Source organism: Bactrocera tryoni, unplaced genomic scaffold, assembly GCF_016617805.1.
Source record: "Bactrocera tryoni isolate S06 unplaced genomic scaffold, CSIRO_BtryS06_freeze2 scaffold_11, whole genome shotgun sequence".
In the NCBI taxonomy this organism is placed as follows: Eukaryota; Metazoa; Arthropoda; class Insecta; order Diptera; family Tephritidae; genus Bactrocera; species Bactrocera tryoni.
This window is the reverse complement of record NW_024395824.1, coordinates 15,579,433-15,651,521: the sequence shown is the minus strand read 5'-3', so window position 1 is coordinate 15,651,521 and position 72,089 is coordinate 15,579,433. Positions and strand designations below refer to the sequence as shown.

General features: G+C 36.8%; 1 protein-coding gene across 5 annotated transcripts; it reads right to left on the bottom strand.

The window, feature by feature from the left end:
- Positions 1-12,197: 12,197 nt before the first annotated feature.
- LOC120779662 lies at positions 12,198-70,767 on the bottom strand. 5 transcript variants are annotated; one of them, XM_040112019.1, is made up of 14 exons: positions 70,563-70,767; positions 61,452-63,810; positions 51,716-51,870; positions 40,471-40,621; positions 39,692-39,778; positions 39,457-39,626; positions 39,025-39,378; positions 33,342-33,492; positions 32,967-33,276; positions 32,769-32,900; positions 27,326-27,568; positions 27,134-27,255; positions 26,876-27,076; positions 25,534-26,408 (listed from the first exon to the last, which is right to left on the bottom strand). In XM_040112019.1, exons 2-14 carry the CDS (start codon positions 63,712-63,714, stop codon positions 25,894-25,896), a joined length of 4,854 nt encoding a protein of 1,617 aa, XP_039967953.1. In that variant the 5' UTR covers positions 63,715-63,810; positions 70,563-70,767; the 3' UTR covers positions 25,534-25,893. The 5 variants fall into 5 exon arrangements, with proteins under 5 accessions (XP_039967955.1, XP_039967953.1, XP_039967952.1 ...); XM_040112021.1 differs by lacking the exon at positions 25,534-26,408 and adding an exon at positions 12,198-12,435 and having other exon boundaries at positions 26,876-27,255; XM_040112018.1 differs by having other exon boundaries at positions 26,876-27,255.
- Between the last annotated feature and the right edge of the window lie 1,322 nt (positions 70,768-72,089).

The window sequence follows — 72,089 nt, the reverse complement described above, 5'->3', positions numbered from 1 at the left end:
TAGAAATACGCAAAATGATAGTCACATCAATTAACATGATGGCATGTGAGCATATAAAAATATAAGCAAGAGGCCAACAGACGTCTGTAATAGCAAAGCATGTTTCTGAGCACAATTTTCATTAAATGCTCAGCTCTGTTCACGCGCCACTGTTAAGATTTCTCCTTCTTAGCTAGCTGTGGTGAAATGCACTCATCGCATTTTGTTAGCTTTTGACAGTTTACACGCCTGTCCGTTGTTGGACCTTCTCTATAAATTTACGTTCTCTGCTATCACGTCCGCACCAACCGCTTCGATTAGTCGCAAAATTAGTTCATTTTTATGCCCTTCTATTTCTAAACCTCTTTCGCTAAGTAATTCTTTTATTTCAGATAATTTCAGACTACTGATTTTCACTACCGCCATTTTGATTATTTACGTTTGTTCGATTGTGTGTGTTTTGCACCGAATTCTAATTAGAATTAAGTCGTTTTGTTTTGTTCAATAAAGTCGCACGTTGTCGTTACACTTACGTTTACATGTTTTCGCTACCGTTCGGGGATATAACTCGATTATCCCTTTTTCGCTAATGGACAATTAACGTTCTGCCCACTGTATTTGAATTCAACGTTCAACAAAATACTCGGGATGCCAGTGGAGCGCCGACGCTTGCCCAGCGAAGTCTCAACAAACTGTTGCTCGCGAAATTTCACAGTCTTATGCGCAGACTCATCCCACTTCTGACCTGTAAGGCTCCGAAAGGCTAGGATGGTACTTTGCTCCCCGAAAATGAATTGATAACACTTATTTAACAAATTATTTATTTAATGGAAAAGTTAATAATGAAATTGAAAGATACATATATTAATATTAAGTTAGAGTTATGTCGAACTCGTGCGCGTGGATATCTACTCGTGTCGCGGTGTTGCAATCAACTCCCTTATAGCGCCCATACACGAGCACACAAGTGCGTTCGATCGGTATGAATTCGTTTGCCCATACACGACACACAAATCCATTTTGCGTTCGTTCTTCACAGAGTTAACATGTGCGACAGGCGAGCGGAACATTTCTTGGAATTTATTTCTAATGTAGCATTTTTATCTATTTAATTGTATTTCGTTAATAAGTTATTCCAACTTTTATTTTTCTTACACTATGTATATGTATGAGCGCTTAGGCAAAAAGCGAAAACTTTGAAGCGTTATTTCTCGGTTTTTCATTTTTACGATTATTCTTAATTGGCGGACAGGATAGAAAAAAAATAAACGTCGTATGGAATTAGGGCAAAGTTTATTATCATTGACATAAAATTATCTTATATTTAAACTAAAAAAGTATTAAGAAAAGTCAAGTTTTAATTGTATATTTTTAAACACCATAAAATAAAATTCTTTTGAAAAGCCACTATTTATTCAATTTTTAATAAAATTTTAAATTTTACACTTTTTTTTGGAATTTTCTTAGTTTAACTAGAAGATAAATTAATAAAAAATATGAATCTCTTTGATTTTTTTGTTTCCGATAGAAATTGCGACCTGCATCCTGCTCGCCGTCCGAAAAATGTACATGCGAGATGCATCGGGTAATTGCTTCCCAAAGGCAGAATATCAAAGATTTCGTATCCAAAAAATTTGTGAAAGATGTTCAAATATAGAACTATAAAGCCTAGAAATTTCGCTTGAATCAATTATTTCTTTCCCTCCCAAAAAAATCTTCAAAAAAATCGAGTTTTTGCAGCCTCGAAAGCAGGCTCTCCCCTTAACACTTGGCATTGTCCGCGATCTTCACTGTTCGGCGACACGAGAGAAATGAGATTTTGTGCGCCGACAACGCCATACACGATAAACATGTTCGCGCACCGATCGTAAAAAATCAAACATTTTCGCGAACATGGATCGGTACGCGAACAAGCCCATACACGATAAACTGCAAGCGCACACATACCGATCGAACACACTTGTGTGCTCGTGTATGGGCGCTTTTAACAGTCGAGGAGAGGGTTGCCACCCTTACACAAAGAAGTACGATAATGCACCATCTCATACTGCATTGGTTATTCGTGATCATTTCGCGCCACAACCATCGCATTCCCTGATTTACCTTCGTGTAACTTCTGGCTATTCCGCAAATTCACATGACCACTCCGAGGATACCGTTTTGACTCAATTGAGGATATAAAAGCTGAATCGAAGAAGTCTCTGATGGCCATCACGACGGAGGATTTTTCCGAGTGCATAGATGACTTGAAAATTCGTTGGCATAAGTGTATTGCAGCGGGAGGGGATACTTTGAAGAAAATGAAATGGACAACATTCCCCTTTCAATTTGATCACTACATATTAATTAATTTTTGGAGATAGCATTATTAATCACCGTTAAATTATCTGCAAATTTGTAAATACATTTTTGTAAATCGATTAACTATCATTAATAAATAAATCAATAACATGAGAAGCAAGCGGAAAATAAATAGCTCGATAACCAAATTTAGTTACATATGTATATCCTGGAGCCTTAGTACCTCTTATCATCAAAATACATACATACATACATACATATATGTATGTGATTTGATGCTTAGCAAATTTAGTAATATAACTAAGTGATAATACTTACATGTACATATTTTAATTAAACATTTTTTAACAATCAAGCACTAATAATTTAAAAGCTAGTATAATTTCACTGTATTATCTTCACTATAAAGAATTTAATTTATACTTCAGTCTAAGTAACACATGGTCGGTTATGCTAACATTAAAAATGGAAAAAGTAAGAATAATTGAATATTTTATTCCAAATTAGTTTTCTATAGATAAGATAGCTTACATTTCAATTTATAATCGCAATATTATTTTATTTCAAATTCTTTGTCTATTATTTGACAGTCACAATTATCCGTTAGCTCCAAAATATTCTAACAGATGACGCTAACTCTTGGCTGGATTGAGCAAGTATTCAATAGATGGCGCTATGTCAAAAACACTGTGGCAGCACTGCGCCGTGTTATGCGCCATCTACCGCTAAATGTGATGTAACTTTTTATAATTGAATTGTCATTTTGTAACACTTACTTCTTTTTTGAGATTGAATAAAGCGCCACGTGTAACGTGCTAAATTGGTGACCCCGATCTTCGTTTGATTATTTATGAGCACATCGCAGTATAACTTGCGGTCATCAGTAGCGATGTAAGAACTGGAAGGACTAAAAGTAGAGCTTCGTGATCTCCGGCGCGTACAAGAACAACTTTTGGCCCAACAGGTTTCATCCGTGCCAAACAGCAGTGTTCAACGCGTCCACATCTCTGCATTCAACAGGAGTCATCCTAATTTGTGGTTTGCGCAAATTGAGCGTACATTTAGACTAAACAACATAGTAACGGATGCAGATCAATTCGATGTGGTGGCCACACACTTGGAATACAAAGCTCTGAAAAGCCGTATACTGGAAAAATTCGGCGATTCTAATCAGAGTAAATTACAACGATTGTTGAAAGGCGACGAATTTGTGGGTATGAAGCCATCTGATATATTAGCCCAAATGCGTCGACTGGCACCAGATCAAGATGACTTCATCCGTCTGTTATTCCTTGAACGGCTGCCGCCAACAATACGACCATGGTTGAGTGTAGCAACGGACAACCTAAGCAGCATCGCCTCAATGGCCGACAAAATGCTCCAGTCAATTGCAACGCCAGAAGTTCACTCTATTGGTAATGCTCAGCAAGACGAAGTTCAAACCGTACATAAAGCCAATCCACTATCTGAACTGAGCGCAGCAATTGAGTCAATGAAAAATAAAATCGCATCACTTGAAAAGAAGTCACAGTCCTGCAAATACAGTGGACCTGTACACCATCTTAATGGTCAGCTTTTTTATTTTCATAAATGCTTTGGCGATGCTGCCCGTAAGTGCCGTCCAGGCTGTTTACGCTCATCTTCGGAAAACTAAGTCGGCTGCCGTCAGCTTTGCTTGTTGACGGCAGATTAGACGTAAAAAACTCAACTACGACCTCACAGCGGGCCCCATATTGTTGAAATCAAATTCCCGAAAGCAGATTATTTGTCAACGATCTCCAATCTGGCTACCGTTTCCTCATCGACTCTGGCTCCTGTGTTTCTTCTGTGTTCTGTTCTCTCGTGGACAAAAGACTCACTGTGGATGCACTACAATTAACAGCAGCTAACCATACGCAGATTATGACGTATGGCAAACATATCATAGAAATTGAACTCGGGTTGCAACGTAAATTTGAATGGACGTTTGTTATTGCCAACAACAGACACCATTAATTGGCGCAGATTTTCTTTCAGGTTTCAAAATGATGGTGGACCTTAATCGCAAGCAGCTAATAGACTTCACAACTGGGCTAACGATAACAGGCGTGAGCGTCAATACAGTACTGCACAATATAACAGTTATCAGCACAAAAATAGTAACAGAGCCAGCACCGCTACCACGAAAAGCTCATAAGGCAACCTCGCTTCTTATGCAGTTGAACGACACCGAAAACACTTGCGCTTCACCAACGTCCATTGGGGACACAACTAAGTTGCAACCAGTACATCAGGTATGTCACCATATCGAAACTACAGGACCCCCAACCGCTGAACGGCCGCGTCGCTTATCAGGTGAGAAACTCAATGCTGCGCGTGCCGAATTCGACATGTCACTCAAAAACGGCATTTGTCGTCCATCTAAAAGTGCTTGGGCAAGTCCCTTACATATGGTGGCAAAAAAGAATGGTGGTTGCCGTGCATGTGGTGATTATAGGAAACTAAACGCGCAAACAATTCCGGATCGCTATCCTATAGGTCATATCCACGATTCTGCTGAGAGATTGTCTGGAAATTCGATATTTTCTGCACTTGACTTAACTCGCGTTTATTACCAAATACCAATGGTTGCGAAGGATATTCAGAGGACCGTTGTATGTACGCCGTTTGGCTTATTTGAATACCTTAGAATGCATTTTGGACTGCGGAACGCAACACAGACCTTTCAACGAGTTATGGTTAACATATTTAGAGGCCTTGATTTCGTATACGTGTACATTGGAGGATGGAGTCATGAGTAGAAGTTCACGCAAGTGAGGAAAGTTCTCTGATCGCCATTCACTTGGGAGTGGCCAGAAACGATTCTTTTACACATGACTCAAGCAGCTCACTACTTCCAGTCTTTGACCAAGTATCCTCTGGGTAGCCTAAGAACATCCGTTCGAAGGCGAGCTAATGTGAGAAGGCGAAACATTCCCTACATAGGGTTGTGCGCTGGGCTTGGGACCCGCCACGTTAAAAACAATACCAATGAAAAAGTTTAAACAGCCTCGGTTGAGAGACCCCCCTTTTGATGACGACCATGGCAAACGGAATAAGGACTACGATTTGAGGGCATGCACCTGGAATGTCCGGACCCTTAACTGGGAAGGTGCCGCTGCTTAGCTGGTTGATGTCCTCGCAAAAATAAAGGTTGACATCACCGCCGTCCAAGAAATGCGATGGACGGGACAAGGACAGAGACGAGTAGGTCCTTGTGACATTTACTACAGTGGCCATATAAAGGAGCGCAAGTTTAGTGTTGGATTCGTGGTGGGAGAGAGACTCCGTCGCCGAGTACTATCATTCACTCCGGTGAATGAACGTCTAGCCACAATCCGCATCAAATCGAGGTTCTTCAACATATCGCTGATTTGCGTCCACGCCCACGGAAGAGAAGGACGATGTGACCAAATATGCCTTCTATGAGCGCTTGGAGCGCGCTTATGAGAGCTGCCCCCACCACGATGTCAAAATCGTGCTTTTCGACTTTAACGCCAGAGTGGGCAAAGGAGGTATATTTGGCACTACGGTCGGTAAATTCAGCCTTCACGAGGAAACATCCCCTAATGGGTTGAGGCTGATTGACTTCGCCGGGGCCCGAAATATGGTTATGGATAGAAAAACTACCAACCAGATCGATTATGTTGTGATAGATGGAAGACACGTCTCCAGTGGTTTAGATGTGCGTGCGCTCCGAGGTCCTAACATCGACTCGGACCACTATCTTGTTGCAGCTAAGATTCGCACCCGCCTCTGTGCAGCAAAAAACGCACGCCAACAAACACAAGGAAGGTTCGACGTCGACAAGCTGCAATCACAACAGGCAGCCGAACGATTTTCTACTCGGCTTGTACTCCTGCTCTCTGAGAGCACTCGTCAACCACTCGTCATAAGGGAACTGTGGGACAGCATTTCGAACTCCTTACGTACAGCTGCAACCGAAACCATTGGTTTTCGGAAAGTGCAAAAGAACAGCTTGTACGACGAGGAGTGCCATGTCGCAGCGGAGAGAAAACAGACTGCCTACCTCGCAACGTTACGATCGACCACTACACGTGCGGGATGGGATAGATACCGAGAGTTGAAGAGGGAAGCGAGACGCATTTGCAGACAGAAGAAGAAAGAAGAAGAAGAAAGAGACAGGGGTGATGCTCAAAAATTCTACGTAAAAATGCGGCGGCTAGTAGAAGGTTTCAAGACCAAAGCATACTCTTGTAGAACCCCCAAAGGTGATGTAGTTACCGATGTCCAGAGCATAGTTAAGTTATTGAGGGAACACTTCTCCAGCCTGCTGAACGGCAGTGAACGCACCACACCAGGAGAAGGAGAACCCGATTCTCCAATCGATGACGATGGAGCAGACGTTCCATTACCCGACCATGAAGAAGTTCGAATAGCAATTGCCCGCCTCAAGAACAACAAAGCGGCAGGGGCCGACATATTGCCGGCCGAGCTATTCAAACACGGAGGAGAAGAACTGATAAGGAGCATGCATCAGCTTCTTTGTAAAATATGGTCGGACGAAAGCATGCCCAACGATTGGAATTTAAGTGTGCTATGCCCAATCCATAAAAAAGGAGACCCCACAATCTGCGCCAACTACCGTGGGATTAGTCTCCTCAACATCGCATATAAGGTTCTATCGAGCGTATTGTGTGAAAGATTAAAGCCCACCGTCAACAAACTGATTGGACCTTATCAGTGTGGCTTCAGGCCTGGAAAATCAACAACCGACCAGATATTCACCATGCGCCAAATCTTGGAAAAGACCCGTGAAAGGAGAATCGAGCAATACGAAAAGCTCCGACAGGATCGGGAAGGACCTCTCCGAGCCGTTCGATACCAAACGAGGTTTCAGACAAGGCGACTCCCTATCGTGCGACTTCTTCAACCTGCTTCTGGAGAAAATAGTTCGAGCTGCAGAACTAAATAGAGAAGGTACCATCTTCTATAAGAGTGTACAGCTGCTGGCGTATGCCGTCGATATTGATATCATCGGCCTCAACACCCGCGCCGTTAGTTCTGCTTTCTCCAGGCTGGACAAGGAAGCACAGAAAATGGGTCTGGTAGTGAACGAGGGCAAAACGAAATATCTCCTGTCATCAAACAAACAGTCGTCGCACTCGCGACTTGGCTCTCACGTCACTGTTGACAGTCATAACTTTGAAGTTGTAGATAATTTCGTCTATTTAGGAAGCAGCATTAACACCACCAATGATGTCAGCCTGGAAATCCAACGCAGGATTGCTCTTGCCAACAGGTGCTACTTCGGACTGAGTAGGCAATTGAAAAGTAAAGTCCTCTCTCGACGAACAAAAGCTAAACTATATAAGTCGCTCATAATTCCCATCCTGCTATATGGTGCAGAGGCTTAGGCGATGACAGCAACCGATGAGTCGACGTTACGAGTTTTCGAGAGAAAAATTCTGCGAAAGATTTATGGTCCTTTGCGCATTGGCCACGGCGAATATCGCATTCGATGGAGCGATGAGCTGTACGAGATATATGACGACATTGACATAGTTCAGCGAATTAAAAGACAGCGGCTACGCTGGCTAGGTCATGTTGTCCGGTTGGATGACAACACTCCAGCTCTGAAAGTATTCGACGCAGTACCCGCCGGGGGAAGCAGAGGAAGAGGAAGACCTCCACTCCGTTGGAAGGACCAAGTGGAGAAGGACCTGGCTTAACTCGGCTATAATCGCATAAGCGGTGTCTACGCCAATTAAGAAGAAGAAGTACATTGACGATGTACTAATCATGTTTAAGGATAGTGCAGAACATCGCGTTCACCTACGCACTGTACTCGACATCCTAAGAGAGAACGGCTTCGAAATAAATACTAAGAAGTGTGCGTTTGAACAAAGTCAAGTGCAATTTTTGGGATACACAATAAACAGTTCCGGCTGCCAACCGCCACTAGAGCGAGTGGCCAAAGACGGTCCTTGAATTGCGCAGGTTTCTGGGAATAATTAATTACTACAGGCGCTGCATACCACATGCAGCCGAGTTACAGGCACCGCTAAATAGCTACCTGCACGAGTCAAAGAAACACGATAAACGAATAATTGAGTGGACCGTCGCAAGTAATCAAGCTTTTGAAGACTGTAAAATTTCAATAAGCAACGCAATATCACTGGCGCACCCTACTGTCGGCGCATCCCTAGCGCTTAGTTGTGACGCTTCAGATTTAGCTATTGGCGCGATTCTTGAACAACAAACAGACAGCATTTGGAGACCTCTCGGTTTCTTCTCGCGGAAGCTAACCGCAACTGAAAAAAACTACAGTGCTTACCATCGTGAGTTGCTAGCAATTTATGAAACAGTGAAACATTTTCGTCATATACTGGAAGCACGTCAATTTGTGATCAAAACAGATCATAACCCACTTATATTTGCTTTTGCGCAAAACTCAACTATATATGACAATTTTCAACGGCGATCGTACACTTAGCTGGCTCCGAAAATGTGGTTACCGATGCATTGTCTCGGATAAACGCCATTTCAATGCCGTGTTTTATCGACCAATCACAACTTCAAAGACAGAGTTGGAGGAGCTTCTGGAATCACAGCAGTATTTAAGGCTTCGCTTGGTGCAATCCGAAGACAAAACTTCAGTGTACTGTGATGTCTCAACCGGACATCTTCGCCTTTATATACCCAAGGAATTACGATATCAAGCTTTTGCTTCAGTTCACAATTCGTCCCACCCCAGTGGGCGCAAGTGACTGGTTGGAAGCAAACACATTCATACCCCTCCGTACCACCCACAATCCAAAGGCATGATAGAGCGTTGGCACAGATCCCTCAAGGCCACAGTGATAAACCGGGGGTGGACTTGCTTCCTGGATTAAGGACTTGCTTTAAGGAGGACATTAAAGCATCGACTGCAGAGTTTTTGTACGGCACAACTCTTCGTCTTTCGCATGAATTTCTCACAGAAGAAGAGATGCACATTCCACATCAAACTTTCATTGATAAATTCAGAGAGCACATGCAAAAAGTCAAACCTTCAGCTGTCGCACATCATCAAAGGCCGAAGCTGTTCGTGTTGAAAAATATGTTCGAGTGTTCACATGTCTTCGTACGGACGGATGCAGTAAGGGCACCTTTGAAACCACCGTATAGCGGCCCATATCCATTAGTCAGTCGGCAATCAGATCGAGTGTTCACAGTGAGAATCAATGGCAGCGAAGTTAACATTTCAACGGATCGCCTTAAGCCGGCATTCGTAACCGAAGATGACAGCACTCATCCTAATCCTGCTGTACCACAAAGGACTTATTGAAGTATCTTGCCTTCCCCTAAGGCGTTCATTGGAAGGGGAGTGGCTGTGGCAGCACTGCGCCGTGTTATGCGTCATCTACCGCTAAATATCATCTAACTTTTCATAATTGAATTGTCATTTTGTAACACTTACTTCTTTTTTGAGATTGAATAAAGCACCACATGTAACGTGCTAAAACGCAAATTTAATAGCATAATTACTATGTATTGCTGAAACTAAGGTATAACCTAAATTTATTATGTATTTGAATATTAAAATAATTAGTGATTATGCTATTAAATTGTAGCTTATATAAAACGTTTTTATTTTAACATAGCGCCATCTGTTGAATACTTACTCAATCCAATCAATAATTATCGCCATCTGTTAGAATCTTTTGGAGCTAACAGATAATTGTGACTCTCAAATAATAGACAAATAATATACAAATAATTTGCAATAATATAATATTGCGATTATAAATTGAGATGTAAGCTATTCTATCTCTCAAGTTGGATCAAATTGCACACGGTGTGCAATCAAATGTAAAATCGCTTCAGTAGTTTAGGCGTCCATCGCGGACAAACAACGTGACACGCGATTTTTACAAATAATTTGCAATTATATAATATTGCGATTATAAATTTAGATGTAAGCTATCGGTTCAGTAGTTTAGTAGCAGGATTCTGTAACCAGTCTCTAGTCTCTATTTGAGACATTTTGTGGTGAAGTCTCAATTTGTGACTAGTTACTATTCACTAAACAGTCTCTAGAGTTAGTTTCAAAATATTGCCTCAAATTTGAGACCTGATAGCTAGCAGATCACAAAACTAAAAAGAACTCTTGTCTGTCATTTTGAATGTACTGAATAGAGATCATCATAGATATTAATCGGTTGTCGTTTTTTTATATTTTGTAAGCAACTCAAACACGAAAAGGTTAAAAATAAATCAATTTTACATACACTTCGTAAATATTATGAAACAAAGCGAACATATGTTTTTATTTTTATTGATAATTATGTTTTTTGACTATGTTATAGGAAATTTAATATTTCTTATCGACATACTATATTTATTTTCATTCAAGTGTAAAAAAATCTCTGAATAAGGAAATGTAATAGATTTTGTGACTGTCACTTACAGAATAGCAAAATCGTCTCAAGTCTCTAACTTAAAATCTCAAATTTAAAGAGTTGAGACTGTATCACAGTACAGAATCGCACGGTAGGCGTCCATCGCTTCTTTGTAAAGATTTACCTCCTTCCATTTCGTAGGCGGAATGATGGACCTTTCAAATCATTTAGCTGCTGAGCAAGCCTGATCCAAAGCTCTTCCAACCTTTTTGGTCGCGTGGGCTCATTTTTGTGGAGCTTCATTTCAGGGCGAAGCTCAAGAAATGCTAAATAGCATTCAATTTGGTCTTTTGTTGTCCGCAATGATTCTGCAAATGTAACAGTTAATTATATACAAGTAAAAGAATATAACAGCAAATGTTTCATTTAACGTTTTCTTAATTTTGTTTTCCATTTTGAATGTATTCACAATTCACTTATAGAGATCATCACGGATAATAATCGATTGTTGGTGTTTATGTTTTATACAAAACTCAATCAGGTAAAATTAAAAACAAAATCAATTTCACATAAATTTTAGCTCTGTCGTATTTCGAATAAAACATTTTATTTTTAGTTTTATTGGTAATTAAGCTTTTTTACTGCGTTAACGATAATTTAATATTTGTTATCGACAGTATTTTTTGATTCAGGTTTTAAATACATCTCTAAATAATGAAATGTGACAGATGGTCAGACCTGTTCGTTTTCAGTTGAGAGACTGGCAAATTTTTAGTGACTGTCACTTACAGAATAGCGAAATCGTCTCAAGTCACAAAAATTGTCTCTAACTTAAAATCTCAAATTTAGAGATCCGAATCCGAATCGCACGGTTAACGTTTTTTTCTTGTTTTTCATTCGTATCAGGTCAAGTGATACATCTAGATTTTAATTCCAAAAAATACGAAAATACTCGATTTGTGATATTGTAAAGTGTTTCACCATCTCCTACTCCAAACAGTGTAGCTACTTTCAAAATCGCCGCACCCGATGAACCCAAAGGATATAAGGTTGTGGCTAGGTATAGATCTACCGAAAATTGCCTAATAGATTGATCGTTGTTAAACTGTCTTTGATCAATAATGATCTCTTGAGATTCGGAGCATTTGTTGGAAACGTTCTTCGTCTAAATGTTCAAGAATATTAGATCTTCATTTCAAACACTTAGGCACATTTTGATAATTTCCGGGATGATTCGGTAAGATAACTGGAAGATTTTCATCTAATTTATCCATAGTATTCCAATAGCTATCGTCGTCTAAAAAGTTCAAATTTAAATTTTTTAAAGCCTAAAAAAGTGAAATAAACAACTATTATCCGAATGTATTAATATATTAAAAGCTGCCTCTTCAATTATCAAATTAACAAGTTTTTGTTTCTCAGAAGTGTGCGACTTTTTAAAAAAATAAATTCGTTAACTTTTAGCAAGTTGCTGTTTTTGTTTGTTTTTTATTCAGTCATAATAATTATTATAATAGTCATTCCTAATATTAATTTACAATAAATTGACCGAATCAGCTATTCATATATCACCAGATTCTGCAATGGGTGTTCTGGTGCCATTGCATATTTCGGTACAGAACTTTTGCATTTTGTGTCATCGTGCAATCTTGCAAGAGTAAGAGAATCCCCCTAATGATTTTCGTCATCGCGATTTATTCTCGTCAATAGGTAAGATACATATGTCATGACATTTGTACATGAGTCCTGGTTAAATCAAAGTGCAATCTGTCACAATGTTCTGAAAGTAATTCTAAAAGAAATACTGTAAATAGTTTTAGTAGAAAAAACTTGTTTCAAGCTAAATAGGATTTATGCTACTTATTTGATATTGAATATCGATTCACATATAAGCCTGTACGTCCGGTATACATACAAAAAAGTACCCGGATATTTTAAATAAATTCAAAGCATTTAATTATTTATCAGTATTTATTTTTTCGTCTTTAATCCTCACCAGATGTAATACACTTACATATGTCAACGATTTTTCTAGACCTCGAAACACATTTCATAAACACTTTTTGGAATGACCAAATTTTGTCGTATCACTTCGATCGACTGAAAACGGTTTCCACGGAGCGGCAATTTTTGGTTGGGAAACAATCACACAGAGACAAATATGGTGAACACGATGGTTAATCGATGGCATTCAAAACGGGTATAAATTGGTCACAATTTTAGTCTTGAAAAAAAAAATTAAGCTTTATCGGGACGAGTTGAGCAAGAACGCATTACATCCCCTAAATATCCACTAAAACCATTTGAATGGATTCGCGAGAGATGTCGAGCTCCTTTGCCATCTCTTTAATATTTGCATAACAATTTTCAAGCACCATATCCGTCACTTTTTTAATATATTCATCAGCGCAAGTTTTTTCCAATATTCGCAATGCTTCTGCACAAGAAACTTGGTTATAAATACAAAATTTGAGACAAATTCTTTGTTTGAATTTTTATTCATTGTAAAAATCACAACACACTACTTAGGTGTACCGACTTAAGTAGCTGCTGTAAACAAATAGGTTGACAGATCGCGGTCATGTTTAGCAAAGTTATTAAAGAAAGTCCTACCAACTTAGCTAAATACATTTTTTATGAAATAATAGGTTGTCAAAAAAGTCTTGCCGTATTTTCGCTAGTTGGCGCTGAAAGCGCGTAGTTCTAGTTTTATTCGTCGCATCGGGTCATGCTATACCTTTTTGGAAAGCTCATTTCACGCGTTAACACGTGTTTGATTGATTGCCGTTTCTTTTAAGTCGTTCGTGAGTTATAGCGTCGCAAACATGGAGCAAAATGAAGAGAAAATAAGGCATATCTTACAGTACTACTACGATAAAGGCAAAAATGCATCTCAAGCCGCCAATAAAATGTGCGCAGTTTATGGACCCGATACAGTTTCCATTTCCACCGCACAACTATGGTTTCAACGTTTTCGGTCTGGTGTAGAGGTGGTCGAAGATGCGCCACGCTCCGGAAGGCCTGTCGTCGAAAATTGCGATAAAATCGCTGAATTGGTCGAAAGAGACCGGCATAGTAGCAGCCATAGCATCGGTCAAGAGCTGGGCATGAGTCATCAAAAATTCATTTCAATTTCAATTAAAAAAACAAAATTCAATAAAAATACCGCAAGACAATATTAAATAGCAGTGATGTAATTAAAAAGGAACTGCAAATCTAATACGCCTCCTCAAAATTTACACTAAAAAGAAAATTATAAAATAAAGTAAAATTATTTCATATTTTTATATGACGAGTTGTGCACTCTGGGAAATTACAATTACATAGTCCCACATTTGTTGTAAGGATTGGGAAAAACCCAGAAAAACCCAATCAGACTACAATTACTTAAGATTAAGATATACATTTAAATAATTAGTTTTATGTTGTATTCAATTTTTCTCTTCTACCAGTCCCATTTGACATCTCAGTTTTAGGAATCGGTCTGCAGGTAATGGTTTCGTCAAAATATCAGGTAACTGTTTATCTGTAGGAGTAAACTCAAGAATAATTACCTTATTTTCAATTTGTTCTCTAGAAAAATGATACTTTATATCAATATGTTTTGTTCTTTTGTGACATGAAGGGTTATTAGCAATACATTTACAACCTTGATTATCTTCACAAATCTTTAATGAATTTAACAACTCAACCTTTATACTTTTCAACAACGATTTAAACCATAAAGCTTCTCTTACAGCTTCAAATAATGCCATATATTCTGCTTCAGTTGATGACGCAACTACAGAATTTTGTTTATTTGTATTACAAAAAAATTAAGCATGATTCAAACATTTGAAATAAATATCGTGTAGTATTTTTTCTATCAGTTTCACTCCCGCCCCAATCAGAGTCAACAAAACCTATTAAAATATTTTTATAATCAGGTTTCTTAATGTAAACTAACTTTAAATCAATAGTACCTTTAAGGTATCTGAGAACTCTTCTTAAACATCTCCATAATTCTGCATTATTTTTGTTGGTACATCTACTTAAAATATTAATTGATGTACTTAAGTTTGGCGCTATAATCGTGTAAGCGGTGTCTACGCCAATTAAGAATTAAGACTTAAGTCTGGTCGGGAACATATCGGTCATCTGAATTTAATGCCTCATAATCGATTTTACTTGGAAGTGGAGTACTAACAGGTTTACAGTCGTTCATTTTAAATTTATTCAGCATATTTTTAATGTAAGTGGTTTGACTTAAGCATAACTGATTCTCTTTCTGTTCAATTTTTATTCCAATGAAATGTCGGATCTTAAATAAGTCTGTCATTCTAAATTTATTCATCAAATAATTTTTACATTCGGTTATTATTTTAATATTTGCAGTTGCAATAACCATATCGTCTACATATAGTAGCACATACACATTTTTCGATATGTCCCCTTTGTCAAGAATGTAAATGCAACGATCCACTGTGGAATTCACAAAACCCATTTCCTTTAATACTCTATCAAAAACATCAAACCAACATCTAGCAGCTTGCTTAAGACCGTATATGGCTTTATTTAATTTACAGACTTTGTCTGTATCACAGGATAATCCTGATGGAACTGTCATGTAAACTTACTCTTTTAACGTACCGTTTAGAAATACTGTTTTAACGTCCATGTGATGAACTTTTAAACCAAATTGGTTGGAGAAAGTTAATATAAAGCGAAAACTCGAAATTCTAGCTATTGGAGCAAACGTGTCATAATAATCGTTTAAATATTCTTGTGTAAAACCTTGAGCAACAAGTCTTGCCTTGTGTTTGACTGGGTTGCCTAATTCGTCGTGCTTAATTGCAAAAACTCATTTACAATCATCTATATTTTTATGTTTAGGTCTTTGCACAAGTGCCCAAGTTTTGTTATAAGAATGCGAATCTAGTTCTTCCTCTATTGCTTTTTCCCCAATAAGACCTATCACTTCTACTTTCTATTTCCTCAAATGTATATGGAGTGCTACTAATGAAAGTGTGTGCATTCATTATACAATTATATGACAGTGAGTTTTATTTATTATCTGATATCCGTTTGCGGTCCTTTTATCTTTCACTTCTTCTAACATCGTTATTATATATCGGTTGTGGACCTGACAATTTAGAACTGTGTTCATCTACCGATACATTTTCAACCGTATTTACCAAACCACAATTTTTATCATATTTGTCCAAATAATCACACTGTTCATCTGATTTAAGTATTTCAGATTTTTCTTCCGTACTTTCATTCGGGAATTTTTGTTTCATTCTTTCCGTACTATCATTCGGGAATTTTTCTTTCATAGCTTCCGTACTATCATTCGGGAATTTTTCTTTCATACTTTCCGTACTGTCATTCGGGAATTTTTCTTTCATACTTTCCGTACTCTTATTCGAGATTTTTCTTTCATACTTTCCGTGCTCTCATTCGGGAAATTAAAGCCTTTTCATTGGACACTATCTTTCATTACATTCCTGGAATGTACTATATTTGTTTCATCTACAATAACATCTCTTGCTGTTATAAAGCCTCTGTTATCTTCGTCCCATAATTTAAACCCATTCGGTTCGTATCCAACAAGTATACATTTCTTTGATTTCGCATCAAATTTCCTTTTTCTTCTTTTGTTATGCACATATACTGTCGAACCGAATACCTTCAAATACTTTAAATTCGGTTTTCTATTATGCCACAGTTCATATGGAGCTTTTGTACTATTCCTCAAAGCTCTACTTGGACTTACATTAATTAAATAGGTAGCTGTCAATACTGCTTCGCCCCAAAAACACTTGTCTAATTTTGCACCATTTACCATAGCCCGCGCTTTTTCTGTTATTGTTGTTATCATTCGTTCGGACACACCTTCAACTGTGGAGTGTGTGGAACTGTTAAATGGTAAGTGATTCCTTTTTGAACACATTAATTCTTCATCTCATTCGATAAGTATTCACAACTTTTGAATGGAAATGTGCTTCACTTTTAGCGACAAAATCTTTAAACATTACAAAAACGTCAGATTTATAAGTGATTAAATACGTTACACAATAATATGTTTTTCAAAAGGTAATCTAGCCTGTTTTCCATTAATACAAGCCTCACATAAATCATTGTTAGTTTGTACAGTGTTTAAAAGATGAGTATCATTGAACATATCTTTACTTTGAATTTCTAAAAACTTGCCTCTACTAATATGTCCCAACCGCTCATGCCACAATTGGTAGTTATTATTTAATGATGTATATACTTTACTACATAATGTCAATTCAATATATGGTACGCTATACATACCTTTGTTTCCAAGAATTATTTACTTCACCATTTTTAGATACTTTGACACCTTCTTTATGAAATACGATGGTCATATCAGGGTTTCGCATCTTTCTAACAGAAAGTAAGTTTTCCGGTATATCACGGCAAAATAAAACATTCTCTAGAGTGATCGGATTTTGTAAATTGTTGTGTAGTCTCACTATGCCTTTCTTTGTTGCGTACATGTATTCACCGCACTTTGCTACTGCGATTTCCACTGGCGGATCCAATTCAATATACTCAATAAACATGCTGTCCCCGTTTATCAAGTGGTCAGAAGCCCCAGAATATAAAACAAATGATACAGTGTTATCCTTTCGTCTCGCTACACCGCGTCCCGTCATGAACGCAAATCCCCTGTCTTGCTGTACAGTTGCAATTTGAACGGTTTTGGTTATTTCAGAACCTTGTTTGTTTAAACTCTTTTTATACCTGTAACAGTCCTTTTTAATGTGACCTATTTTTCCACATTTTCCACATTGATGACATTTTAATTTCTTTTTAAAATTACTTTTGAAATATTTTTGCTTGTACTTATTTTTAAAATTATATGTTGTTATTTTGTGAACGTTTTGTGAAATGCTCCCTACGGCTTGTAGAACTTTTACACTTGTGTCTCTATCAGCACTTCTAAGTTTTTTTTCATGATCAAGTTATCGATTTTTCACAAATGCCAATGTTAATATACCTCAGATAACGTTTCAATCGCGGTTATAACACCATCATAAGACGATGGTAAAGTAAGTAACAAATGTGATACTTTATCCATCTCGTCGATCTTAGCTCCCGAAGCTAACAGTTCAGTTATCAAATCATCAAAAACATTGAAATGAATCAATAGCTGTGATTCACTTTTGAATTTTAATGAGAGTAATTTCTTTCGTACAGCCAACTGCGTTGCTAAACTTTCTTTCATATATCGTATCCAAATTTGCAAAAATTTGCCTAGCTGTACTTTCGTTGCTTGCAAACCCAAGAAAAGAGTCATTTAGGAATTCAATGATCAAACTTTTCGCGTTCCTTGCAGTTTTCTGCCATGCTTCATCAGGATCCTCTGGGGTATTTTCGTCTATAACCTTTAAAGCGTCGACCTCAGCCAAAAGCGCTCTAACTCGAATCCATATTCCACACTTTTCGCCGCAAAATGGAGCAATGCCTCGCTTTGCCCTCTCCATGGCTATTGGCGTATACTGGGCTCATAACCTATTGAATTTATGCAGAGTAATCTTACAATCAACACAAAATAAACATCAAACACAATGTTAAATCCATGCAAAGTAATTTTATTATTAACACTTCCAAATTAAGAACAAACACAATTTATAAAATTAACTTTTTCTCTCATTTATTTTAGACGCGTGCGGCCAACTCGACTTTCAAATATGTACTGAAATTCAAATATGAAAAACGTACATATTTCATTGTAATAAAAGAAAAGTAATATAAGTGTAAATTTTGATCTTTTTACTGTGAATATTCACAACATTAAATAGCAGTGATGTAATTAAAAAGGAACTGCAAATCTAATAATAAGTATGAAAACACAGAAACGTTTATTGACTTTTTGAAAGCTGTTACTTGATTTACACAAAGTTTGGCTTGGTATTTCAAAATGATCTGATTTACTCCCGAACAACGTTGGCAATGTAAATCGAGCAGTCCTGGATCGGTTTGACACCACGTTTACCCCAGTGTATAGTTCGCATCTTCAGAGACGCCGTACATTGTGCACCGAAGACGTTATTGTTAAATGAGTCTATCCGTCATCGTGCGCAATATTTATAACTGTGCCTATCCCTTTTGTAGAATTTGTGAAAGAATTGAAGCGTTCGGTAAATGGGCTCTGAATGAAATAGCCACCGATCCCGATTTTTAACAAGACAATTTTGTTCAACCAAGAACCTTTAACATATGAGCTTCTTGGTTGAACAAAATTGTCGTGCTAAAAATCGGGGGCACATATTATTATTACATTTGGATTGATGATAATCCACAAGCCATTGTTGAGACGCCGTAAACCCTCAAACGATTTTTTTTTCTGAATGTTTTGTTTCACATGGCTCAAGAAGCTCACTACTTCCGGTCTTTGACCAAGTATCCTCTGGGTAGCCTAAGAACATCCGTTCGAAGGCGAGCTAAAGTGAGAAGGCGAAACATCCCCTACATAATGTTGTGCGCTGGGTTTGGGACCCGCCACGTAAAAAACACCCCAGTGAATAGATATAACCAGTCTCGAATGAGAGACCTCCCTTTTGATGACGACCATGGCAAACAAAATAAGGACTACGATATAAGGGCATGCACCTGGTATGTCCGGACCCTTAATTGGGAAAGTGCCGCTGCCCAGCTGATTGATGTCCTCGCAAAAATAAAGGCTGACATCACCGCGTCCAAGAAATGCGATGGACGGGACAAGGACAGAGACGAGTAGGTCCTTGTGACATTTACTACAGTGGCCATATAAAGGAGCGCAAGTTTGGTGTTGGATTCGTGGTGGGAGAGAGACTCCGTTGCCGAGTACTATCATTCACTCCGGTGAATGAACGTCTAGCCGCAATCCGCATCAAAGCGAGGTTCTTCAACTTATCGCTGATTTGCGCCCACGCCCACGGAAGAGAAGGACGATGTGACCAAAGATGCCTTCAATGAGCGCTTGGAGCGCGCTTATGAGAGCTGCCCCCACCACGATGTCAAATCGTGCTTGGCGACTTTAACGCCAGGGTGGGCAAAGAAGGTATATTTGGCACTACGGTCGGTAAATTCAGACTTCACAATGAAACATTCCCAAATGGGTTGAGGCTGATTGACTTCGCCGGGGCCCGAAATATGGTTGTCTGTAGTACTAGATTCCAGCATAAGGAGATTCATCAAGCTACCTGGCTGTCTCCGGATCGAAAAACTACCAACCAGATCGATCATGTTGTGATAGACTGAAGACACGTCTCCAGTGTTTTAGATGTGAGTGCGCTCCGAGGTCCTAACAACGACTCGGACCACTATCTTGTTGCAGCAAAGATTCGCACCCGCCTCTGTGCAGCAAAAAACGCACGCCACCAAACAAAAGGAAGGTTCGACGTCGAGAAGCTGCAATCACAACAGCCAGTGGAACGATTTTCTACTCGGCTTGCACACCTGCTCTTTGAGAGCACTCGTCAACAACTCGGTATAAGGGAACTGTGGGACGGTATTTCAAATTCCTTACGTACAGCTGCAACCGAAGCCTTTGGTTTTCGGAAAGTGCAAAAGAACAGCTGGTACGACGAGGAGTGCCGTGTCACAGCGGAGAGAAAACAGGCTGCCTACCTCGCAACGTTACGATCGACCACAACACATCCGGGATGGGACAGATACCGAGAGTTGAAGAGGTAAGCGAGACGTATTTGCATACAGACAAGGAAAGAGGCCGAAATGCGTGAGTACGAAGAGCTTGATAAGCTGGCCGACAAGGGTAATGCTCGAAAATTCTACGAAAAAGTGCTGCGGCTTACAGAAGGTTTCAAGACCGGAGCATACTCTTGTTGAACCCCCAAAGTTGATTTAGTCACCGATGCCCAGAGCATACTTAAATTATGGAGGGAACACTTCTCCAGCCTGCTTAATGGCAGTGAATGCACAACGCCAGGAGAAGGCGAATCGATGACGATGGAGCAGACGTTCCATTACCCGACCATGAAGAAGTTCGAATAGCAATTACCCGCCTGAAGAACAACAAAGCGGCGGGGGCCGATGGATTGCCGGAGGAGCTGCCTTTATGCCGCGATGTCTGAATTTGGCATCCCCGCAAAACTAATACGGCTGTGTAAACTGACGTTGAGTAACAGTAAAAGCTCCGTTAAGATCGGGAAGGACCTCTCCGAACAGTTTGATACCAAACGAGGTTTCAGACAAGGCGACTCCCTATCGCGCGACTTCTTCAACCTGCTTCTGGAGAAAATAGTTCGAGCTGCAGAACTAAATAGAGAAGGTACCATCTTCTATAAGAGTGTACAGCCGCTGGCGTATGCCGACGATATTGATATCATCGTCCTCAATACCCACGACGTTAGTTCTGCTTTCTCCAGGCTGGACAAGGAAGCACAGAAAATGGGTCTGGCAGTGAACGAGGGCAAGACCAAATATCTCCTGTCATCAAACAAACAGTCGTCGCACTCGCGACTTGGCTCTCACGTCTCTGCTGACAGTCATAACTTTGAAGTTGTAGATAATTTTGTCTATCTAGGAACCAGCGTAAACACCACCAACAATGTCAGCCTAGAAATCCAACGCAGGATTGCTCTTGCCAACAGGTGCTATTTCGGACTGAATAGGCAATTGAAAAGTAAAGTCCTCTCTCGACAAACAAAAGCTAAACTCTATAAGTCGCTCATAATTCCCGTCCTACTATATGGTGCAGAAGCTTGGGCGATGACAACAACCGATGAGTCGACGTTACGAGTTTTCGAGAGAAAAATTCTGGATGGAACGATGAGCTGTACGAGATATACGACGACATTGACATAGTTTAGCGAATTTAAAGACAGCGGCTCCGCTGGCTAGGTCATGGTCAAGTATTCGACGCAGTACCCGCCAGGGGAAGCAGAGGAAGAGGAAGACCTCCACTCCGTTGGAAGGACCAGGTGGAGAAAGACCTGGCTTCGCTTGGAATATCCAATTGGCGGAACGTAGCGAATTGGCGCGCTGTTGTTAACTCGGCTATAATCGCGTAAGCGGTGTCTACGCCAATTAAGAAGAAGAAGAAGAATTGGATTTATTTGACATGGACAACCTTCGGTTCTAACAAGATGGCGATATATGTCATACAGCCAATGAAACAATCAATTTATTAAAGTCTTATTGATGACATACGGCCCGTGTTGCTGTAAAAATTGGTAGAAAGTAGGGCCTTTCGGCTGGAATTTATCCGAGCCACCCGCCACTGTCACTTGTATGACATAATTTTTCAAACATAAAGGCATTCCCTCATGTTTATAATAAAGCGAAATTCTTGGTCATAAAAAAATTGCATGCGTTTTATTTTTTCTTAAAACCACAGGTTTAAAAATACACCTTTTATATTTATACATCGATTTCTCTACGAACTTCGCTGATTCCGCTTTAGCCTATATGAAACTAAATGATGATAAAGATTCAGGATATTTTCTGTTGGGCTATTTCTATAATTTAATAAGAAAATAAAACAACAGGTAGAACAAACAACTAAATTGGATATAGAAAAAAAAAACGTATGGGTGTAAAGTAGAAAGAGACGAAAATATAAAGTTAGCAAATTTGGGGCCACAAGTATCTGCTTGCAGTCATAATTTGAAGTCTTGAGGCCATCATAAGTTTTAATGATATTAAATGGTATTCCTTCAGATGCAATTAATGTCTCTTCGGGTGTTCCTCAAGGTAGTCATCGTGGCCCGGTTCTGTTCTTTGTATTTATGAACGATATCCCTTCTGTAATAGAGTACCCAAAATTTGTATTATGTGCCGACGACGTAAAGTTTTTTAAATCATATACTTCTATTGATGAAAGATGATAGAAATGATTTGCCATTGAATCTCAAAAAAAGTAAATGATGTAGATTTCCGTAGAACTGTATAACCCCCTCTTTATGTAAAACTATAGACTAGAGAAAGCTTTTAACTTTGTGATTTGAGAGTTACTGTGGAACTTAAACATAATTTTAGTCTTCATATTGATACAATGATTTGAAAGCAAAAGGTGTATTTAGTTTTGTTAAACGCTGGTCTGAAGAATTTAGAAATCTGCATGATACAAAAACTATTTCTACAGCCTGGTTGGAATAAGTTGTAGTTTTTTTTTCTCTTGTCTGAAGTTTTAATTACAATCCCGGATTACGCCCCTAACTAACGGTTGGAAATCGTTCGGCTATTAAAAAAATTGGGACAGTGTTTTATACAAATTGGGTTTTACAAAACGGACTCGAAATTTTATATACACACCCCACACCCTATCCCATTATTGATATATGATCCAAGTTTTTTTTATTATATTTAATATTTGCTACTACACACCTACCATATGTACTAGCTCAATGTGACATTTGTAGGAAGGGAAATAAAATTTCGTTAGATATGAACTTTTCGAGTGAGTCGTATATGTGTGCAACAAACTAGCAAAATAAGAAGTTATTTTAATCAAAAATAGTCTCAAATTAATTTTTCTTTATCTATGTTTACTTTTACTTATCTAAACTTACAACGAGGTTACGTACAAACAAAGTACACTTATTTCGTTTAAATATTTTGTAGCAACGTCCAGTGATTAAAAAACTTTAAGTTACATAATATGTGTGTATTTAAGGTGTTCATAAATATATATGTACATATAGTCGTATGTATACATAACTTTTTGTTAATAAGACTAGACAATCCATTCTCCTGACATGGGTAAGTTATTGTCGGATATGTCTAGCAAGAACTTGGTCGGATTTTGGAAAATGAAACGGCGTTTTATCATCTGTTCTTATATCTAAAGCTTAGTATCCAGCTCTCAAGAAATGTAAAAACTTCATATAAAAACGCTTAAGAAATGGTCAAGAAAATTTCCTGCGGTAAATTATCTTGTGCTAGTATGCAGCTCTAAAGAAATTTAGTACTAATTTTAAATACATTTTTCAATAAAATGCGTATTTGGCAATCCTGGTTTTGCGAAGAAACAATTAATCAACAATTGTTTCTTGAAGGAAATTCAAAGTAATCGTTCAATTCGTCCTAAATTAGTTAAAATCATTATTATGAAGTATAGTTCATTTTGAAATGTTGTATAAAACTCACCAATCATCAACAACATTTCTTAAATCGCAATGAAAATATTTATGTTATTACACACATACATGCATATTTTTTTTCTTGAGCAATTACTTAAGAGCGGGATACTAAGCTTAACATTTTCTAAAATACATACATATATGTATATACATATATGCTTTAACATAATAGCGTAATTATTTACCAGGAAATATGTATTATGTGTGGACATGTTTAAAGAACAATTTTTACGCATATTTACCGCAGGCGATACGACGTAAGTAGTTATAAAGCAAAGCTAGCTACTACCATATATTTTGCTCCGATTGATAACAAAAGCATAGCAATGGGTAGGTGCCTTTTATATTTCGGGATTTGGCAATCATAGTGTTGCAATCTGGCAACTGACAACTTGATCGTAAAGTTTGATATTTTTGATGTTATATACACTCAGAGCGTTTTGACATACGACCGCTATTTGTGTTGTATACAATAACTTGAAATATTAATCTCAGCCCAAAAATGGAATTAAGTCACTTTCATTTTCATGCACAAGGACCAGGGTTCATCAATGGTAAGGTGAATTCAATCGAGGTCGCAGTTCACTCCAAGACGAATTTTGTGAAGGTCGTCCAAAATCAGTTGCTGTTCCGGAAACTATTGATTTTGTACGCAAAGTGATATTGCAAGATCGTCATGTGAGCTATCGTGGGATAGAGGCAACTATAGGCATTAGTGGGACTAGCCTACATTCAATATTGCACCGACATTTGACTATAAAAATTTTTGTTCACGTTGGAGCCCACACAATTTGTCGATCGTTCAAAAAAACGCTCGTGTTTATTGGTCGAGAGAAGTGTTAAAATAACACTTAACAACTATAAAAATATTTGTTCACGTTGGAGCCCACACAATTTGTCGATCGTTCAAAAAAACGCTCGTGTTTATTGGTCGAGAGAAGTGTTAAAATAGTAACACGATGGAGGTGCTTCGAAATACGTGAATCGTGGACTTACGCGAATGAGCAGTCGACTGTATGGGTGTTTTAAGATGAGCCGAACACAACTAAAGTTTTTCACACACGAAGCACTTCCAGGCAAATGATTGCTTGTTTTCTAGAACAACTAGACATATCCCTACAATATGTACTACGTAGTAAAAGATAATACTTTAAAATGTATGTTTTGGAAATACTGCAAACTGAGTGGCAAAAGTGCTTCGAAAACTGATGCAAACGAATTCAAGAGTATATAGATTTTTATAAAGAATATTCTGAAAAAACAATAAAGCGATTTTCTATGATTAATATTTGTTTTGTTCCCTAATACCGAAATTTAAAAGGCAATACACGTAATAACATAGGTGTTATTTAACTGCTGCAAGCATTCAAAAGTTTGCGGCGAACTCATATTGTTTTTTGGTCCCAGTGTAAGAGGATTTTTATTGCTGCCTTAAGAGGAAAGGAATAAAAAAGTCTTAACATTTCGGAGGTTACTATGGTTTCCATTGCTAGTTTTCACGGCTTCAAAAAATTCTCTTGTTTAATTCAATAAAGTCTCTAGAATATTTTCCTAATTATTGATTTAAAGTTTTCTCCTCTTTGCTCGATATCAGCTGTATAGTCACTTACAACTTTAAATGCGTTTTTCTCGAAACTGTGTTTTCAAAGTCGCTTTCTGGCGAACTACTCAATAAGAATGAAATTAAACACAGATCTTGGAGACATATGTATATTAGAAGGTCTTGAATGAAGGATTTTTTTGTTGCCCTATTACAAGTATTTATAAAAAAAGTCGAAAAAATTTTCCCAGAATTTAGATTTTTTTTTATAAACGGCATTTTTTTGTGTTTCCTTCGCCTAATACCAAGTTTATGGTCTTAGTTAAAACAAGAATTTTTTTCTTTTTACTTTTGATGATCCTGTAAGAAGTTCTGCTGTCAACACAACGAATCTTTGGAATAATAAAAAGTTCGAAAATAACATTGAAACTAGGCCGTTTTTGGCTCGAGGAAAACCATGTAACCTCTTAATACTATATTTCCTGAGTAGTGAAATTTCTTCACGGTTATTTAGAATCATTCTAATAGGAGAGTAATTATCAATAGGGTACACAATTCTCTTGATGCATACCTTTCAACAGATTTCAAGGTTTCAATCTCAACACTACTATGTCTATTTTTTTTCGCTGCCATATTTGGCACTCTTTATTAGTTCCTGTCGTTTATAAAGATTCGCGTTACTTGTTGTTGTTAAGGAAACTGTTGCATCTTGAATAGGCGATCGTTCCATTTCTTGCGATTGGAGCTGCTTCTGTTGATGCTGTTTATTAGTGTATACATTCTCAAAATCAGCGGTTTTCGACCGCAGTATCACGCCGCCAATATTGGAAATGCTCGCTGGTGATTTATGTACAAGATTTTCTGTGTTCCTCCTAAGTAATGAATCGTATGTATTCGGGTTCGAAATATCACCGATTGATTGTTTAAGGGACTCTTCCGGTTCGACAGAGGCGTATTGAGTCGGAGCTGTTAGTAATGCTTGTGTTGTAGACTGCAGTCGTAAATAGTTTGGTCGATTATTATGAATTTGATGCTGTTTTCGTTCCTGCACTATCTGAACTGGTCGATAATCACTTGTGGATCTTTCAATTTTGGTTGAAATGGACAATGATCCGGCGATTGGAATATCTTGAATATTTACAAAAAGAGAAACCAGAATAAATAAAAAAATTCAATGTTTTTTTGGGAGAGTGAGTCATAAGTAAAAAAAGCATTTTATTCGTTTTTCGTATGTAGCCTCCAAAATATTTGCTTATCAAAATTGAGGTTATTGAAAACACACCGAGGGTATCAAAGTGTAAGGTGTCATATTAAGAGACGGTGCTCGCGATAATACTTATATTCTGAATGTTCGTAAAAAGCTGACATTATAAAAGCCTTGTATGTAGATATCTAAGAATTCTACGAAATCCATAAAGTTTTTCATTAAACATTTAAATTCATACTATTCGCAATTTCTGTTTCGACTCATTACTGACTTAAAAGGAGAAGAATATTTTTGACATTAAAGTACGGCTCGGAGACATACCTTCAAATAAATAGTACAAATATGATAAATAATTTAACATCTTATAAATTTACATGCACCTACTTACATTGATGTACATGTTTCATTTCTTGGTTTTTTGTTGCTTTTTCAAGATACGAAATATCTGAATAATCGAAATGGTCCATTCGATGCGAGGACAAAGAATTCGATACACCCGTAGTAATGTCATCCAAATCATACGCTATTTTTTCGTTCAGTATTGATTTTGTTTTCTTTTGCGGTGTGGTGCCTGTTAATTTTAAATGACCTGCCTGGGCACCAGGTACTTGAATTTGTAAGCTTGCTGATAAAATAGCTGCTTTACCTAATATATTTGGTGAAGATTGTCGTCGCTCCACCATGTCAGAGTTTGTAATATTACCCTTACGACCATTTTGCCGTAACTTTTGTGTCATAGAGTGACGACTTGAATGCATATTCGAGCTCCTATAAAAATATTAAAGTTAACAACACAAATAATAAATTTAAATGAAGAATAAAATCAACATGAGATTACCGTTTTCCATCATCCGACCCATTTGTTGCTGCTTCTGTCAAACGACATGCATCATTGTCATGCATGACAGACTCACGTGTGTACAGACGTTTCGCAATTGTATTCAAGGATGGCAACGTACTTGGACAAACACCTACCACACTGCCGACAATAGAGGAAGATACATTGGAAGCAGAAGTTGTGGTCATTGGTGATAAGCTTTGCTCACTATTGTTTAACGAAGACCAAGAATTGCCTATATTACTATTATAAGCAAAAGTACAAAACAAAGATTAAGTTAGTTGTAGGACTCAAAAATTAGTTACGATATTTACATAAAAAAATTTCTTCTCACTAAACAATGAACATCACGTCATCGAAAAATATTTGAAGTATTTGTACACAATATATTGTAAATTAAATATTACAATATGAACTTAAGACACGTCCATAAGGTTATGAAACCTACATGCATACAAAAAACACAGGAAACGAATTTTAAAATACTCAAAAACGTTCGATTTCACCGAAGGAATAAACCCCTTCACAATTAAAACAAAACACAATTCCATAAAGGAACTGAATTTTGATCGTTCAGTTTGTATGGTAGCTATATGCTATAGTGATCCGAAATGGCCAGATGCCACAAATGTGCTAATTTTTGGGGAAAAACGTGTGCAAAATTTCAGATCGATATTTCAAACACTAAAGGACGAGTCCGCGCCTGTATGTATATACAGAATAAATCTAGTCATGTTATAATTACAACATTTTAAGGATTAAGAAAATGCAAATGTTAAGATCTTCTTCTTCTTAAATGGCGTAGACACCACTTACGCGATTATAGCCGAGTTAACAACAGCGCGCCAGTCGTTTCTTCTTTTCGCTACGTGGCGCCAATTGGATATTCCAAGCGTAGCCAGGTCTTTCTCCACCTGGTCCTTCCAACGGAGTGGAGGTCTTCCTCTTCCTCTGCTTCCCCCGGTGGGTACTGCGTCGAATACTTTCAGAGCTGGAGTGTTTTCGTCCATTCGGACAATATGACCTAGCCAGCGTAGCCGCTGTCTTCTAATTCGCTGAACTATGTAAATGTCGTCATATATCTCATACAGCTCATCGTTCAATCGAATGCGATATTCGCCATAAATCTTTCGTAGAACTTTTCTCTCAAAAACTCGCAACGTCGACCCATCAGTTGTTGTCATCGTCCAAGACTCTGCACCACATAGCAGGACAGGAATTATGAGTGACTTATAGAGTTTGGTTTTCGTTCGTCGAGAGAGGACTTTGCTTCTCAATTGCCTACTCAGTCCGAACTAGCACCTATTGGCAAGAGTTATCCTGCGTTGGATTTCCAGGCTGACGTTGTTGGTGGTGTTTACGCTGATTCCAAGATAGACGAAATTATCTACAACTCGAATTATTTTCTCCAGCAGCAGGTTGAAAAAGTCGCACAATAAGGAGTCGCCTTGACTGAAACCTCGTTTGGTATCGAAAGAATCGGAGGGGTCCTTCCCGATCCTGACGGAGCTTTTCGTGTTGCTCAACGTCAGTTTACACAGCCATATTAGTTTTGCGGGGATACCAAATTCAGACATCGCGGCATAAAGGCAGCTACTTTTCGTGCTGTCGAAAACAGCTTTGAAATCGACGAAGAGGTGGGGTGTGTCGACTCTCCCTTCACGTGTCTTTTCCAAAATTTGGCGCATGGTGAATATCTGGTCGGTTATGGATTCTCCAAGTCTAAAGCCACACTGATAAGGTCCAATCAGTTTGTTGACGGTGGGCTTTAATCTTTCACACAATACGCTCGATAGAACCTTATATGCGATGTTGAGGGGGCTTATCCCACGGTAGTTGGCGCAGATTGTGGGGTCTCCCTTTTTATGGATTGGGCAGAGCACACTTAAATTCCAATCGGTGGGCATGTTTTCGTCCGACCATATTTTACCATTGGCCCCCGACGCTTTGTTGTTCTTCAGGCGGGTAATTGCTATTCGAACTTCTTCATGGTCGGGCATTGTACGTTCACTGCCATTCAGCAGGCTGGAGAAGTGTTCCCTCCATAATCTAAGTATGTTCTAGGCATTGGTGACTAGATCACCTTTGGGGGTTCTACAAGAGTACGCTCCGGTTTTGAAACCTTCTGTAAGCCGCCGAATTTTTTCGTAGAATTTTCGAGCATTACCCTTGTCGACCAGCTTATCAAGCTCTTCGTACTCACGCATTTCGGTCTCTTTCCTTGTCTGTCTGCAAATGCGTCTCGCTTCCCTCTTCAACTCTCGGTATCTGTCCCATCCCGCATGTGTTGTGGTCGATCGTAACGTTGCGAGGTAGGCAGCCTGTTTTCTCTCCGCTGTGACACGGCACTCCTCGTCGTACCAGCTGTTCTTTTGCACTTTCCGAAAACCAAAGGCTTCGGTTGCAGCTGTACGTAAGGAGTTTGAAATGCCGTCCAACAGTTCCCTTATACCGAGTTGTTGACGAGTGCTCTCAGAGAGCAGGAGTGCAAGCCGAGTAGAAAATCTTTCTGCTGTCTGTTGTGGTTGCAGCTTCTCAACGTCGAAACTTTATTGTGTCTGTTGACGTGCGCTTTTTGCTGCACAGAGGCGGGTGCGAATCTTGGTTGCAACAAGATAATGGTCCGAGTCGATGTTAGGACCTCGGAGGGTACGTACGTCTAGAACACTGGAGACTTGTCTTTCGTCTATCACAATATGATCGAACTGGTTGGTGGCTTTTCGATCCGGAGACAGCCAGGTAGCTTGATGTATCTTCTTGTGCTAGAATCTAGTTCCACAGATAACCATATTTCGGGTCCCGGCGAAGTCAACCAGCCTCAACCCATTTGGGAATGTTTCATTGTGAAGTCTGAATTTACCGACCGTAGTGCAAAAGATACCTTCTTTGCCCACTCTGACGTTAAAGTCGCCAAGCACGATTTTGACATCGTGGCGGGGGCAGCTCTCATAAGCGTGCTCCAAGCGCTCATAGAAGGCATCTTTGGTCATATCGTCCGTCGTTTTCGTCAGAGATATGTTGAAGAACCTCGCTTTGATGCGGATTGTGGCTAGACGTTCATTCACCGGGGTGAATGATAGTACTCGGCGACGGAGTCTCTCTCCCACCACGAATCCAACACCAAAATTGCGCTCCTTTATATAGCCACTGTAGTAAATGCCACAAGTACCTACTCGTCTTTGTCCTTGTCCCGTAAATCGCATTTCTTGGACGGCGGTGATGTCAGCCTTTACTTTCGTGAGGACGTCAACGGACGGACATTCCAGGTCCTCAATTCGTAGTCCTTATTTCGTTTGCCATTTTCGGCATCAAAAGGGGGGTAAATGTTAAGATCAGTTAAAGCAAATGCAAGGGAATTGCTCAACTTTATTTTTTTACATTGAACAGCGACAATACTCTCTGAAAACAAAGCCCATTTACAACTTCTTAACCTTAAATATCACTTAAAAATGGTAAACACGTTAAATGGTTATAAAAGAGCATCGCCGCTTATTTGTTTCACCTGAGTGTGATGAGTGAAAAACAACAAGCTTTGAGTCACTATCTTTTGCTTGGGGTCAACGTTGTTCGGTGGAATCTGATTTTATTAGCAAATATAGTAAAATGATTTCCCGTCGAATTACTTTGCCGCTCTACAGTGTGGTAATATACAAGTACGGCCTATAGACTTATTTTATTATATCGTAAGCAAAATACATATTTCTCTCAAATTTCCAAACAATTTGACGCAAAAAACTCACACTCATTTCGCAGACGGTTTAGTGAAAATGTAAACCTAGGTATACAAAAAAACACCTGAACAAAAATGTTTTATAAACAAGTATATAACGCCTTACTTACATACATATTTTACGTTTCATAGGTATTGTATTTTACAAAACAGTATATAACTAAGCAAAATATAAATATATGTTGCAAACATGCTTAGTATTCCGTATAAAAGCTACCATTCCTAACAGTCTCGACTTTTTGTTAAGGTATGAATTTAAACCAGAGTTGAAGGCAATTTTCATAAATTTATTCATTCCACATAGCTTTGATCATATTTTTTACTCTCGCAACATGTAGCTACAAAGTATTACAGATTTGCTCACCTAGCAGTTGTTTGTATCACCTAAAAATAATCTATATAAGTATAGGGTTATATATATATATATAAATGATCATGACGACGAGACAGGTCCGTCAAGCTGTAATATTTAGACCACCAGGAGATGGTTAGTGGTGCATACGGGCAAATCAACAAAAATTGCACAAAGTAAATGTATTTATTATTCTCTCCGACAGTTTGAAAACGGATAAAATCGGATTATAACCCCGCCAACTCATCAAATCTCAATTTTGTTAAAAACCTCTAAAACTCCGATAAATCAATAAATAAATGCATCAGCATTAAATTTTATACTGTAAATGAGGACCTTATAGAAGCCGATGGCCAAATCGGACTTTAACTATGTCATAACCAACCATTTAGTGATATCACATATCTCAGAATCTAATCCCCCAATTTTACCCAAATTCAGCTCATAACATTATACTGATATTCCCATATTATGAAAAGATTCGAAAACGGATTACAACTATTTGATTCTTGCACTTTCTAATATATAGTACAAACACAGCACCAGATGGTATATGTTACTATAGAATTAAACCTTGCTCAAATGGTGTGGCATCACCAAGTACGTGGACGCCAGCGCCTATTGCTAATTATTTACCTTTATACCGCATATATCAGTCAATATATGAGTTATCTTAATGAAACTGAGAAGACATGTTTTTCTAAAAACAGCGTATCTTTATGCCTTCAATGGATAAAATCGGAACAAATTTAAAATCCTTTTCTTCCGTATATGGAAACTAGGGGTAATGTTTCCATATACCGAATAAAAGGATTTTAAACTTCCGGTTGCTTTTATTCCGCATACATATATCGGCCAATATTTAGGGTATCTTAGCAAAATTAACAACAAAATTATAATAAAGGATCTTATAGTTCTATGCCGAAAACTTTCGTAATTGATAAAGAAATTACCCCAGATGACATATACGACTATTATGTATAAAATTTATCAGTATTCTGGCAGTCCCTGTGCCGAATACGTCAGTCTATCTCATTTGAGTTTATTGTGTCGATTTTAATACCAATATCCCGTACATTAAGCAAAATATAGTAATGATCCTGAGTGAATCGACGACCTATAACATAAGTAAGTTGATAAGATATCAAACAGTATTACAAAGTTCTTTCGCAACATTTTTTGAAATAAAGTTTTGCAAACACCTAGCATTACGTCAGTAAAGTACACTGCTTTGTTCTGTAATTCATATAGAAAGACACGGATTTGTGCCATCATTCAGAATATTTGTTTACCAAATTGCGTGGATAAATAACCTTGACTCAAATATATAGTTGCGAATCTTTATTGTTCAAGTGTTTTACCTTATACTCTGTATGCGTTGCTCGCATATACTATAAAGCTTCTCCGGACACGCGTCCAGCATATGGGAGTATACAATATCAATTAGTTCGGCCGGCACCTTGAAGATTTCTTCATAATGATCAATCATAATTCTAAAAGCATATTTTATACTTTCAGTTGCAAGCACTGCTAGGTAAATTTTCTAAATAAAAGCCTACCTTACTACATTTATAGCATCATTCATAGACTCTTGTTCAATGCTGTTTCCACACGTTACTACATCTGACGAAGAGGTGTTAGATAAATTTGTACGCAGAATGTTAGGTGCAAAAACAGTTGCTAGATTGTTGCTATCCATTTTGTTACCGCAGACTTGTACATTACCATCGTGACCAATAACGTCGTCGGAGCAGGACGCAACCCTTGCTAAAAACTTAAATAAGACATAGAGGGTATCACGATGAGCCGCTGGAAGCAGTTTGACTAAATGGGATATTGCTTCTAACTGTAAGCGACGGTTACGTATTCCTATATGTATACAATAAGATTAATAACTGAAGCATACTATGAGTGCAACGCAGATTGTAAATTACTTTGAGTTTCTAAAAATGCTTTATACAGACCGCTGCACAACAACGGCTCTGGGAGATCGCGCAAGAATTCCTTTATCAACGTTGCAACATCGTGAGGGCAAGTTCCCTCACGAATATCAGTGACAGCATTCTTGTCAAAGTCCTCACGCATCTAAAAGGTTACCAAAATACAAAAGTATTTAAAAATTTATTATGGAACGAAATTGCACTAAATCTAGCTGACTTAAATACCGTACATGATTTTTCAAAAATTTAATTAATTTAAAGCTATGCTAAAGAGAATACGATTTTTGTGTCTGAATTTCTAATGGAATGCCTCCTTTGTGTGAATGATAACGAAAAAATTATTATTTATTGCGCAGAATATAGATTTTTTTCCTTATATGCAACATTAGTTACTTATTTTAATAATTATTATGACGAATTTATTAAAACACTAGAGGACCAGTCTACGCTTTACTGTGGCTGAAACATAGATGGTACTACTAATATCATCTATATGTTTTCTTGTCAGCCCCCACGTTTAAAAGATATATGTATATACAAATTTGACAACTATGTATGGAGGTATTTGTAAATGAGATATAGCATTAGAAAATATGAACAATAAAGATTCATCAAAAACTTAAATAATTTAATTTTTATTTCCTAGAAAACGACTTAATAAAATCTAAAACCTTCTTATTTGTTTAATCTAACGCAAAACAGAGTTCGCCGGGTCTTTTACATATAAATTTATTTTTTTTTATTGTAATTGTTTTTTTAATAATAAAATATTCAAATGATTCTTACAAACATGAATGTTTAACAAATTCTTATGATTTGAAATAAATTCTATTTGTATTTTGCATTTGTACTGTATTTATGAATTGTAATGAATTTTAACATAAAGAGATAAAAACTATCCTATGTCCTTACCCTGGTTCCGTTCTTGAGTATAAATGGTGTAACTAACAAGACTTTCGTTTATATAAATAATAATATTCCAATGATTCCTACAAACATGAATTTTGAACAAATGCTTATGATTTGAGATGTAATTTTTATACTCTTGCAACCAGTTGCTACAGAGTATTATAGTTTTGTTCAACTAACGGCCTAAAACTAATCGAGATGGACCACGCCCATGGAGGATGCCACACCCACAAATCGCCATTAACCGAAAACCTATGACGTGCCATAACTAAGCAGTAAATTTAGATATAAAATTCATATTTGGCACAGGGAATCGTAGTACCCAGGGGCATCTGCGGGAAAAAGTTTTGAAAAAGTGGGCGCGGCCCCGCCCTTTACTAAGTTTAGCGTGCATATATTCGTTCAGCACAATATTACAAGAACTCCTACCTATAGTGTGATAATGGACGAAATCGGATGAAAACCCCGTTCACTCCCCGTATAACGGTATTGTTCAAAACTACTAAAAGCGCGATAAATCAATAACTAAATGCACCAGAGACGCAAAAACTTGCCGCTGCCGGATAGTATGACAAGGCTTTATAGGACTCGGGGTATAAATTGGATGATGGGCGTTGCAGCGCCTACTTTTTGGTGAAATCCCATATCTCGGGACCCGACTGCCCGATTTGCACAAAATTTGGTATGTGGTATTTTTTTATATTTCTTAGACACGTTATGAAAATGAGCGAAATCCGCACATAGCACAATTTTTAATTCTACTCCATTCTTTTACTTTCCAGTACACAAATCAAGAAGAAATTAATATAACGGGATTAAACTTTGCACGAATAATGTCTTTAGTGTATGCCACCTTATGATCGAAAATGTTCAAATCCAACAAAATCTGTTCAAACCCCTAGGTACCGAATGTTTATATCCCGGTACCTATAGTTGATTTTTGATCGAAAATAAGTCAATTATATGTTATGAGTGAGCTGAAATTCAGGGATAGTACTCCTCTGACAATGGTATGTCTGTATGTTAAAAATGAATGATGACTTTAGACTGCTTATATCGGACAATATTTGAGTTATCTCAATGAAAATTACTGAACAGGTTTTACTCATATCAGTATATCTTTGTACCTATAATAGATACATAAGAGCGTAAAACTTGACTTACTCCCAATATAACTCTTATCAGGATTTTCGAACATCCGGCTGACTTTACTCTAGTTTAGTTTTTTAGTATGTTGTATTGGGAAAAATAGATAAAAATCAGCTCGATACTACCTCAACTGCCATATATTACTTATAATGGTTTTCGTTTTTACAACAAACCTTACATATACTATGTGTGTGTCAGTATAAGAGTTTTACGTAGCATATGTATTTATAAAAATGCTTGGATTTCGATCCTGAGGTTGACGTTTTACACCATAAAGTATTTTTATGGCTTTGATTCTTGTAAGTTGCAAGAGTAAAATATGTCGATTGCACCCGAACTTAGCCCTTTCTTACTTGTTGTATTTATGAATTGTATTGAATTCTAATATAAAGGGACAAAAAGATTCTTTGTCCTTACCCTGGTTCTAAGCTACCTTCCCACCAATTTTCAGCCAAATCGGTTCAGCCGTTCGTGAGTTATAAATGGTGTCACTAACACGACTTTCTTTTATTCATTTAAGTTTTAAATTCAAAAAGCTCAAGTTTATTTAAAGTCCAAAATGGATAAAATCGGTCCATAGGAGAAAATTGTGGCCCACTTTATATATACATGCACTGGGTTGGGTACGAAATGCTGTACTATACAATATTCTGTTTACAAAATCCTGTATGCGAAATTCTGTATTTAAAAATTCTGTATCTAAAATTATGTATTTCAAAATTTTGTAAAAAATATTCTGTACTGACGAAATTCTGTATTGACAAAATTCTGTATTTACTTAATTCTGTAAATAAATGATAAGAAATACAAAGAATTTTATAAAAAAGTGCGCACTTTTAAATTAAAAAGAAGTAAAAAGCAAAACAGAGATAAAGAGAAATACAAGCAAAACCAGGTAGGTTATTCTGTATTTACGTAATTCTGTAAATAAATGAAATGAAATAAATAAATGTAATTCTAAACAAAATTTCAATGCAGTGATGTCCCTAAACTAGTTAGTACACCGTGAGTAAGTACAACAAAGCTGATGATCACTACGCTGCAATGGTAATAGCTGTTAGTGTAGACTGGAAAAACTTCTTGGAAAAGTATCTTTTTTGAAAAAAATAGCAAAAAATATTTGTTTTTAATCTAATTATATATGTACTACTTTTTCGTACTTGAAATACTCATTTCTTATTTTTTGCATACATATGTACTTATCGTTTGAATTAATATTGAAGTCTTTTGTTTGTTGTATTGTTATTTTGGACTTAAAATTCTCATTTATTTTTCCTTGTATAAATATCGCTTAAGTTAATATTGGAGTTTATAAATCTTTTGCGTTTCTTAAATACTAATTGTTTTTATTGATAAGATTTACGACTATTTAATAGCAACTCACTTGGCACATGAAATTATCAAATAAAAAACAGTCAATACACCATTTTTTCAGTACAGAATTTTATCAATACAGAATTTTTTTATTACAGAATTTTGTCAGTGCGGAATTTCGCTTTTACAGAACTTTGTAAATACTTAATTTTGTCACTACAGAATTTCGCGACGTTAGTTTTCAGAATTTTGTACGAAAAGAATTTCGATATACAGCTTTTTGTAGGGATCCCACATGCACTACATAAATTGAAATCTACCTCTTCATCTATTAGACAATCTAGATTGACCAATAACTGCAATGCAGCCATATTAATAACAGCCAAAGAACAATTAGATCATATGTTGCTAAAATAATTAAATCCATATATCGGCAAGGTTAACGGGGAAATTTTCGGTTAGCAAACTTATAATATAATATAAACACTAAACGGGCTTTCAACGTAAATAATGAAATATCTTAATCTTCTTTTTCATTAGCTTCATTAAGGTCTAAATAAGAACCGTACTAGTTCAACTATCAACTCTAACACTAAATAATTAGCTTCTTCTTCTTATGCACTACAACCATGAGTCGTTCTGGGTCGAGGTTACTCCAGTTGTACATCCTAAAGCAAGACTGGTCACAATGTACTTGTTCCCTCCATTGGATGTGTGAGATCTTTTGTTGTCCACCCATGGGTCTGGAATCGAAGGGTCTTTTCACTGGATCATCAACTTCCAAGCGAATTGCATGCTTATACAGTTAGTGGTTTCATTATATTGCTGTTGGAGAAAAACATTCGAGCTGCAGAACTTAATTGAACAGGCACAATATTTTAAAAGAGTTGCTGCTGGCGTATGCCTATGATATTGATATCATTGGCCTCAACACCTCCAGATTGGACAAGGAAGCAAAGCAAATGGGTCTAGCAGTGAACGAAGCCAAGACCAGATATCTCCTGTGATCAATCAAACAGTCGTCGCACTCGTGGTTTGGCGCGCACGTCACTGTTGACAGTCATAACTTTGAAGTCTTAGATAATTTCGTCTATCTTGGAACCAGTATAAACACCAACAATAATTTCAGCCTCGAAATCTAGCGCAGAATAGCTCTTGCGAACAGGTGATACCTCAGACTGAATAGTCTAATGAGAAGTAAAGTCCTCTCTCGACAAACAAAAACCAAACTCTATAAGTCACTCATTGTTGTCGTCCTGCTATATGGTGCAGAGGCATGAACGATGACAACAACTTATGAGTCGAAGTTGCGAGTTTTCGAGAAAAAGGTTCTGCGAAAGATTTATGGTCCTTTGCGCGTTGGCCACGGCGAATATCGCATTCGATGGAACGATGAGCTGTATGAGATATACGACGACATTGACATAGTTCAGCGAATTAAAAGACAGCGGCTACGCTGGCAAGGTCATGTCGTCTGAATGGACGAAAACCAGCTCAGAAAGTATTCGACGCAGTACCCACCGGGGAAGCAGAGGAAGAGGAAGACCTCCACTCCGTTGAAAAGACCAGGGGACGGCTTTAATGATCTTGCGAAGAACAATTATCTCGTATGTTTTCAAGGTTTTCTCATCTCGGGTCGGCATCGTTTGTGTTTTGCGCCGTTTATTAGGACGGGAATGATAACGGATTTATAGAGTGCATGTTCGTTAAGAAAGAGATATGCTTCCAATTGTCTACCTATCCTAAAGTAGGAGCTATTGGAAATAATTATTCTGCGCTTTATATTCAGCTGTATAGATGCCAACAGTGAGGTAGTTCCCAAAAACGTGGGAAATCTTTGTGTGTTCCCTCCAGATACTTTGTCTTGTCATCGTTCACCACAATACTAACCTCGTTCGCTTCTACGTTAAAAAAGGCTGCACTGACAGATCGGTTTTAAAGACCTACAAAGTCAGTATCATCCGAGAACTTCAGTATTATTGTTCTAACATTATATTGATGAAAAAAAGCGAGAGATTATCACCCTGTCCAAAACATTATCTGGTATCGAACACCCCGAAAAGATCCTTCTTGATTTTGACGGAGATGATGGTTGCGCTCAAAATGCTTCACTGATAGAAGTAATTTTAAACTGCAGAATTTAAGATTCGTTGGAGCGCAGCATATGGGTGCTTAACTTAAAAATATAACAATTACTTTATATTAACCTATAAATAAATGTATGAACTACAATAATTCGATTTTGTTCCTATGTCTAAATATTGAATAATCTGAAACTATATTTTTATATGTGAATATTTATTACCTGTTTAACTCGCTTCTTGGATGTGCTCACACGAAATAGTCCAACCTTGTGTAATCCGTGCTCTTCAAGATATTTTATGCAAGATGTTATGAAAGTAGGCACTTGCAAAGCATTTTGATTGGCTATTTCACTCTGCTCCTTAAAATAAGATGGATCCTGCAGGTCTAACTCTTGACTATGACGCCTTATATCAGATTGGCTGCGTGAAATCTGCTTCTGCATTGATGACAGGTTGCCAAAATAACCGGTGCTCGATTTGGTACTGCTCGCTCGGCCACTATGACAATTGTTATCACTACTAAGCGAAGTTACCAAAGAAAATGTGCTCGAGGGCAAGCTTTCATAAGACCGCACCTATATAAATAAGTTTAGTACTTATACCTTTAAGCGTAAAGCTTACTATTTCCATTGAGGAATATTTTTCTTGCTTACATTTTCATCCAATTTATTTGTTACCGCATTCGAACTACCACCACGAAATAGTGCTGCTAATGAGTTGCGCGAACCACGATCAGTTGATGCCTTCAAGTTGTTTCCCCGTTTCTTATCATTGATGACACACCATTCCAAGGAGTTACCAAATAAACCGGGTCCACCTTGCTCTTGCCAAAATAAAATAGGGAAAATTTCAGAAAAAATTATTAACTAACTTAAGGAGCAGACGTACTTTGGTCCTCTTTTTTACTAACATCAAAGAAACTGGTAGTCATCGCTTTCTTCTTGGCCAGAACCCTTCGCTTCTGTGGTTTACTATCTAAATGTAATTGAAAACATTAAATGTTAAATTTTTAACTGTCTCTATCTATAATACTATTTGCATGAGAACTATAGGTACTAAATATTTATTTTTAGTTTTGAGTTTCGAGCAATTACTCAGTGTACAGACTTAATACGGAAATCTGAACATATAAACAAATTATTGATGGATCTTGAAATGAAACGAATTAGCTGAAACCCCATAAATTTTCAAGGTCAGAGGAAAAAAGTCTACATGACAGGAAATCACATGATGGTCCATGCCATCTTACATATATATCTCACTTCGAAAGACGTGGTCGTCTTACTTTTACACGTTATTATAACTAAAGCTGAGCCGTCAATGCAGTATTTTTGGAATTTGGTACTCAAAAACAGGAATAATTGAGTCAAAACAGCTCTAAACGCCACTGCATTTTGTACCTTTACATTGAGTGCATGAAAGGCCCCAGCAGCACATTAATCTTAGTGTTCACTAATTTTAGAACGTATAGCTCTGCACATTGCGGCTGGTAAAAAAGAGTTATATGAACCATATAAATTCCAAAATATCACTGTTAGTTTTCATTTCAAGTAGATGATATTAGTCCATCATATCAGTTGGCAAAGGCATACATTGTTTATATATTTATTTTTCAAATATATTAATTATAGCGATATAAGATTAGTGAACAGTACTGTTGTGCCTACTTAATAAGACATTAACTCCAATATTAAGTTCGTTTATCTTTTCAATCGCAACACGTTGTAAAATTTTCGCTTCAATGTCAGTCAGATTTTGCAAGCATGAATCTTGTATTACAATAAAATCGCCGTTCTCTGAAGTCCAACTGCACTTTTCCTAAAAAAGAAAATATCATGAATTAGTTTCATATCCGAAATTAAACTTGGTTTAAGTGTTCTTTGTTTTCATAGTAAGGATTATGCTTTGTATGACATCGGAAAAATAGGTAGACAGTTACGTCGAACTCGGTCGAGTGTCAAAACCTCCCAAATGGGAGATTTTAATTCAAATTCAGATGAATTTTCGAAATAATTTCAATATTAAAAATATATTGGAACCTGTAAATTTTTGGGGTAGGACCTTACGCTATTCATAGAAACAAATAAATTGGTCGTTGATAACTGGAGAGTGTCCGACGAACTAACATTGTCAGATCACTCTGAATACTCTTCAGCATTCGTGACAAATCCAATATCGAAACCTTAGAAAAACAGCGTGTTAGAAATTTTCCAGATAACAATGAAATAACAAACTCAAGAATAAAATCAACAATGTTTAAAAATTAAATAAAAAGATGGAGTAGTTACAAAAGATCTTAACTACCTCGTTCATCCATACAACACCGTTAACGCTTCTCAAAAAGTGGATGTCAAGGGATAGGAATGTCGACTCTGAGATGAGATTTTACACAGATATACTCCGCGTGTATTCTTATAATATATGTATAATATACGCGCTCGTTCGTGCTCTCGCGACAGATGAGATTACATACCCATACATATGTATACTCAGACAGAGAACATAAAGACATAGAGAAGGTGCAAATTGAATTCTGTATGATGTTCGATTGAACGGCTAACAGAACTTATAAGATTGCGATGCAGAATTTCACCATTCTCGCTGCTATTTAGCAGAAATGAGCACGTTCTCTGACAGAAATATATGTAAAACGACTGAATTCATGCGAGAATGAATAAAGATAAATGCTTTGAAGAAAAATATACAAAGTCATACAAAGAATGTAAAGAAGCATTCTCTGAGTCACATATGCGTGATTTATCTTGTATCATATGAACCATTTTTTTCAGAAAAACTATAAAAATTTTAATTTTTTTACAAAATCATGAAAAACTAGGTAAAAAATAATTTAATTACATATTTTAATTTTTTAATTATTTCAAAAAAGTTATATTTATACATAATTTCTTCAAAGAAAATTGTTGAGCTTCATGAAATATGCATATTCGCATTATTTCGTTATCATTTCCATATTTGCACCAATAGAATTTCTATGGCTTATAAGTAAGTACATATATTATTTCTTTGGCACATTTGTCTGTATGTTTACGAAAGCAAAGCGAGCCACGTACATATCTACATCATTCATAATAACAAATGTCGCACGCATCTTTCGCATCTCCGTTGTCGGTCAACCAATGGCCGAAACTGGCGTTTTGTCAAAGAGTCAAGTGCTGAACACATTGAGCACGACAGACTGCAAGCGACATCTGTCAAATATTAAAATACACACGTTCTTAAGGACACAGTTATGTAGTTGTGCAGCTGCCTCAATACCTGTGTCCCTAAGAACGTGTGTATTCTAATATTTGACAAATGTCGTTTGCAGTCTGCCGCGCTCATTGTGTTCAACACTTGTGTGTTGATAGAAAATCCAAGCTGTGCCGAAAAAAATAAACGAATGGCCGCCGATTGTCAACGCTTCCCTTGCCGCTGTAACAGCTTTGCCTACAAACGTGCGAAAATATGTATGTATGTATACGTATGAGGAGAATACATATTGACGCAGATTTTTGCGAGTCACGGAAAAATATTTTAGATTAACAAATATTATAAATCGACAACAGCTATGTTGCCACTTTTTCACTTCTTTCTTAGAACAAACACCAGAAAGTTGTTCAATTTATGATTTGCTGGGGTGCTCAGGGAGATGTTACGGCGTCTGTTTTTATGAATGAAGCGAGGTCGCTTGAGGAATATGCGCCTGCATTTAGGAATGAAATCGTTTTTGTTATAAAATTTACTACATTTGGGCTTCGCCAATTTGGTTGCCATATTGACTTGTGATGCTTCTGCTATTTGAGACAATGTTATTTTTGTAGAACAATGTTTCAATTTTTTGTTGGTGTCATATTCTTGTGTACGCATATGTATGTTTTTATGCTTGTGCATTATTTGTTCGGAAGTGTATACAAATATATGTATGTACATATAAGTATAAATGAATTATATGAACATGCAGATCAATCCGCGCACATGTAATTAATATATTGATAAGTGATAAAATCGTGATTTGAATTTCTGAATGCGCACATGCGTATACATGCAATCATATGAGCAGATAATAAGATTAATACGATAGACGATATATTTATATGTTGTTGTGATAAATTCAATTTCTATTACTAAGAAACGTAATACAAAAATATTTATTAGTATAGTAAATTATGTAGAAATCAAATAAAATTATTAAATATGCAAGTCCAAATTGGCTATAAATATTACTATTCATGCATTCATACAAAATTGTACTCATATCATAATTATGTTTACATGCTAATATACAAATGCCGACGGCAAACGCAAAAGTATAAATTTGCAAACATTGCGATTGCCTGGTTCAAAGCAAAAATTGAAGCATGAAAATATCACAATGCTGTGGTTGGGAGTATCATCATGGGCATGCATAGATATATTTATGTCTTCATATTCTTGGGTATGTGATACAGAAAACGCAATAAAAATATAAGTTCAAGTTTTTACTTCTGCCTGCACTCCCGGAGTGCAACCCCACTCGGTTTGTTGTGATGTCTTGTTCAGGCAACAACCAGTATAACCATATATGTACCATACATACGAAAATTAGTGTTCTCTCGCATTAACTCTGTGTTGTTGTTTTTATAGTCTTGCAACCTGTTGCTACAGAGTATTATAGTTTGGTTCACTTTACGGTTGTACATATCACCTAAAACTAATCGAGATAGATACAGGGTTATATATATAAATTATTAGGATGATGAGAAAGGTTAAAATCTGAGCCCGTCCGTACAAGCTGTAACTTGAGTAAAAATTGAGATATCTTGATGAAACTTGGTATGCCGTAAAGCCGTATGTAATTCACCCAGCATAAATATTTTAAGAACTCCAACCAACAGTTTAAAAATGGATGAAACCGGATGATAACCCCGCTCATTAATTAATAAGTAAAACGCCAGAGACATTAAATTTTACCTCCGAGATGGTATGAGGGAGTTTTTTAGAAGCCGATGTGAAAATTGGACAATGGGCGTGGCACTCCCCACTTTTTAGTGAAACCCCATATCTCGGGACCTGTCGGACCGTTTTCGACTGAGCGTGACATTATTTTAATACTTCTATGTCACAGTGTTAAAATGGGCGAAATCCGACTAGAATGGCGCCTACTTCCCATATAACACAATTTAAAATTCCATTTGATTCTTTCACTTTAAAGTGCACGAATAAAAAGGTAATTAATATAACGGAATAAAATTTTGCAGTAATAATTCCCTTAAAGTATACCACCTTTTGATTAAAAATTGTCCAAATCTAACCAAAACTGTTCAAGATTCTACGTGCCGAATATGTGCACATTCAATGTGTGAGCTATACAATTGAGAATCCTTTTCTAACAATAGTTATTCTGTGTTTCAAAAATGGATTGAATAGCATCAATATTTCCCTGAGCTATCATATACCTAATATAAAGATTTTCGAACTTCCAGGTGACTTTATACTGGATATATCGGCCAATATTTAAGTTATCGCAATGAAAATTACTTAGCAAGTTTTGCTCATAACAGTATACAAAATTATTGTGCCTAAAATGGATACTATTGGGTGAAAACTTGTCTTAGCCCACCGTTTCCAGGCTTTTCGAACATTCGGCTCACTTTGCTCCATATGATTGGTCATTGTATGTGAGGTACCTTAATGAAACACGAGAACATTATTTAGTATGTGGCATGATAATAGTTAATGGATAAAATCGGGTCGATACTACCCCAGCTCCCAAATACTACATATAATGATTTTCGTTTTTCTAACAAATCTTATGTGGAATAGGTCGCTCAGTGTATAAGATATATAAAGCATATGTGACCCCGCACATAGAAACCCAGCTAGTGTGTCAAAACAGTATTTTTCACGAGAGGCGTTGTAAGAAGTGAAGCACGTGTTCTCTCTCCCTCTTCCTCCTTGTTCGTTACTCTGTTAGCAGTTTAGCACAATGAAGCCGTCTGAGTGTTGTCATGGTAATCGAACGCTCGTTGTTTTGGCTATCGCTTTTTGTTGTTGCTGTTCGCTGTTCGAACAGAGCTAGTGTTATCAAAGTCGACATCATTTGTTATCGACAAAAGCATGCTTATCATGGAATAAGCAGTTTGTGGTTGTAGTACGGTGACTTTGAACGTGCAGGTAATAATTTTTGTTTAGAAAGGAAAGAGAGTGAAAGAATGGAGGCAGAAAACGTAGATTTAGAGTAGGAAGTGCAGCGAGTAAATGCGATGTACGGTATAGAAGAATCGGAAGTGGAATCTTATCCAGGAAGAAGGAACTCCGGCAGGCGTGAAGAAAGTAATGGCGAGGGTGACAACAAACTTTCCGAAAGTGAGTTTCTCGAGAAATCTACAGATGATATGAAAGAATTCGAAACCATTGAAAGTATGTGCGGACCGACTGCAGAACCATGCTGTACCCGCTATAAGTGTAACAACATTTTATCAAGACAGCTTGTGTGTACGTTTCGCGACTACTGTTTGGAGCTGCGAAAAGATGGACTCGACCTCGTTATTTTATCACCTCTGGAGGCGCATCGGCAACACCTTTCGCTGGAAGCCTATTATAACACTCTTACGCGGAAAAAGTATTCGATACAGAGTACACGTTTCTTCAGTCAAAATATTTCCATATGTAGCGCAATGGCTCATTGCACAGGTATTACACATCTGATGACTTTTATATTTTTTGACAGTGTTCCTGTGGAAACTATGAGGGAAACCCAAAATTTTCACACACTAACCGGGTATTTAACACACTAGCCGGATTTCTAAAACATTTGTTCACACTCATTTTCACTCACTCTGAAGCGTTTCCGAGACGAACCAACAAGCTCTCGGGTTGCTCCCTGTAGTTCTACGTACATTCTCGTTGAAAACCGATAATCGACATTTTGACGCACTAGCCGGATTTCTATGTGCGGAGTCACATATACATATGTATATACTACTGTGATCAAATTGAAAGATGTATTTTTAATTTATACTTCGCGTGTTTTTCGAATCGATAAATTTTTTTTCTTTAAGTTGGTAGTACTGTTAGTGCCATCTAACTTCACGTCAAAATATTCATTAGTATTTGAGATACGCGTCGTTTTGTGAGGCTTAAAAAGTGAATTCTTCGATTTTTACTATGTCTGAATTTATTGAACAAAGAAATGCGATAATGCACCATCTCATGCTACATTGATTATTCGTGATCATTTCGCCACATTTTCAACTAATATGTGCCGCAACCACCGCATTCGCCTGATTTACCTTCGTGTAACTTCTGGCTATTCAGCAAATTCACATGACCACTCCGAGGACACCGTTTTGACTCAATTGAAGATATAAAAGCTGAATCTAATCATCATGGCCATGGATGATGACTGGAAAATTCCTTGGCATAAGTGTATTGCAGCGGGAGGGGATTACTTTGAAGGAGATGAAATGGACAAAATTCACCTTCCAATTTTGATTTTGGTACTTAAGAATTGCATTGAATTTTAATATAAGAGATAAGAAGTATCCTATGTCTTTCCCCTGGTTCTAAGCTAACATCCCACCAATTTTCAACCAAATCGTTCTTGAGTTATAAATAGTGTAACTAACATGACTTTCGTTTATATATTTACATATGTATATGTATAAAGAAGATGTATATACTACTATATATTACAAAATCGACGGTGATTTTGCACTAAATGTCTCTGTTATGACCTTCTGCAAGAAGAAATCAGTGTCGTTTCGGCCATTTCCAAATTGTCATGATCTGTAATTATTTCCATTGTATTCAGTAAAGTTTAAAGGTTAATTTTCCCACTTGCAATTTTTCAAGCGCTTTTGCCATTTTATGGTCGTAATGATCGTTCACCTGTGCTCGCTATTCGTCGAATTGTTAAAAATTTTTAACGCACATTTTCTTTACATAATTTTCAAGTGTCAATAAGACGAAGAACCGCTGATGTTATGAAATTTAGCCAAGTGCTGCCGAAAAAGTACTAGCAGAGATAAAGAAACGTCCAACTCCTCTCTCACTGGAAGTGATAGAACAATTGCTAAACGTCAAAACCTCCTGAACTTTGACAGTTGATCGAGTTCAGACGGTTTTGACGTTTAACAATTGGAAACGAGCTATGGCCAGATTGAAATCTTACCAAAAAAATATATAAATGGAGTGATTTGTTGCATTGTTCAAGACCACTTATAAAAAATGTAAAGCAATGAAAATTACATAAATTTGTGAAATTTTATTTTCAATGGAAAATGATTAAAAACATTTAATGATTGAGAGCTAACAAGCTTAAACCCTTTTATTGGGTATTAAAAGGTCAAAAGTCAGTTGTTCTAATATACTTTAGAAAGATTTTAATAGTTTCTCCATATAATAAATAACCACTATATAGTATTTTTTATTCGTACTAAATGTTGGGTGTTTTAATTTAAATGCCCAAAAATTATTATTTTGTTCAATCTGGCCATATTGGAAAATGTTATAAAAAACGCTTATTTTGAGGCGCTCTCACACTGGAATAAGTTGAACATTCCTTTATTCCTGGTACTAGATAGCAAGCTTGATAATTTTTTCGTTACTTAGTAACGTCAATTCGGCTGTTTGTATTGCGTTTTTGCTTAAAAAGTTCATTTGATTCACTGCGAAAATATACATTTGCTGCTCAATAGACAATAATTTTTGAAATTTTTTTCTAAAGTAAGTATATGGAATGTAGAGCAGGTCGCCTCCGCGCTGGTGCATCCTGAGTAATGCTAAATGGCCTGCGGCCTTCACGGCCTTACAACTCCTAGACGACTTTAGCATTGAACTGGTTTTAGAGTAGGTTAAACTTATTTGGATCTGGTTGAACCCTGGGCTGGTGGTGGCGACATTCTGGCACCTGAGTATGATGAGGTGACACCCATCAGAAATGGCTGCTGGGCTAATTTCGCAACTTCCTCCGTCCCGTTAAAACCATGGCAGGCCTCAGAGTACGTTCCCCCCCTCGTCGTTAAGTTGGCGTGGTAGGTGTAAGTTGAGAGGACTCCTTCTTTACGCTGGTCGGCTCCGAACGTACTGCCTCATAAAGGCGTACGTCAACCCTCGCCTTGGCCTCGTCACAGAGATAACCTTGGGACCATAAAAGGCGACTACCTTCCGGGGGACGGATAGCGGCTCTGAGTGGGGACCCTTTTCAGCATGGACCTCCTCATCAGGCGGCAGAATGGGGGGAGCCGGCGCAAAACCGCCGGCAAAAGAGGTAGTGAGGGATGGAGCCTTCGTGCACGGCGGAATCGCTAGCACTAGCAGAGGAACTTCTGCTAAAATTATGAAGGGATCCACAGGGGGCATTAGCAGGGGAGCTTTAGCTAGAAAGCTGAAGTCGGACCGTCGACTGGCAGCAAAAATCGTAGAGCGCTACGAGGGCAAGCATGCTGGTCAGGTATCTGAGCAAAATGGGCTAAGAAGGTCCTGAGTGAGAGCGAGACCGATAGGGCACGACTCGAAGCGAGAGACCCGAACCAGCGGTTAAGCGGCAAAGGTCGCATGACGAAGAAACCTCCCTTGGTAAGAAACCACGAACGGGGGCTGCGCCAACTTTTAGCGAAATCGCTAAAAGCGCTAGCTCAAGAGTGCTTGGTGTGCTAGACCGCAGCAGGGAGGACAGTGCCATCTCTCACGAAGAGTGGAAAAGAATAGCGGCAGCGGTCCTCGATGATCACTCCTTTTCTGATCACTGGCCTATCGGTTTTAGTTTAGTCGGAGAAAGTCCGCCTAGGAAATCATTCAGAAATCCGAGGAACACGGACTAGGAGGGCTACCGAAGGAGGCTTCGGCAAACTCTTCCACGCGCACCGGGGGTGAACATGTTGGGCTCCGCCGATGTGGTGGACGGGTGGGTCGAAGTCTTCAGGTCGGCGTGCATTTCTGCACTAGAGAGCTCCTGTCCACTGAAAACTCCGAAGGGCAGAGGGAGACCTCAATGGTGGACTATGGAGCTCTCGGAAATTAGGGCGTCTTGTAGACGCTTATTTAACAGGGCCCGCAGGAGCGGGTTATCTGACGACTGGGCGTTGTATAAGACAGGACTTTCGATATACAAGTCCGAGTTAAGGAAGACTAAGAGGATCTGGTGGAAGACCTACTGCGAAAAAGTGGAGGACTGCCACGATTCCTCTAGATTGAGGCGTATTCTCGCTAAAAACCCAGTGCCTCGGGGTTATCTCAAGGATGTAAACGGGAAGTGGGCCCAAAGCAGTGAAGATACACATCAGCTGCTCCTTGATGTTCACTTCCCTAACAGAACGTCCTCTATAGTGGCATCTCTCGGAGAGTTGCATGCTGACTGCACGGCCTTTGCCGACCTTCTGGATGAGCGATACTTGGCATGGGCGATTAATTCGTTCAAACCGTTCAAGTCCCCGGGACCGGACGGCATCATACCAGCGCAGCTGCAGCAGGCTGTTAAGGTGTCATGCAGCTGGTTTGCTACCGATCTATGCGAACTGCATCAGATTAGGTTACATCCCGGGGGCCTGGAGACGAGTCAAAGTTACGTTCTTCCCGAAGGCTGGCAGGGGCTCCCATGTCACGGTCAGAGATTTCAGACACATCAACCTCTCCTCTTTTTTACTTAAAACTTTGGAGAGACTGATGGACTGGTATTTAAGGAGTCGCATTCCGAGAGACTACCTATCAGGAGCGCAACAGCCGTATCGTAAAGGCAGGTCGGTGGACACTGCCCTGCACACTATCGTGTCGTGGCTGGAGGAAGCCATCGAGGCTAAAGATTTCGCTGTTGGGACCTTTCTTGATATTGAGGGAGCTTTCAACAATGTCTTGCCGAAGGCAGTTATAACTGCTCGAGAGGGTCTTGTGGTTGAATCGAACCTCAAGCACCTCATCTTCAGTCTTCTGTGTGACAGAGTGGTCGAAACAGAATGGGGCAGGCGCAATGTGAGCAGGGAACCCCTCAGGGCGGGGTTCTTTCTCCTCTTCTATGGATCCTAGGCGTTAACGACCTTCTTAAGAAACTAGAGGATTTGGGCTGCCGGGTGATTTCCTATGCAGACGATGTAGCACTTATGGTCAAAGGAAAGTTCCTTAACCGTATACGAGCTGGCGCAGGGATATCTCGGCGTTGTAACAAAATGGACGGTCGGAAGTGGACTCGCCATCAACCCGAATAAAACAGAAATGGTTTCATTCAGTAGAAGTTATAAGATCCCAGTGGCACCGTTGCCGCAAATGGGATGTATTCGCCTGCAACCGGCGGATACAGTGAGTCTAGTACTCATCCTGGATAAGAAGCCTTCATGGAAGCCGAACATCGAGGAGAGAACCAAAAAGGCATCTATTGCCATTTACTGCTGTAGAGAAGCTATTGGCAAAAGGTGGGGCCTCACACCGAAGGTGGCTCCATGATACCATAGTAAAGCCCATAATGTTTTATGGAGTCTTTATGTGGTGGAGGGCTTTACAGAAGACCACACTTGCTAAGAAGCTCGAAAGCGTTCAACGGGCTGCGCTTATCAACATATGCGGTGGATTAAGGTCCACCCCAACCGTGGCACTTAATGAAATTCTGCATATAATGCCCGTGGACATTGCCGGAAGGTGTATGGCCGCAAAAGTGGCTATTAGGCTCAGGGAATCTGGGTTCCTAAAAGAGCGTGTTTCTGAACACTCAGACATGCTTACAAGCTTTGACTGCATACCGGATCATCTGGATAATGGAGTCGCCATATCAAACTCCCGCGGTTTCTTCTCTACCCATATACCGAAGAGGGAGTTATGGGTGGGAAGAAGCCGTTGGAGGAGAGGGGCAGTAAACTTCTTTAGGGATTGGTCAAAGCTTGGGGGGAAGGTTGGTGGAGGGGTTTACTGTCGGGAGTTCTCCATCAGCTCTAGTTTCAGACTTCCCGACTACTGCAGTGTCTTCCGGGCTGAGGTTGCAGCCATCAAGGTAGCAGCTACTCCGGAGGGTATCCACTTTCAGGGAAGTGACCATTCACTCAGATAGTAGAGCAGCGATACTAGCCCTGAATTCATTCACATTGCGTTCAGGGCTGGTTGAGGAGTGTCTGGCGGCACTGTCCCTGGCGGCGACAGTATTTACTATAAGGCTTGTATGGGTGCCGGGCCACAGCGGAATAGCGGGTAATTGCAAAGCTGATAAGCTAGCAAAGAAGGGCACCCTAGAGTCACTATCGGTAGAATGGGATCGGGTCGGTGCTCCGGTGTCCTCTTGAGTCCTGCTACTGGAGAGCTGGGCGTCGTGGATGCTTGGTCAACGTTGGACCAGCATTGGTACTTGCGCGGTCGCAAAAGCATTCTGGCCCAAGATAGATCACAGAAGATTTAACGATCTCTTCGCCCTCAGTAAGGCTAGCCTCTCTTTAGTAGTGGGGCTCTTGACAGGCCAGTGCCTTATTGGCACGCATGCTGTTTGTATGGCATCACAAAGGACTACGTATAGTCCGCGTGCGATCTTTGATCAGCCATCTAACCTAACCTAACCTATCCTAAATATATCATAAAATTGTTTTGGAACAGTTAAGTGTTTTAGCGAATTATCAACTAACGAATTACCAGATTAACAAGTTCGGTTTGATTACTCCTATTGTGAAACTAATGTAATTCGGAAATTTAGAGCTCAAAATTTTATACGATGAGTAAAATAGGAGAGCAGGGAAGGTGAAGTCGAACATGCAAACTTCGATGGAGTTATACCTTTATTTGCTAGTTGTTGACCAAAGGGGAATTAACCAAAAACCGCACGACAAAAAATTAGCTGCTAAATTGTTAAACCAAAATTTTAGGAAATTGAAACTATAATCATGGTCACTTAATTTCTGCAATATTTTGTATACGGGTGTTGTAATAAGTTTAATTTGAAAGAAGATTCTTCGCTGAACTTACCGCTGGCGCCCATTTCGAAACTGATGCTTGAGTGTTCGGTCGTGACTGACTTTTCGAACGGCTTTTAAGTATTTTACGTGTGACAAATTGTCCGACATTGGAAGATGATTTTGACTTTTGCATTGTTGTGCTCAAACTTGCACCCTTCGCAGCAGCTGTTAATTAAAAGATTTAAGAATTCTTACATATATATATATATATATATATAATATATACAGGAAAATGTATGCTCAGATAATTTAATTGGGAAGCCAGACCCTTGCTTATTTTTCTGAGAATACAAAATAAATTAGTTATGGTATGTTATTAATTCTAATGAGATATTATTATTGTTAAAAACTCAACAGTAGTACTTTTTCCATGCAAAAAGTATCCAACCAAGGCTGACTTCGAAAACGAACTACTGCAAAGTTTCGGTACAGTATGACTGCAGTATTTATTCATCGTACAAAGTTAACTTTTGCGGTAAACTGTTTTGTTCAAGCGATAGTAAAAAGTTAAAAAAAATCAAATTAAAATCAAATAGTTTCATTAAAAATAATTTTTTTAGTTTCATCGAGAATGGAACCACAAACACCATCAAAATATTTATGAAAATATATTCTATTCTCACCATTATAAGTATATTTTTTGGCAAATCTCTGAATTTAAAGCAAATTTTAGTATAAATTGATAACAAAGCTTATTAAAGTTAATGCGCCATCGTTGCATATGTTAATGACAAGAAACATCAAGTTTATTTGTGATGCCCGATTTTCTCATTGCGCAACGATTACCACGTTTATACGTTGCAAAGGTACGCAATGTAACAAATATTACGGATTGCTATTGACGTTTTCAAAGTCAGCTGTCAACAGAAACCATAGTACTCGAAAGCGTCCTTTCGCTGTATATATTTCCAATACTGAATATGCGCTTAATTTTTAAGTCGCAAATAAAAAAAAACAAGAAATATCAACTTGAATTTGATCGGTCTGTTTGTATGGTAACTAAATTCTAAAATGTGAATGAAATAAAGGTAAAGGTGCTTGAGATGATTAAGAGATCTTATTGGTATCGTCGAAATATCGGAAGCATCAGTGATAACCGTTTCGAAACATCATTTGGGCCTAAAAAAAGCGAAAGCACTAAATTTTTTAGAAAAACAGCGTCGCGTTAATGTCTATGAAACAATGCTTTCCGACGGGATGTCATAAAACGTATTATATCGGGTGATTTTTTAAGAGCTTGATAACTTTTTTTAAAAAAAAAACGCATAAAATTTGCAAAATCTCATCGGTTCTTTATTTGAAACGTTAGATTGGTTCATGACATTTACTTTTTGAAGATAATTTCATTTAAATGTTGACCGCGGCTGCGTCCGGTGGTCCATTCGGAAAGTCCACTTTTGGGCAACTTTTTTCGAGCATTTCGGCCGAATAGCCCGAATTTCTTCGGAAATGTTGTCTTCCAAAGCTGGAATAGTTGCTGGCTTATTTCTGTAGACTTTAGACTTGACGGCCCCACAAAAATAGTCTAAAGGCGTTAAATCGCATGATCTTGGTGGCCAACTTACGGGTCCATTTCTTGAGATGAATTGTTCTCCGAAGTTTTCCCTCAAAATGGCCATAGAATCGCGAGCTGTGTGGCATGTAGCGCCATCTTGTTGAAACCACATGTCAACCAAGTTCAGTTCTTCCATTTTTGGCAAAAAAAAGTTTGTTAGCATCGAACGATAGCGATCGCCATTCACCGTAACGTTGCGTCCAACAGCATCTTTGAAAAAATACGGTCCAATGATTCCACCAGCGTACAAACCACACCAAACAGTGCATTTTTCGGGATGCATGGGCAGTTGGCCACCAAGATCATGCGATTTAACGCCTTTAGACTATTTTTTGTGGGGCTACGTCAAGTCTAAAGTCTACAGAAATAAGCCAGCAACTATTCCAGCTTTGGAAGACAACATTTCCGAAGAAATTCGGGCTATTCCGAAGCCGAAATGCTCGAAAAAGTTGCCCAAAATTGGACTTTCCGAATGGACCACCCAAGACGCAGCCGCGGTCAACATTTAAATGAAATTATCTTCAAAAGTAAATGTCATGAACCAATCTAACGTTTCAAATAAAGAACCGATGAGATTTTGCAAATTTTATGCGTTTTTTTTTAAAAAAAAGTTATCAAGCTCTTAAAAAATCACCCGATATTACTGGCGACGAGTCTTGGATTTATGCTAACAACCTCATAGACCGACAACTCTTGTTTGATTCTTCGTCAGTTTTTCGACAAATTTTCAACCAATATCATGCCGAAACCACCGTATTCGCATGATATAGCTCCATGTGACTTCTAGCTATTCAGCAAGCTCAAACGACCGCTCCGAGGATCGTTTAGAGTCGATAGAAGATATTAAACGTGAATTGGTACGCGCATTAAGGGCTATTCCGGAAATTGACTTTAACAACTGTTTCGAAGATTGGATAAAATGCTGCCACAAGTGTATTGGGGTCAAGGGGGATTAATTTGAGGGCGAAGACATAGATTTTGAAGCATAAATAAGGAATTTTATTTATATCGAGATAAAACTGAACATGGAGACTCAGTTATATTTTATAAGAGTCAAAGTAAGTCTTGAAGCAATCTCAGACCGAATATGGGAACCCAAATACTATGACCGACTTTATACAGAAAGTAGTGGCCCTAATATATATTAGTGAAATTAAGTATGCATTTTCTGTTATCTGGTTATCCTCAAGAACACTTTGCGTTATGCCGATGCCGTGCTAGAACATTCCAATCGAGTTCACTTGATGAATTTCACAACAGAAACCGGAAGTGATTCCTACCTGCGTCTATATTACTGTGTATCTCGAATACTAGCTACCTGTCGGGCTGAGCAAAATACCACTATATTTTAGCAGTGGCTCTTTGCTCCCTTGAGGAGCCATAAGATAGAATATATGTATGTATATGTACATATATTTTACCAGATTCTGTTTCTAACAATGACGGGACTAGAATTCAGAAATAATTCGACAGGCAGTAATTTTTTTAATTATTCTTAGCAAAATTACGTCTGTGTCATTTCCACAGAGATATGTTTCCTAAGACCTATGTAAAGGCACTTCAATAATGAATTTGCAACGAAGAAACTTTATGCAAAAGTTCAATGGAACCCGAAGTACATATGTATATATTTTTGTTGCATAGATTTGTTTTAAAATTTGGTATTATTTGTATTTAATAAGATGATTAAACGAATTGAAGTAAATAGTTTAAAATAAACACGGAAAGGCTACATTCAACACAAGTGGGTTAAAGTTAGATGGGAAGTCGGAGATATGATATCGGAAGTATTTGAGAGAAGATATGGATAAGTTGCGTTACTCGTACACAAGTATATTTCCCTAAATACACATTGATCGAAATATCCAGCAAAAAGCCTGCCAAGATAACGAAAATTATTGCATGTTTTATATGGTACCGATTCGTTGATAAATGTTTGCTTTAAACTACTATAACACATAATATTGGGTATTCGAAAAAGCCTTTTCGTATTTCTAATTAAACTTCAACTTACTTTTTTATATTTATAATGAACGAGAAAAGTAACATTTTGGTCGACTACTTTTTGCCATATTTCCGCTAGAAACATTATTTTATCAGTGTAAGTCTTTCACATTGAAATTTCCTGAACGGAGCGAGCGAACCATTGTAGTGCTATACGATGTGATACTACATCGTCTCCGCAAACTTCACCAATTAAGGGCATGCGTGGCATTCTTCCCTTTTTTATAAAAAAAAACTAGAGGACCCGTTCGCGTTTTACTGTGGCTGATACATAAAACGTACTACTAATATATGATTTCTATTATTTAGTTATAACTATAAGTTAAGGAGATACAGCATTTTTGGTGAAGCAACTTGTGTTAGTTTACAAAAAAATAATCAAAAAGCATTTCGTGTGTTAATAAAGCATTGCTTTTTGGAGGAAAAATACTGTTGAATTAGGGCTGTGCACCAGGGGAATCAACCGAGTCCAATCGACAGTCAGCCTAGTGGACTGCATATTATGAAACGGTTCCCAAGACAAAAAATTCGGCTGGGTTATTGAATCGGTCTTTTGGGATGCATGTGTTATAATTTTCATCGATTGATTACTGAGCCAGTTTTAATCCATTGTACTACGTATTTGGTTGCAGTTCTATTCTACCATTTCCCATATTTTGCAATTTTATTATTTTTTAGGAATGGCCAGTTTGAAATTGTACGCTCGTTTCCCACCAATTTTCAGGCGAACCGGTTCAGTCGTTCTTGAGTTGTAAATGGTGTGACTAACACGACTTTCTTTTATATATAAAGAAATGTGGTTTTTTGTTGTTTTTATTATTGTTATTATTTTATTTTTTTTTTTGAAGAAATGATTCAAATGATTCTTACAAACATAAATTTTGAACAAATGCTTATGATTTGAAATATAAGTTTTGTATTTATGAATTGTATTGAATTTTAACATAAAGAGATAAAAGGTATCCTATGTCCTTATCCTAGTTCTAACCTACCTCCCCACCAATTTTCAGCCAAATCGGTTTAGTCGTTCCTAGTTATACATAAATGGTGTAAATAAAACGACTTTCTTTTATACATGTACTACATATATATAGATTTTAAAATATAGCGAATCTATTCATTATTTTCACTAATTTTTGAACAGGTTTAACTTTTTTCAACTTCTCCGAATTTAGTTTTTTTTAGAAAATGAACGCTATGCTATGGTATGACACAATGTGATTGGTAGCACTAGAGATGTACGAGTGCAACGATATCTATTGACCACGAAAAGACTTTTTCAACTACCCAATATTATACTTTCACTTAACTTTGCAAAGGTATCCTAAGAATTTACCGATATATGCGGAATAAAGAAACAAATTTAAAATCCTTGCATAGGGTAGAGGGGGTAGTAGTGATCCGATTTTATCCATTTTAGGTGTGAGAACATATTTTTATTAGATTGAGATGCAATTTTTTTAATATATCTCACATAGTACCCAGAATATGCAGTATAAAACCAACCGGAAATTCGAAAATCTTTATATTAGGTATATTGGGGCTAGGAGAAGTATTGATCCAATGTGTTTACTTTTGACACAAGTGTTCTGTAATATCAGAAAAATCAGCCACAGGCATGTCTTCAGTATATCAAGAATCATATTGTAATTAAAATTTTATTATATGTGAAGTAGGAGTGATTTTTGTTCTATTTCGCCAATTTTCCCAGCATAATATAGGAATGTCAAAGTAATGTTACTTGATTAATTTGGTAAAACTAGGTACGGAAATATGGATTTTTACTTAAAGGGGACCAGTGCCACGCCCATTGTCCAGTTTTGATACCGCTATATTTATCGAAATTTCAGTAGTTTTCAACATAACCGTTGTATGAAAAGTGGACAGGGTTATAAATCGGTTTTTCCCATTTCCACATTTTCAGAGTTAGTGAGATAAGGCAATTATATTCCAAAATTAGTTTTGACTTGAAAAAAAATATATCTCCGTAAATGTGGACATAAAAATTTATATAGTATGTGCAAAAAACTTTTCTAATAGATACTACATATTGTTCTCTTTCTAAAAAGTAAGTAATACATTTTTTAGAACAAACTTCACCAATTTCTTTAGAACATACTGGTCATTTTTGTCGCATTCAGATAAAATGGCATTTTTTAGGAGTTTAGAGATGTAATTTCTCCTGGAACAGGAATAAATTTTAGCGGAATACGTTCGCCAGAAATTCTCAATGGCATTGAAATCGAGTCATAAAGCAAACCACTCAAGATGTTCAATTCCTCGAGTGTTAAAAACCGTTTCCCCAGCTACGTGGGTCGGTGCATTATCGATAGTTGGCAAAATCTAGTTGTTCGTTTTCTAATAAATTTATGTTCATTTTTACACAAAACTTATTTTGGACTTGCATTCTGATGCACCTAAAATAGGATATTTTAATTCAAATTCAGGAGAATTTAGTAAGTAACATCAATATTAAAAATATATATTGGAAAGAAATCCAAAATAAGTGTGTTGTGAAACGCTTAAATAAAGTTGTTTTTATAAACTCATCATTCTGTTGAACAAATAAGAAGTGAACATGTGTACATTTGTAACAGTAAGTCTGCCTTTAGAAAACTCAATATCAAGACAGCTTTAAATACTAAAAATAAAATTTAGGAATAGCGGAAAGGTGACATCTCCCACTAAAGATAAATAAATAGATAATAATTTGTAAATTTATGTTAATATTTATCATTATCACATTCAGTAATTTAAAGTTCTTTTTACTTCCTACTAACCCTTAATAATTAATTTAAATACAATTCTAATTTAATAATTTTAGGATTCTGAAAATTTGAAGTAAATCCGACAAATACTTTTGGAGTTATTTGATAATTAGGAAGGGGTTTTCGGGCGCTCTGAAACGTTAGTGTAAAACTTAAAATGCGTTTTTCTAAAAACAATGCTTTTGAACTGATGACCACAGTAGACCGATCTATAGACTTCAATGCAATTTATGCAGCATTTTAAAAGCTAGTGCCTGATCAAAGGATTTGTTTAAGTACTATTTTTTATAAACAATTAACGCTTAGTTCTGGACAAAAGCTTCGATGAAGCTCTATATTATTTATTAATAGAACAAACTGTTTGTGCTGATTGATTTTAGATTAATCTCTACGGATTAGAGATGGGCACCGGAATGAACTTCGGTGGAACCAGACAACACATTTTTAAATTTCTGTCAAGTCAAGTCGAAACCTTATTTAATGTTTCAATACTTTAACTTTTAAATAAAACAATTTACAGGACAAAAAAACTTATTTAAAGTTTTCATGTCTGTGACCATATCTCACCTCTACAGTTTTGAGTTATTTTAAAGCCGTTTTTTGAATATACCACTTAAGGTTTTCCAAATCGAACTAATTTAAGTAGTTTTTTAAATCGAGAAGTCTTGTTCAGCTTATTGGCTATTAGAACTAGATATAAACAGCGAATATTCATACATAAATGTATTCATATACTATACATGCACTTATGTACAAGTAAAATATATAAAAATTATTTTCTTTTGAATTCATTGCTTCAAATAAAAAAAAAATTAATTATATTAATAATAAAATAATTTTTTATTATATCAATTTATAATTATATATAACTTCTGGGTCGAAACTTTGTTACTTACATTTCGCAGAATGCTTATGTGAATTATTTTGCTATGTTAATAATCCTCAGTTGATGAGATTCTAGTACATGTGTATATGTTATAATATGCACGTGTAGTGGTCCCTGGCGTATTAACCTTAGTGTACATTGCTATTGACGCCAAAAAGAATTTGTTTTCGTTTCGCCCTTCTTTTATTAGTTGCCCCTACTTTTTAAATTTGCATACTTTTGCCGATCGCCGGCCTTTGGGACATTACTAAATCATTCAAATATATATACTTATGCGTTTATTCCATACAAGATTCGTATGCACACATTTGCTCATTGATTTGGCGTACTAATTTAAATGTGTATGTATGTATGTGATCACATAAAGAATTCATACGTAATAAATTGATATGGGATGTTTAAATACTTTTTAGCTATTTTTTCATTCTGCTTGTGCTTTTAGTGACCGTCAAAACTAATGAGTGTGCTTAGTAAATTTATTTGAACAACAAAGTGTGAAGATTTGAATATTTTTCTGTTATAAGTTTTTTTCGCCCTAATAGATTTTCACTTTGTTTACCTATGTTCTGACTATAGCTGGGTAGCAGTTTTTCAAACTTTATTTAAACAAATTTTTATTGAGATGCAAACCAACCAAAAGGGGAACTGAATAAATATGTGCACTGAAAACGTGAATGTCAGTGCCACAATAGCTAGACTAAACGCAATTTTTTATTAGTATTAGTACATTTGCTTATTTGTAAATACGACATTCATACATACATACTTATGTATTAACCGAACATCACACCATACTATATCAGTGTACATTAGGGTGTGTCATTCTGAGGCAACCATTTTTTTCAATTGAAAAACAAGCTAAAAACTTTCGAAAATGTGACAAAAAAAGTCACTCAACAGATGAGCTCTTAATATTAATATTAAGAGGTGCCTGTTTCAAATTTTCTATTTTCCATATAAATAACATGGAAAAAAAATCATTTTTTTGTGGTGCGGAGGTAGTCGAAGTCGATTAAGAATCGATTCTTGACATTCGAAAAATCGATTATTTTACGAGAAAACTCGATTCTTGAGTAGAATCGGAATCGAGTTTACCATTCCTACTGGCAGCCATCGCGTGCACCACCACAAAAAAATGATTATTTTTCCATGTTATTTGTATGGAAAATAGAAAATGTGAAACAGGCACCTCTTATTATCAATATTAAGAGTTCATCTTTTGAGTGACTTTTTTTTGTCACATTTTCGAAAGTTTTTAGCCTGTTTTTCAGTTGAAAAAAAGGTTGCCTCAGAATGACACACCCTAGTGTACATACATACATATAGCAAACATAACAAATTCTGTTAATTTTAATCGATTAGAGTAACTAAAATTATAAAAAATTTTGATTAGTTATCATTGTAAATTTATAACAAAAACATTAAAAAAATTTACTTAACACAAATACCAAAAATAATTAACACCAGTTTATGCCATGTACACTAAGGGCGACGCATTATGCCTGCGCAATCGATCTATTCATTCGTCCGAAATTCTTAGATATCGAGTATTGAAGATTTATTTTTTTTTAATCTGGCAACATGTTGCACACAATGGAAACATATTCTCATAACGATAGTTTGTAACACCATATGAATACAAGGACTGTGATATGTGAAATGGCAATTTGAAAGCTTGATTTTAATCGATCAGTTTTTATGACAGTTATGAGCTAGTATAGTTGTTCGATCTGAGCTATTATCTCGGAGACTATATTGACTTGTACTAAACAAACAAAAACCAATAATGTTACTTCGGTTCATAGAACTGATCGTTCCTTTTTATGCTATATGCTTTATTAGTCCGACATCAGCGGTTCCAACAAATGTACAGCTTTTTGGTGAGAAAGAGACGTAAGCAAAGTTCTAAATCGATATGTCAAAAACTCTTGGCGCTCAAATCGCGTATATACAGACGGACAGACATAGCTAAACCGACTCATCTCGTCCCGCTGATCAATGACATACATCCTTACATATACTTTGTAGGCCTCCGACGCTTGTTTTCCTGTGTTACAAACATCGTGACAAACTTAATATACCCTGTTCACGATTTCATATATATTTTTGTTTTATATTTTTTGGGCTAAAACTTATACCTAAACTCCAGGTTTAATAACTTAAGCAAATTAGAAAATTATAACTAGGTTGTTATATTATGTATGTATATGTATCACACCAGAGCATAACATAATATAGTATAACTAGAATTCGTGTTGAAGACAATTAAGTGATGCAACCATATTTTCGTACTGTTTTTAATGCAATTTAATCTTCACTCAAGGATATGAAGAAAACTAGATTCAATCGAGTTATTTCGTCTATTCAGTTAAGTTGGAGAGGGCGTCTATTCTACCATAGAAGGCTTTTAACATATTTTTTACCTGCTCGCAAATATAAAATATTCCAAAAAATATTGAAGGTTTGACATAATTATGTTAATTGTTTTTTAATATATTTACATACATATGTACATAGCTATAACTGTACTTACAGTCATTCATTATTGGACTGTGATCGTATTTTGAACTTCGATGGAATTTTAAAAAGCTGCTAGAATGATTTGGAACATTTCTTTCAGCACTACTGTTGCCAGTATCTTCATCATCAGGAGTTGCTGCTGCACTACTACTAGTTCCGTGCCATAAATTTGATAAAAACTGTGATCCAACGTGACGAAGGCTTCCCATGCTGCTTCCAATTCCGTGGTTCGCTTGACGAGCCTCTAAATTATGGATAGCTCCACTGAAAGTTACAGGAGATGTTGGCGATGTCGGTGCAGATGAGGAACCACAACTTGATAATGCCGGTATCGATGTGGCATTGTTTAAACAGATCTTTTGGTCGTATTCCAGCTTTTTTTGAATACGTTCATCTAGTGCCCGCTGCCATTCGGCATGAGCTCTCTCTAAGATACTATATGTTTCTTTACCACGTATAAAGTCTAAACAAATCACGGGCCATGCGTCCAACGTTTGTACAGCTTTCGAATTGTCTTCATCCATACCAGGTGGATTAATTTCGCCCTTCGCTTTTATATTTCGTAAATTACGATCGTAATTAACACGCTTAAATCGATTAGAGTTATCATCATTGACGCTCTTCTTTCGGGCCATACGCAAATATCGCTTAATCGTATCACTTACGGATTGTGAAATATCTTCATTATCTATTGAACTCTTGCGACGATGATGGTGTTGAGGGCTTGTAGTTGTTGTAGAACTGGCGCCTTTCTCCATCTCATCATCAGTGGCGCTAGGCGTGCAACTTAATAAAGCCTTCAATGAAGCCTCTTCCTGTTTCAAATTCTTATATTCTTCTGCTAAACGTTTAATTTCTTGCAAAGGGACAAAGTTAGTTTGAGTTCCACAAGAATTAAAATACTTCACAGCCTGAGGCTGTTTCACATGTCTTAAAGGTACGTTATTTGTGCTGTTTTTGTTTAAAGCTGGTAGATTGAGTGCATTTGGTGGCTTACGTGTGCGAGGCGCTGGCGTAGGAGGCATAGGTTTGATACTAGTGTCCTTTGGGATTGAAAGGAGTTGATTTTTTGGTACTGCTCCAGTTATTGACGCTGATGGTATCGTTAGTTTTGTAGAGGTTTTTCTCAATTGAATGATAGTTTCTTGATTGGAAGGTTCTAAATTCAAATTCTGATCTTTAGTACTACCTCCAAACTTAACAACTCTATTAACGTTATCACCAAAATTCTGTAAACTAGACAATGATGAAGAATGCCTTATATTCGGTCGTGTAGCCTTTATTGACGGTGTGGAATGTGTACTCAAAACACGATGTAACTGTTGTTTTTTAAGAGAATTATATATTTGTTTAAGTAAAACCTTATCCTGAAGAATAGCTGGAGTAATATCATTTGGTGGTATTGTAAATTCATTTACTCTCGCACTACGAGAAATTCTTCGTAATCGTTCAAGCAGTTCATCGATTTCATTTAGTTGTTGTAAATCGTTAGGAAGTTGTAGTGCAAAAAAATTAGGACCACGTGAAGTTATATTGCCGCTGTTAGTCCGTAACGTCCGGCTATCAGGACGACGAGCACTTGGCGAAGCTGTCTGATCTGGCCGGACAGTCTTTGAGCTGAGTAATGTCGTAGTTTTACACATTTCGTCAAGCTTTAAAAAAGACTGCAAAAGATCGATTACTTGATCAGCATTGTGTGCTTCTTCCTGTTCTATTGCTTCTATTGTATTTGATCCCTTTTGCCCGGTATGTTGCAATAAATGTTTCAAACGTTGTTTCGAATTTCGCACGGCTCCTGGATAAGAAGACTTCCGACGCCACAATATAAAACGGGGTTCGTTGGAACAAATCTGTTGAAAATTTGCTTCAATCTTAGCTATATCTTCTTTACAGTTTTGTGCTCCTTCCGGTATAAGCTTACGACCAGCATCAGTCATATATTTCCAAGTTTTACGTGTAAGTAACCAACGTTCCCGTTTTTTCTCTTTCTCTTTGATTGTTGGACGACGACGTGCTAATTGTGGTGATGCTGCGGTCACTGTGAATGAGGGAAATTTCAAACTGGTATCTCTTGAAGATGGTTGCCAAACTGTAAAAGCCGCTTGTGTTGCCGTCGACGCTGTCGTGCCAATCGTAGCGGATGCATCACTTAGCTCCTGATATAGCTCTTTTAGTGCATCATCTAACGGACCAGAGCGTTTTTTCACAATTTGAATCGGACGTCGCAATGTAGTGCCACTTGCTTGTGATGTCACTATATCCTTCTTGGTATCCATGTTAAATGCGATACAGAAACCACCGTCAATAAATGCAAGATTCTACCAATTCAAAACTTGTTTAGTTTGATAACAATATTAAATGTTGCGGCCTCCCTGAGAAGGAAAAGCATAGTATTAAACAATCATTATTTGACGGCGAGAGAAAAGTTATAACAATTGTACTTATACATATTTAAATAGCAGAATGTAAAAGTGTGTTGAAGCTAAAATCTTTTTAACGTTTTGCACTTATTTATATTAATTTGGTGACTGTTTGAGGATAAGCAAAAAATCGTGATTTTCCTTGCGCTGAGATTGGTAAACTGTACAATTTTCGACTGCAGCACGTTCTCAAATAATTTTGGAATTCAGCATTAATGCAAATATATGACGGCATATAGAAAAAGTCTTAACGGCCCAAAAACTTAAATAATTAATAATAATTGCATGAGGTGCTAAATTTTAAATACGTTTTCAAAAAAACAGCAATAATCTCATTTGCCGGCTTGTTTTTTTTGTTGTACCTACTAACACATGGGTACAACTCATAAAGCTCCCCTTTATGATTGAATTCTGAAAATATAATTATCTGGAATTTTCTTCCTTTAATAAATCACGCTTCAGTCCATACTTAATGCAGAATAAACATCAGCTCTTCGAAATGATCATAAAAATTTGAAAAATTTGCACCGCAATGGTATACGTGTTTTCTCGCAGTTCACCGCGAGTAAAGAAAAACGCAAAACTTATTAGTCAATATTATTCTTACAAATGTGGGATTTCAGTCATTCGTGTCTTATCAAAATAACTTCATTAATTTTATTTGCCGAATCATTGGCGTTAAAGAGGAAAATTAAATATTATTTCTTTTGGTTCTCCTCGTCTCCAAAATAAGTGAAAATAAGTATGCACTTCCAGTATAACATAAGAAGACCACGCCACTAATAAGTACTTATAATATAAAATTTAGAACATTTTATCACGCAGAAATTCCATCCCGCACAATAAGGCAATAATTCAAATGAGATGCACATCGCGATAAAAATACATTTTCATGTTTTATTCACCTGAACTGGAATCTCTCAAGAAAATGATTTATATCTCTAGTCCCATTTCAAAACCTTGTATTGTGAAATTACACAGCTCTAAAAAACAAAAAAAAAATATATATATGTTAATAATTTGGATGTTTCTAAATACCTTTTTTTTTCAAAATTATTGTATGTACTTATTGAATCTGCTTTTTCTTAAAGCCTAACACTAAGTAATAAAACCTCAAATCTATTTAAAAACTAGACAGACTCAAGCAAGTGACTGAGCTGTTTTGGTGACACGTCGCTCTTTAATACGCAGGCATATCTCTTCTTTTAAGTCGTGTTTGATCGCAGGAATGTACCAAAGCATTAGCCAAAGGGTTTGGGTGATCTCGGAGTTTAGATATATATTTAATTCTGCTATCATCTACTTCTTTCTTTACCAATGGAATACCAAGATCTTTATGGATATTTTCGTTACGCATGTACTCGTACCATGGTGCACACGTGATTGTTCTTTTTTGTTTCATTTTTGATTGGAACCTTTGTATTATATCAATTTTAGTTGCACAGGTCGTACCACACAGTTGAATGCCATACATCCAAATCGGTTTCATGATTGCATTGTACAGCAGGACTTTGTTGCCTAGACTAAGTTTAGAATTTTTGCTTAGAAGCCAATTTAAATTTCCTGCTCTTAACTTCATGCATTTTATTTTACAATTTATATGTTTTCGCCACGTGAGCCTTCGATCCAGGTGAATCCCAAAATAAGCTACTTCATTCGCTTGGGGTACTAAAATATTGTTTTTTTTACTTCCGGGCACATCTTTGGTCTTAGCGAAAATGTAATATGCTTACACTTCTGTTCATTCACATTTATACGCCAGTTCGCTAGCCATTCTTCGGCAGAACTTAAATGCTCCGCTAATATTCTTGATGCTAAAATGTGGTATTTGTTACGGCTCACTATAGCTGTGTCGTCCGCAAAAGTGGAAGTTAATACATTATTAGTTGTTGGGAGATCTGCTGTATATATGATGTATAGTGTTGGGCCTAAAACGCTGCCCTGGGGTACACCAGCCCTTATCTGTCGTTCATCAGATATGAAATCTCCCACTTTTACCATAAATTTTCTATTTTTTAAATAAGACTCCAATGTTTTATACAATTCTAAAGGTAGAGTTTTTTTAATCTTGTATAAGAGACCTTCGTGCCACACCTTATCAAACGCCTGAGCTACATCTAGAAATATTGCTGAACAGTACTCCCTGTGCTCAAATGCTTTCCTTATCTCGTTAGTAATTCTATTTACTTGCTCTATTGTGCCATGTTTCGCACGAAAACCGAATTGATGCATTGGTATTGTATTATTTTCATGGAGGAAAGGAGACATCTTTGATAGTAATCCTTTTTCAAGTACTTTTGAAAGACAGGGTAGAAGACTGATTGGTCTGTACGAAGACGGCTGTGTTAAGTCTTTGCCACGTTTATCTATCAAGATAATCTGCGACTTTTTCCACGAAATTGGATAGTATCCGAAACTAAGAATTACATTGAAGAGCAAAGAGAGCACCTCTACAGCAATAATTGGTAACTCAATTAGCATTTTTGGGGAAATATTATCATGTACCGGCGCCTTTTTTGGATTAAGTTCTTTGATGATACCAATAATTTCAGAAGGTGAAGTCTTAAAAGACTCGAGCGACTCTTTAGCTATGTTGGGTAAGATTGACAGACTAAAGTTGTTCTTTGGCAAATTGGGTTGAAATACCTTTTCTAGGTGATTTGCAAAACAATTAGCCTTTTCCTCGTATTGGCATGTTGGAGTCAGTTGGTGGCTTCATGGACTTTTGGGCTTTCCAAAGGAAATTTTGCTTGTTTGAATTTGTACACAGCTTCTTTATATACATTTCGGTGTTCAATTCTTCCTCACGTTTGAGCGCTTTTTTAAATTTACATACAGCAGCTTTCAATTGAAGCTGAGTGGAAGGGGAGCGATTTATCTGTCATTCACGTCTTGCACGCCTTTTTTCATTTCCAAGCATTTCTATTTCTTTATTAGAGATTTTTCTGAAACCAAGCGGATTATAGCTTTTGTTTGGTGTTGCTAAGACAGCTGCGAAGGCTATTATATCATTGACTTCTCTTATACTTTCGTCAATATCTCTTCCTGTTTTTATTTTGTACTCAATATTAATGTGGCTACTGACGTATTTTTTATATTTTAGCCAATTCGTTTTATAAGAAGTTAGACCCACTACTGGATTAACGAATATGGGGTGTTCACATAACTTTATTAGTACAGGAGAGTGATCAGAAGATAGATCAGTACATGTATCAGCTGTTATGTGCGATTTATCTATATTTTTGATTACAGCAAAATGAATTAAGTCTGGTATTTTCTTACGATCACTAGGCCAATATGTCGGCTTACCAGGAGATATTATTTCAAGGTTATTATGCCTATTTATAACAGTTTGATACAGCTCATTTGTGTGAATTTTCAAACTCTAGGACAATACAAAATTTAAATCTCATAAAGTTATACATGGGGCATTCTAAAGTTTGAATCTAGTACCCCCTAGTGGCGTCAACTATATGTCGACTGGTGCGTTAAAATCTGCTATTGTCCAGTGAGAATTTTATGGTATTTCATGGATTTAAAGTGAAGTTATTGTGTTTTAAGTATCAGTCTGTTTGTGTTATCGGTGCGAAAATGAGCTTCAAACAAAAAGCCACCATCACATTTTATTTTAAAAATGGTAAAACTTTTATCGAAACGATGTAATTGGTGAAACAAGTTTATGGCGATGATTGCCTATCCAGTAGCAGAGTGCACGAGTGGTTTCAACGTTTTCAAAGTGGTCGTGAGGACATAAATGACGATCAACATGTGGGTCAATCAAAATCCGTGATCACCGGAAATTCCACCGAAACTGTGCGTGAATTCATAAAAAATCAGTCTAAATCATCATTGAAATTCATGGAAATGGAATTGAACCTCTCCAAAACATCGATTTATCGCATTTTTACCGAACATTTGGGCTTACGAAAGGTGTGTGCACGGTTTGTTCCGCACAAATTGACTGACGACCATAAACTGCTCAGAATCCAACAACGCTTGTGACCGATTATTTGACCAAAAATCACATTTTAACCCTTAACCTCGTATTCACCTGATATGGCACCGTGCGACTTTTTTACGTTCGGAAAAATGCATTTGCCCATGAAAGGAAAGCGTTATGCAGACGTAGAGGTCATTCAAAAGGCTTGCACCGCACTCGTTCGACATGTTTTTGGATCGTGCAAAAATCTGTGTTGAAGCAAAAAGAGACTATTTTGAATAAAATTAATTGATTTTGCCGAAAAAATATTTGTTCTATTTATATATATATATATTAAAGACCTTTGGAACACACCTTGTAAGTTATAAGGATCCAAATACTTACATAGCGTTGAGAGTTGTAATTGAGTAAATTCATTTTTTATGGAATCCAACAAAAATTTTTTTAAACAAGTGTAAAGATTTAAGATTTTATGATGCGTTATAACAAGTTGTGTGAGTCCCCTAATAGTCAGAAAAAGCAGATTGGTTCCACCTGGATTTAAAAGTGAGGAAAGAAAGGCTTCGATGTTGATGAGTTCATCATATGATGACAGATTACGACAGGTTTTTTGTATTTCCTTATATTTGTAATGTTTAGTGAAAAGAAATTTAAAAATAAAAGAAAGAAAATCTTTCAGCATCAATAATAGTTTAATTAATTGTGGCCTCCAATATATCCAAAATTGGACTTATATCTAGACATTTTTTAAATACCTGAATTACATTTAACAGAAAGCCTTTCTTGTAATTTCTTCAGAATTTTATCAGTTTTGAATATTATATATTCTGCAGAATTTCGGAGTAAACTTGGTAGCGAAATCACAAGATGCTGCCATACTTCAAACAATTTAACTATAAAATATTAAATAAAATAAAAAGGTTCTAAACTGTATTTTTATACTCTAATATAATCTAGGTAAATAAAAAACATAACGAGTATAACAAGACAAATGAAATCATTGTGTCTTGACGAAACTTGGCAGACGTCTTCTTTGGAACTGTAAGGAGGTTGGTGTTATATTGGTATTGCCACACTCCTAAAATATAATTAGTAAAAAACTGAATATATCTATATCTGGGTAAGAAATTTAAGGATTGGGGCTTAAAATGCACTTTAGGTTCTCACAAACATTAGTCAAATGTTCAATTCATTATGTAAAAAAAACAAATAAGCAAAGTGTTAATTCGAGTGTAACCGAACAGGTTGTACTCTCGCAACTTGCAAGGATCAAAGCCGGAACTTTATAGAGATAATGCTGCGAAAAAATTCAACATTCATTATTGGACGAAATCATGAATGGATTACAACTAAATTTGGTATTTTATTAAGTTGTATTATATGCTATAGATTAAATTGGTTTTATTACTATTACAATATTTTAAAATTGTATTAAAATTATCCTCAAATGAGATATGTATCACATAACCTCAACCAAGGGGCTAAGTTTAATATATTAAGAAGATCGGAATTGATTACATTAGGGATACGATGTGTGGACCAAGATCTACACCAATTTCATTTATATTCATTCATCACACATGTTGACCAATTGGGTATGTGGGGCCTAGGGAAGATTCTCTCCGAATTTCATATACTACATAAATATATATAATAATATTAATATCTCATACACTGACTCATATTTTCAATATATAGTCAACCACAGGCACTGAGGTCCACATCTTTGGTACCTAGGGCTTAATAATTATGGTCTGATTTTGACAACTTGATGGCTTACCTTAAAGACATTATTTTTGCACAATTTTGTTTCGATATATTTTTTTTGCATTTTGATTCGAATATTGCAAACTGAATGAATATGGAATTACAAATTATGTTATATGGGAAGGAGGTGTGGTTGTACGCGGTGTGTTCAAGAAATAACTGGATTTTTTTTAAATAAATATGTATTCACTTGTCTACATTAAAGTTGCTGCCTTCAAAATAATCCACATTCGATATTATGCGCTTACGCTAGTGCTTCTTCCAATCGTCGAAACCCTTCTCAAAGGCGATTTTTGGGGTAGCCTTTTGCTCTTTTCATCTATCTAGAAAAACAAGGCCGTCGTTTTAAGGCTTAAGGTTCGATTTAGTTTTGTTAGAAATAAGAAAAAGTGACACCGAGCCATGTCGGGCAAATACAAGAACTGGTGCATCATTACAGTATTGTTTTTTCCAACAAACAAGAAAGGAAGAGTGAGCTTTTAACAAACGAAAATCTCCAACTCATAAAAACACATACATATAACCTTAGCGGCTGCTGCAGCCAAAGAAAGAAATGAATTCAGCTGAAGATTATTATCGTACTTCAGAGGCATGTACATATATCAACATAATAAAAAAAATGTCAATTAGAATCTCCAAGCCCGCGAAATTGTAACTTTCCGTTACACGCCACGTCCATACGGGTTCAAAATTTAATGTTTCTTACGCATTTGTAGTGTTTTCGCATTCTGAATAGTAGTCAGTAGAAATGCCGAAAAGGTTTGGCATAAACATTTTTGGCTGATTTAAAGAAAAATTTGAATTGAGAAAATAAAATTTCTATTGATTGATTAAAATTTAAGTGATTGTGAAAAGCAACATTTGATATATTCTGCTGGTTTTCAATTTCTTTACTTTTTCGTTATTTCGGTCTTTGGGAGAATATCTCTTACAATGCTATTATGTATATACAAATCATATATTGGATTTACCATTTAATAATTTACGGCTTACTTACCTTTTTAAATAAATTTGTAGGTATTATGATTTTTGTAGTTTGCATATTAATTTTTCAGCCATTTGATACTCGATTATTGACCAGAGATGAAATATGTGAGTTATTTGTGCTTTACCATAACTGTTTGAGATATTATCATCATATCAGCACTATTGAGCCGACACAGGCATACATATTTAATATTACTTATATATATTTTTAGTTCATACACATATATACACAATGTACATGGATATTTATATAAGTATAAGTTGTTGCAGTTGTCGTCAAAGAAACAAAATCTGTTACACACGGCATTTATACTCATACTCGTATATTCGCTGCTACACTTTTGACCATTTTGAACTTAAAATTTATCGTATTCAATGGTAAAACTAATATTTTAACCCGATATATACGTAAATGCGAGTTTCGCGGTAAAATACATTACTGCCACAATCTGCGAATATAAGCTCTTCATATTTGTTCAATATTCTATGTACTTATTTATTGTACCCATAAATTTCTTTGTAGAGTTCTTAACAAAATGTGTGTTAAATTCGTGTAAATAAATAATTTTGTTTAAATAAGAAATCACTCAATTTATAATAATCACTTCGTTAGCTAGATGTAGCAGCCGTAAAGCATAAGATTATAGAATTGATTTGAAGCAAAGTACATAAAGCATATGTATTATTTTGAGCATGTTTAGTCACTATATCAACTAAAAAGCACGCTGGCATTAATATAGATATTGAATATTGTTTTTAAGTAATACAGTTTCGATGAAAATTTTTTTTTTTAGCTCAATTAACATCTTTTCACCGCAAATATTACAAAATTAACCCTAAAATGTAATGAAAGAATTGGTTTTTACGTTATTTATTTCGAGTATTTAGTAACGTATCCGCTTTAACTCAGCTCGTTTCATTTACCATAATTTTCTACCTATAAGTTCACGTATACGAGTACTGCAAGCATTTCAGAATTAGAAATTAATAATTATATGTCCGCGTTGGACATGTCCGCAAATACTAATGCTAAATAAAATCATAAAAAATACAAAATAATCCAAAGCAAACACAAGTAAAAAGTGCCAGAGAAAAAGCAAGAAGTCATCCGCCACAGTAAAATACAAAATAAAAGAAGCATAAAAAGCTAACTAGAAGCACATTGGAGGGGAATTTTTTTTTTTACTTCAGTCATCGTGGGTTCAGCATTTCAAGAAAAGTTTATAGTATTCAAAAACTACTATTTGTGCAGAATACATACATAAAATATTTATAAACATTTGTGTCCGCATACTAGTACAATTGAAATATATTAGAAGCCTGTCAACAGTCAAACACCATCACAAATATTCTATGCAAGAATGCAACTATCATCACAGCATCAGAGAGCATAGCATAGCATAGCATATTAGAAAATAATTAATTAGTGCAGATGTAATAGTGGATAGACAGGGCTGAAAACAAAATTTGCTTAAACATGGTGAATTAACTCGTACACATGTATTTGAAGCTATGTATATGGTACATACATATCTTT

Coding starts and splice junctions, on each gene's coding strand:
- LOC120779662 (XM_040112018.1), bottom strand. CDS start 63,714: ATGGATACCAAGAAGGATATAGTGACATCACAAGCAAGTGGCACTACA. Junction 51,871..61,451: donor CAGTCCAATAATGAATGACT/GTAAGTACAGTT, acceptor TTTAATTAACAG/CTGCTGCGAAGGGTGCAAGT. Junction 27,569..32,768: donor CAACGCATACAGAGTATAAG/GTAAAACACTTG, acceptor TGCTTATAATAG/TAATATAGGCAATTCTTGGT.